A 72089-nucleotide genomic window follows, 5' to 3' on the forward strand; every position below is an offset into this window, starting at 1 on the left:
CACTCCATAGTCCACGTTCTGACACAAATACATTTTGGTACTAGGACAACCTTACTTAAGTAGCTCACCAAGTTTTTAAATATAACTCTGCAACATTAATTTTTCTGCCAAATTTTGTATAAAATGTTCATCTTTTTTCTCATCAAGTGACATTGTTTATGTTGCGGTCCGCACTTTGGACACCCTTGCTGTAACGAAAGAAAAGCGGCTTCCAGAATGTTCTTTGGTGAAATAAGTTTATTTTCCTCCATGTGATAGGCCTACACTTGTGTGTCATCCACTCTTTTGTACACAGGGGAGAGTAAATAGTATTGACACAAACACGAGTGGAGCGCGTACTTCAAGTGACAAGACACGATTGAGAAGAGCACAAAGCTTGGGTGTTACGTGGCGGAAAGTCAGATCTAAATCCATCCGCTCAAAAACTTAAACCTATTTTAAAACCAGCCATGTGTTCAAAGTTATGCCATGGCTAAAGAATAGTTTTGTGGTCCTTAACCAACTTGACTGTAAACAGTGTTGCTATGACGACAGATGCCTCTGTAAAAGCGAGAGAGAGATTCCCAGCAGACACAAATAAATTATTTTTTCAGCGTCTGTACTTTTGGTCAAAAGCCAACAAATAGGTGTGTGTTGGAGTTACTGAATAAATAATCACATAAAAACAAGCAATTATAGCATTACAGCGAGGGACACCGCGACAAGCTGCTTTTTAATGCAGATTTTTATTTTTACAGCGAGTGTTAGTAAGCGTTTTGTCGTCTACAAAACGAATCGTGGAAAGCCACGGACCTGTCAGCCGGCTTCCCTTTTTTGCCTCTATTTTACAATAATGGTGGCTGGATTCAGTGCACGACGTGGGTGAACACAACAAGCGAAGGCATCCTGCATGGCAAGCGTGCTATGCGATAAGTGTCAAGTCAACACCAGTGCTTCTTTGTCTAATCTAGTGAATGCAAACCCTTCCTGGCGTCCGTGTGAGCGTGTGTGTGTGGTGCTTACTGGCATTGATGCTAGGTCTTGGCCGAGGGTGTCACGGAAGGTCGTCTCAAATAGTATACACTTGATGCCTTCAGCCGAGTTAACAAAGATGGAGTGAGACGAAGTGCCATGATTAGTAAGATCCTGTCTCCACTTCCTTAAAATACAAGTTGAGAAACAAGCAGCTATCTCAGAACGTCAGGCAAACTCTCTCTATATATACACAACAAAAAATAAAATAGAGAACCAAACACTTTACAACGATGACGAGTAACAGCACGGAGACTCTGAGTTAGCTTAATGTCAGTCTGCGCTTCTATAGAATGCCATGCAAGTGGATGAAAAGAGAACCTTCCATTTGCAAGGTTGTTGGGGTGCACGTCCACGCCGTGACTGTGAAAAGTCGCTGAGTTGAGAAGAATGAAAGCGGGTCCTCTGTGGGGGGGAGTGGCCACCCGAAGACCAGCTGTTGGTGAGCGGAGGGTGAGGCAGTGGGAGTGGTCTTGTACTAGCAGGAGCAGCTGCTCTCCGTCACCGTCATCTCTGGCTGCTTCTCCAGCTTGATGTCGATCACTGGGGGGGTGAGTTAAGCAAACTCGGACTATGTTCACAACGCAGGTCAATTGCCATTTTGTTTCCCCAATATCCGACCTGCATCGGAGTTTTGATCAGTGCAAATTCCAACTATTTATATCTGACCCACGCTTCTTTTGTATGTGGAAATATATCGGATATACAGTACAATTCTGACATCACATGGACGAAGATAATACCTTCTGGAGGAAAGTTCTGTGGTCAGATGAAACAAAAATGGAGCTGTTTGGCCACAATACCCAGCAATATGTTTGGAGGAGGAAATGTGAGGCTTTGATCCCAGGAACACCCAACCTACAGTCAAGCATGGTGGTGGTAGTATTATGCTCCGGGCCTGTTTTGCTGCCAATGCAACTGGTGCTTTACAGTGGGTAAATGGGACAAAGAAAAATGAGCAATAGCTCCAAGTTCTTTAGGACAACCTAAAAACATCAGCCCGGAAGTTGATTCTTGGGCGCAGTTGGGTTTTCCAACAGGACAATGACCCCAAACACACATCAAAAGTGGTAAAGGAATGGCTAAATCAGGCTAGAATTAAGCTTTTATAATGACCTTTTCAAAGTCCTGTCTTAAACGTGTGGACAATGCTGAAGAAACAAGTCCATGTCAGAAAACTAACACATTTAGCTGAACTGCACCAATTTTATCAAAAGGAGTAGTCAAAAATTCAAGTAGAAGCTTGTGGATGGCTACCAAAACTGCCTTATTGCAGTGAAACTTGCCAAGGGACATGTAAGCAAATATTAAGATTGCTGTACGTATACTTTTGACCCAGCACATTTGCTCACATTTTCAGTAGAGCCATAATAAATTCATAAAAGACCAAACTTCATGTTTTTTTGTGACCAACAAGTATGTGCTCCAATCACTCTACCACAAAAAAAGAAGAGTTGTAGAAAATATTGGAATCTCAAGACAGCCATAACATTATGCTCTTTACAAGTGTATGCAAACTTTTGATCGCAACTGTACATACATGCACTCATGCATAAAATCACATTTCAAGTAAAATACATTAACATTGCTCCCCTCGGGGAAACTGGGTAACACATGACAGGCTTAACCTATTTTTACTATGCCAATCTACAAGGTTAATACAGTTCGCTTCTCTTTCTTCCCTTCCATTTATTTGCTGTCTTTTGTATTTCAAGTTATCATTAAATATATGTATTGTTGCATTTGAACAAATACATTCATAAAAGAAGCTAAATACATGAATGTTTTTTGTGACCAACAAGTATGTGCTCTAATCATTCTATCACAAAAAAATATGAGTTGTAGAAATGATTGGAAACTCAAGACAGCCATGACACTATGTTCTTTACAAGTGTATGTAAACTTTTGATCACGACTGTATATACACATAAATACACACACACACACACACACTTAGATATATAAACACACACACACATACCTATTTGTTATGTATATAGCCTATTTTGCGCACTATTGCCCAAAGATGACGTAAAAGTTGCAATCTGATCTCATTGCCATTAGAGTGAAGTCACATTTGAAAAGATCAGATTCCAACCGGATTCACGACTAGCTCCTTATGTGGCCTGAATCTGATGCGAAAAGATCAGATCCAAAGCACTTTGGAGCGTCTAGACTGGCAAAAAATATCCGCTCTGTCACTTCGGATTTGATGTGCGTATGACAGTCCCAAAACCATCCTTGGTATGAAACACAGAAGGTTGTAAGAAGCAAACACTGGAAGGATACTGTCTTCTTTGCTCTTCTCCGCTGTGCTGTCCATTCCTGGCAATGCGGCCGCAACACGACGGAACAGCTGCAAAACAAAGGCAGAATCACATGACTTGACAAAGGGATTACTTTTAACACAAAGCATGCAACATCCAAACAGAAACAATGTTGCAGGAAATAATACAACAGATCCCCGCTTTTGGTGCGAGTTAGGTTCTGGTGCCACCAAAGAATGGCAGAAATCTGTGAATAATTGATAATGGCGTCTATTTTTTACATACTACACGAAAAACAACACCGTAGGTGGTTGGAGAGATTGGTGGTGTTGCCATTTTAACAGTGAGCCACTTATTGAGAACATCTTTGTCTTTACAAAAGCCAAAATGTTTCAACTTTGTTGATCACAATGGCGGCTTATTACTTTTTCTTTTGCCTGCTTTTCTTACAGTCGCCGCCATACTTGTTTTGATGACAGATGGCACCTGGTGATGACATCATAGATGGGCGACAGACTCACGTAAGTATATACATTTAAAATACTAAAAACATTAATTTTAACGTCCTCTCTTCTTAAAGCCAATGTTTTATTTTCCAGTATCGATAACATTGATTATTACCTTTTAAAACGATGTTCAGCAGGACGGTGAATCTTTGGGCACCACATCATTTGATTCTGGACTCTCACTATTATGTTAGATCCGTTATGGACTGGACTCTCACAATTATGTTAGATCCACTATGGACTGGACTCTCACTATTATGTTAGATCCACTAATGACTGGACTCTCACAATATTATGCTAGATCCACTATGGACTGGACTATTATGTTAGATCCACTATGGACTGGACTCTCACTATAATGTTAGATCCACTATAGACTGGACTATGACTCTTATGTTAGATCCACTATGGACTGGACTCTCACTATTATGTTGGATACACTATGGACTGGACTCCCACTATTATGTCAGATCTACTATGGACTGGACTCTCAAAATATTATGCTAGATCCACTATGGACTGGACTCTCACTATTTTGTTGGATCCACTATAGACTGGACTCTCACAATATTATGCTAGATCCACTATGGCTTGGACTATGACTATTATGTTAGATCCACAATGGACTGGACTATGACTATTATGTTAGATCCACGATGGACTGGACTCTCACTATAATGTTAGATCCACTATGACTCTTATGTTAGATACACTATGGACTGGACTCTCATTATTATGTTAGATACACTATGGACTGGACTCTCAAAATATTATGCTAGATCCACTATGGACTGGACTCTCACTATTATGTCAGATCCACTATGGACTGGACTCTCAAAATATTATGCTAGATCCACTAAGGACTGGACACTCACTATTATGTTGGATCCACTATAGACTGGACTCTCAAAATATTATGCTAGATCCACTATGGACTGGACTCTCACTATTATGTCAGATCCACTATGGACTGGACTCTCAAAATATTATGCTAGATCCACTATGGACTGGACTCTCACTATTATGTTAGATCCACTATGGACTGGACTCTCAAAATATTATGCTAGATCCACTATGGACTGGACTCTCACTATTATGTTAGATCCACTATGGACTGGACTCTCACACTATTATGTTAGATCCACTATGAACTGGACTCTCACACTATTATGTTAGATCCACTATGGACAGGACTCTCACACTATTATGTTAGATCCACTATGGACTGGACTCTCACACTATTATGTTAGATCCACTATGGACAGGACTCTCATACTATTATGTTAGATCCACTATGGACTGGATTCTCACACTATTATGTTAGATCCACTCTGGACTGGATTCTCACACTATTATGTTAGATCCACTATGGACTGGACTCTCACAATATTATGCTAGATCCACTATGGACTGAACTATAACTATTATGTTAGATCCACTATGGACTGGACTCTCACTGTTATGTTAAGATCCACCATGGACAGAACTCCCACATTATTCTGCTAGATCCACTCAACGCCCATTGCACCAGGTCCCCCAGGGGTGGGGGTGGCGGTATCTCCACATCTACAGTCCTCTCCAAGGTTTCTCATTGTCCCATTGGGTTGAGTTTTTCCTTACCCTGATGTGGGATCTGAATCGAGGATGTCGTTGTGGCTTGTGCAGCCCTTTGAGACACTCGTGATTTAGGGTTGTATAAATAAACATTGATTGATTGATTGATTACTCTCACCTTTCTCTTTAGTTTTTAGGCCAAAATGCGTCCATTCTCCCTTTTCTGTCTGATTCTAAGTTCTCCGTGATTGTGCGCTGCCGAACATGCAATGTCATGACGTAAATATATACCGTCATACCCATTGGGAACCGGTACCTTTCAAACATAATATAGCACCGTTTTTTTATTCAGTAGTAATGCGATACTATACTCGTACCGACCGGTATACCGTACATTCCTCGTGTAGACCTGAAACATTTCTGAAATAGTCCTGTGAATGCTACACTTAATCATATATATCGGGAAAAAGCAGGAAAAAAAAAGTGCGAGTTGCTTTGTCTGTGATAGCAACAAATGAAGTGAAGTCGTGACAACCTGTTAAAGGGTGATAAATGAAGAGTTGTGTGTACCAGCAGACAAGAAAGAAGTGAAAAAGAGGGTAAAAAGCGGAAGTTTAGACGTAGTGATACCTGTTTGACATTGTAGCCAGTCTTTGCGCTGGTTTCAATGAACATGACATTCAGTTCCTTAGCTCTCTGCTCGCCCTCCTCCGTGGTGATCTGTCTGCTCGCGCGAAGGCGACATGGAGAAACATTGCAAAGAGGACAGGAAACGGTAGAGAAGAGAAAAAGCTTGCTTGAGTCTTTTGGGGGTGAAAGAGAGGAGGTTAGTTCGGTTATAAAAGACAAAAGAAGGGAGGAAGAAAAAGGAAGAGAGGCTGCAGTAACATGACTTAAAGTATTTATAGAGGGAGTCTACAAGTCACACTCCCTGACCTGAAGGACAACATGGCCGCCTGGCGGTGGACACCAACCTGTTTGACGTTATAGCCAGCCTTGGCGCTGGTCTCTATGTACATCACATTGAGCTCACGGGCTTTCCTCTCTGCCGCCTCGACAGAGACTTGCCTGCCGCGGTCCCGGGAAGGTGTGGTGGGCGGGGTGGGGTAAGGAGGTGGTGGGTGTGGGAGGGTTGGCGGGAGGAGACACGGTGGAAAATCCAGAAACACAGCACACATGCAAACAGGACACACACAGAAATGAAATCAAATCAAAATGAGGAAAAAAAAAAACGGAACAGAAGAAAATCTGAGGCAAAGGAAAACAATATGAAAGCATTGAATCAAATATTTTTGAAAGTGGCAAAAATATAAAGACAAACAAAGATGAATGAGGTGCACTTTCAGGAGAACACGTGGGACTCTGGGCTTTGGCAGAGCTTTCACACAACATTACAACCTGTTTCAAAATTTGTGATCCACCTGTTAAATTGCATATGGTTTGAGATAGGGCTGGGCGATATTGACAAAAAAGTCTATTTTGACTTAATATCGATATCACATATATATCGGGTTATATTTTCCGGTGAAGTACACATATAAAGATATTAATTTGTGAGCGAGATTCACTGACATTGAAGTGAATGACTACTGTACTGTAAGCAGTCAGTGACACTTTTATTAACCAGTATGTCAAGATGGGTATAAAGTGTTTAAGTAGCACAAAATTACATAAGATAAATAAAATAACATACCTGTGCAACTAATACAACATGTAACAAACTCAGATAAAAAAAATACAGTTGCAGGCGGGCACTTTTTAATTCCCAGTACGGTTTCGGTCAGCGCCAAGTAAGCGACTTGACTTCATTGTGCAACTATAATCTTCTTCACTTCGCCATACATTTTTGGCAATTTTTTGGCGAATAATGCCTGGCTTGGCAACTATAGAACAGTTTAGATTTGGACTTACATGGTAGACAAGTCAAATGAATGTTTTATCCAGACTAGAGATGTCCAATGGATTTTTTGCCGATATCCCGATATTGTCCAACTCTTAATTACCGATATCAACTGATACTGATAAATACAGTCATGGAATCAACACATTTTGCTTAAATTTGTTGTGATGCTGGATACATTAAACAATGTAACAAGGTTTTCCAAAATAAATCAACTCAAGTTATGGAAACAAATGCCAACATGGCATAAAGTGCATGATATTTTTTTAACATGCCTCAAAACAGCAGCTTGGAATTTGGGAGAGCATGAGGAGGTTGAGGTGGGGTGTATATTGTAGCGTCCTGGAAGAGTTAGTGCTGCAAGGGTATCTGGGTATTTGTTCTGTTGTGTTTATGTTGTGTTACGGTGCGGATGTTCTCCCGAAATGTTTGTCGCACTTGTTTGGTGTGGGTTCACAGTGTGGCGCATATTTGTAACAGTGTTAAAGTTGTTTATACGGCCACCCTCAGTGTGACCTGTATGGCTGTTGACCAAGTATGCCTCGCATTCACTTGTGTGTGTGACAAGCCGTAGATATTATGTGACTGGGCTGGTAAGCAAAGGCAGTGCCTTTAACAGGCATGTGATTTGACCACAATGACAAAGACTGAAAAAATGTCCAGGGGTCTGGGGGAGCCCTGGTGGGGGGGACAAAGGGGGCGTTGCCCCCCGAAGCTCCTGGTTTTTCATCAATTTAACATGCTAAAATTAGCAAAGACAGCACCATTTGAAGAAAATATTTTAGTGTTTAAAGACATGAAAACATCATTAATAGAACATACATACCCCAATTATCCTAATGAATCACTGTAAATGTAAACATTTAATTATTTTCGCCAAAATAGGATATACATTTTTGAAAATAATTAAACATGTTTAGTATTGTTTTCTCATATTTAAAAATAGGAAATAATAAAAATGTGAGGACACTTACATATTGCATGAAACAAGTGTGAAAATATTTACCTTAAAGTTTGTTACACCACTGACAATATTGTTTCAAGAGACGACATAAGAACTTATTGCAAAATAGTATTATATGCAAATTTATTTCAAATAAATTGTTAACTGGAATCAATAATGTGACTCTTTGAATTTCTGTAATTTCATAATATATTTTCACGTAGCTTTTTATTTTTAGAAAAAAACATTCATATTTCGCAAAGCAATAATTGGTTAATATTTTAAACAAACATGCGTATTTCGCAAGCAAATATTTTTTAGCTTACCTCATTATTAACTACCCTGTCTGCAACTGAAGTGGGTTGTTTGGGTGGATCTTTCCTCTCGATGTCTACGGCAGTTGTCGATGTAAACAAAGGATGAAGTCCGTAAGGTTTGCTCACTTTCGGTTGAGATCCAAAAGTACCAGCTACTGAAAAGTTCGTTTTGCTTGCTTCAAGTTTCATATGTTTTTGGCGTTTCGCATGTACTTCCGAAGCCTTGAAACCTTGTGATCCATAGTCAATATTATCATGACACCACGCGCACAAAACTTTTCCGGGACGATCGATTTTACGAATAAAATCGCCTAACATAGTCGTAACTTCCTTCTTCCCAACAATGTCAGTGATTTCCCTTTCCATCCAGTCCCGTCGAAACTTATTTTTGACACGTTTATCAATTTATTTTACTCGTGAAGCGTCCTTTCTCTCGAGAACCGACATTGTTTACATTTGGAAAATGGCGGTAATAACCTCATTATTTATAACAGATGTCCTGATTGGTCAAAAGGAACATATCGACCAATCAACTATCGCGTAATATAAGCTATGTCTCGATTACAAAAGACGAATCGGCAGGTAAACGGATCTTGACTTAGGGTCTGAAAAAAAAACTGAAAAACGGAAGATAATTCCCCCCCACCCCCCCGAAATTAAAAAAGACGGAATTCTGACTTTAGACGGAAGAAATCACATGTCTGCTTTAAGGTTTATTGGTGCTCTGTACTTATCCCTACGTCCGTGTACCACTCCGTACAGCGGCGTTTTAAAAAGTCATACATTTTACTTTTTGAATCTGATACCGATAATTTCCGATATTACATTTTAAAGCATATATCGGCTGATAATATCAGCAGTCCGATATTAGACATCTCTAATCCAGATGCATACATTTGTCCAAATGTGGCCAAGCGGATGCATTGTGCGTTTCATGGACGTGGTCTACATCGCTAAAATAAACACCTAAAGAAGAGAATCCCTCTGCCATCTTCCACTAGTTTTTTTAATACATAAATCGCCCGCTTGAATATTCCCTCTTCTCTTCTCCGACTCTATGATCGTCATTTGGGATGACGTTGTGATTTCCCTTCCTGGTTCCATGACCCACCCTATCTTGCCTCTGATTGGCCTGTCCCTAATGTTCTGCTCTAATCTGAAATGGTGACTCATCATAGTAAACAACCATGGATATTCTTATACGTGCGAGCATGTCTTGGAAGGAGGAAGGGGAGGGGTTTAGTAGCCGAGGGAGTGAGAAGCGGGAGAGAACAAGGAACACAACAAATAAGCGGCGTTTAATCATTTTAACGTGAAATTAATTGTATCGATATTACGATATTTTCTTTATTCATATCTTGTTCAAAAATATATTGATTTATCTTACAAACTCGATATATCGCCCAGCCCTAGTTTGAGAGCACGGTTTTGGTTTTTCTCTGGCTTCCAAAAACAAGGAGCAGAGGAATATGCACAGGAAGCATCATCTTTTGAATTGCAATTCAAATAGAGGAATTTAGATTTTTAAAAATATATATTCTACATGCTTTGGGCCTAAATAAGTGTTTATGTATTATGGGCCTGATTTACTAAATGTTTGCATGTACCATGCACATGATAGCACACGCAAAGCTGATTTAGCAAACGTGTGCAAAGTGGACTGTCTGTTCAGTGAGCAGAATAAGGCGTGCAATCCTTTTTGCGTCTGTCTTCATTACCGTATTTTTCCGATTATAAATCGCTCCGGAGTATACGTCGCACCGGCCGAAAATGCATAATAAAGAAGGAAAAAAAACATATAAGTCGCACTGGAGTATAAATTGCATTTTTGGGGGAAATTTATTTGATAAAATGCAACACCAAGAAAAGACATTTGAAAGGCAATTTAAAATAAATAAAGAATAGTGAACAACAGGCTGAATAAGTGTACTTAGAAGGTGCCTGCTATGTTAACGTAACATATTATGGTAGGAGTCATTCAAATAACTATAACATACAGAAAATGCTTTACCTTTACCAAAAAATCTGTCACTCTTAATCGATAAATCCCATGAAATCTTTTTCGTCAATGTCGCTTCTAAACAACTCTGCGAACTCCAAAAGGTATGCCTTGCTTCCTTTTGTCGATTTCTGCTGCATGTTTCACTACGTCCAGCTTGTAATCTGCAGTACATGATTTCCTTTTCGGTGCCATTTTTGTTCAGCCCTTCTCTGCTTTTACAAGTTACCGCCAACGATGAAATGATCCATTTTGATAGCTACGGCAGTAGCATATAGCAGTTAGCATTCCATGACCCACAATGCACTTCTGCCATGACCCTCCCCCGCCGAATTCTGTTTGGTTTATGTGTATGTGACGATTGCTGACATTTTCTTCGTCTCTTCCGCGAATGAGATAAATAATATAATTTGATATTTTACGGTGGGCTTCACGGTCTAAGATGGGTTAGTGCGTCTGCCTCACAATACGAAGGTCCTGAGTAGTCCTGGGTTCAATACCGGGCTCAGGATCTTTCTGTGTGGAGTTTGCATGTCCTCCACATTGGTGCTACTTTAACGACAACGTAGCATCGGACGTTCGGTGTGGCACTTTAGGCTAACCGAGACTATCAACTTTTCTTTTTGAATGTTTAAATTTAAAAGGTGCTGTTTTGGAAGAGGGAGAAGAAGTACCAATTAAATTAAATTGGAAATTTCAATAGGAGATGTTGATTTGAGATATAATTGTTTTAAGAGCTCCGACACAGAACCAATTGAGCTACTACTTTATACAGGTGTTATTTTATGGTGAGGGTTCTAATAAGAAGCTTGTTAACAGTTTTTGTTGTGCTCTATGAATATATACTAATAATCCTACTTTGCAGAAATGTGTTGATTGCGGTCATGTCCGCGACCAATTAACCGCGTTCATGACTGTTTTATTATTTCAACATTTTTCGATGTTAGTGCTAATATTAAAACATAATATATACACAGGTGGTTCTCTTTACTTTTTTTTGCCTTGTTGAAATGTTACTGACAAGAATTGCCTGTACTGCTGATAAAATAATGAGGATGAATGTTTGGAGGCTGTCAACAAGCGCCACCCAAGGAACCATCATATATTTCACTTTGCATTAGGAGTACTTAATCAGTGCTTAAATCTAACTAGTACATTGAAAGTGTTTACCTTTTATCCGCCAGGTCCGTTTTGTTTCCAACTAGCATGATAATGACGTCGCTTCCTCGCTCCGTTCGCACGTCATCGATCCACTTTGATGTTTGTTGGAAGGAGTTTAGATCTGTGAATGAAAGAAAACGGCAACAGTCATCGACTCGCCCGCGAGCTTCCGTACGTGTTAAGAAGCCAGTTAAAATGTCATCAGGGTCAGAGCGACATCTATGACGTCTTAGTAAGCGAGAGTACAGCGGGGTGGGAAATAAAGATTGTTTTTTCTACAAAACTCAAAAGCAGTGAAGTTGGCATGTTGTGTAAATGCTAAATAAAAGCAAAAACACACTGCAAATAAGTTGTCAATGTGGCAACTTGTGCTATTTTAGGCTTCATATTGCACCACACATTTTTAATGAGGGACAAGTCTGGACTACAGGGAGGCCAGTCTAGTACCCGCACTCTTTTACTATGAAACCAGTCTTTGCAACACATGGCTTGGCAATGTCTTGCTGAAATAAGCAGGGGCGTCCAGATAACGTTGCTTCGATAGCAACATATATTGCTCCAAAACTTGTATGTACCTTTCAGCATTGATGGTGCCTTCACAGATGTGTAAGTTGCCCATGCCTAGAGCACTAATACACCCCCATACAATCACAGATCCTGGCTTTTCAACTTTGCGCCTATAACAGTCTGGATGGTTATTTTAGTCTTTGGTCCGGAGGACACGACATCCACAGTTTCCCCAAAAAATTTGAAATGTGGACTCGTCAGACCCCAGAACACTTTTCCACTTGACATCATTCCATCTTAGATGAGCTTGGGCCCAGCGAAGCCGGCGGCATCTCTGGGTGTTGTTGACAAATGGTTTACGCTTTGCATAATAGAGTTTTAACTTGCATTTACAGATGTAGCGACCAACTGTAGTTACTGACAGTGGTTTTCTGAAGTTTTCCTGAGCCCATGTGGTGATATCCTTTACACACTGATGTCCCTTTTTGATGCAGTACCGCCTGAGGGATCGAAGGTCACAATCATTCAATGTTACGTGCAATGATTTCTCCAGCTTTTCTGAACCTTTTGATGATATTACGGACCGTAGATGGTGAAATCCCTAAATTCCTTGCAATAACTGGTTGAGAAATGTTGTTCTTAAAACTGTTGGGACAATTTGCTCATGCATTTGTTCACAAAGTGGCGACCCTCGCCCCATCCTTCTTTGTGAATGACTGAGCATTTCATGGAAGCTGCTTTTATACCCAATCATGGCACACACCTGTTCCCAATTTGCCTGTTCACCTGTGGGATGTTCCAAATAAGTGTTTGATGAGCATTCCTCAACTTTCTCAATCTTTTTTGCCACTTGTGTCAGCTTTTTTGAAACATGTTGCAGGCATCAAATTACAAATAAGCTAACATTTTCAAAAAATAAAGTGTTCCGGTTCGGACATTAAATATCTTGTATTTGCATTATATTCAATTGAATGTAAGTTGAAAAGGATTTGCTAATCATTGTATTCTCTTTTTATTTACCATTTACACGTGACAAATTCACTGGTTTTGGGATTTGTAATTGTGAGCAACATGCTTACCCGCCTCAACATCAGGTACACTGGCACGACCCAGTGAGATCCAATATGAGAAAATGCCTTTATTGACAGAGATATTGTTTATTAAATAAATACAGTGTTACTGCGTCAAAATACATATATTTCATTGGATCGCAATAATGTACCTAATGTTGTGGCCTGTCAGGAAAGAGAATGTTAGCCAACAACCCAGACTCACTGGTGATGTCATACACAACCACAGCAATGGTAGAGTCGCGGATGTAGCTGGGGATTAGGCTACGAAAGCGCTCCTGTCCAGCAGTGTCCCAAAGCTGCAGTCGGACCTGCGGAGTTGGAACGGGGAGAGGAAGGAGATAAAAAAAAGAGGGGAAGAGCAGAATGAAAAAAATAAAAGTGGAGATAGGAATAGAAACTGCGACAAGCCAAGGGGTAATGCTGATGTTTTGGTTTGAATGCAGGAATGGGGAAAAATAATTAAGGTGATAAAGTGGAGGTGAGCAAGAGAAGAAATAAGGGGGGCCTGCTGAATCATCATTTAGTCATATCCTGTTCAGAGGATTTCTGCAAGATGTCAGTGATTCAATTGCATCCGCTTCTTATAAACAGCCTATTAATAAAGAGCATTTAAGACACAAGTGTCAAACTTTAGGCCTGGGGGCCAGATCTGGCCCGCCACCTTATTTTGAATGGCCTGTGAAAGCCTGGAAATAATATGCATCAATAAAGTAGTTATCATTCTTTCTTTTGACAGGAAACAAAAAGACATGCATTTATATTAGGGCTGGGCGATATGGCCTTTTATTAATATCTCGACATTTGTACGCCATGTCACGATACACCATATATATCTCCATATTTTTCCTTAGCCCTGAAAGAACACTTGATGCATATAATCACAGCAGTATGATGATTCTATGTGTCTACATTAAAACATTCTTCTTCATACTGCATTTATATATGCTCCTTTTAAAATTTCATGCAGAGAGGGAAATCACAACTACGTGTATTTATTAAAGTTATTAAGCAGTGGCACAAACATTCATGTCATTTCTAAAACAGAAAGTGCAAGATTGTCAGAGACATTTTAAAACAAGCTATGAGTGCACTTTTGTGCATGATGTCACCAAGATGACATACCAAAACCACACTAAATTTAAGTGCACTTTTTGTACAGAACCCCACTACAACAAAAAAAGTGCACTTTTGTGCATGATGTCACACAAGCTATTTCCATAATTGTCGCATAAAAATGAACTGCATAATCGGTTCCTGCGGACGTTATGTCCTTTGACTTCTTTTTTCATACGGTGTTGATGTAGAAATGGTTTCTTCGGGATTTTGTTGGTGTGGCACCGGCCGGAGACGTTGACATGCGGCGTTTAAAGCACTCTTCATTCTCTAGCGCAGGGGTCGTCAACTTTTCCACTCAAAAAGAGCCATTTTGACCCATTTCGAAAAGTAAAGAAAACAATGGGAGCCACATAACTCTTTTGAAATTTATAATGAAATAATTCTGCATACAGAGTTGTTTTTTTTTGCTTTGTGCTATGTATAAACCAGGGGTCTCAGACACGCGGCCCGCACCTTAATATGAAAATGTTAGCGCGCCCTGCGAGTTTTATTTGAATGTCGCTTCACAGCGTCACACCTTCCTACCCTCCCAATTTTCCCGGGAGACTCCTGAATTTCATTGTAATTATTGTCTCGAATGTACGCTGGTGTTCACCCAATGAACAATAATAAGGGCGTACAATAATGGCATTAACCCTAGCGCGCTCTACAGCTTGTACAAATAGCTTGCCAGCCCAAAGAATTGTTTGGCGAGGCTATTGCAAACACACTGCAAGGCATCGTTAATCAACAGTAATACAGGTCACACTGAGGGTGGCCATTTAAACAACTTTAGCACTGTTACTAACATGCGCCACACTGTGAACCCACACCAAACGAGAATGACAAACACGTTTCAGGAGAACATCCGCACTATAACACAACATGAACACGACAGAACAAATACCCGGAAACCCATGTATCATTTACAAACACTTACCACTTACCCTAACCCCCCCGTCCACGCACACCTCAACCAACGCACGAAGGGTTGGGTAGGTGGGTTGTTGGTAGCTGTGTGTATACGATACATGGGATTCTGGGTATTTGTTCTGTCGTGTTTATGTTGTGGTACAGTGCGGATGTTCTCCCGAAATGTGTGTCATTTTTGTTTGGTGTGGGTTCACAGTGTGGCGCATATTAGTAAGAGTGTTAAAATTGTTTATATTACAACCATCAGTGTGACTTATATGGCTGTTGAACAAGTATACCCTGCAGTCGCGTATGCGTTCAGATTGAGGTCGCATCCGAAATGTGACCGGCCGACCAGCACGCAGGTAGCATGGTGAAAATCATGGCGCGATGACATGTAGAAAGAGTGTTAGATGCATTGTCATCACGGCACGCCCTCGAAGTTGATGTCTGGGTGAAAAACGAAAAATGTATACCCGGGAGATTTCTGATAGAGATACTTAAATTTGGAAATCTACTGGACTTCACCGGGCGGTCGGCAAGTTTGCGGCTGAGCCACATCAGAGTGGTCAAAGAGCCGCATGCGGCTCCGGAGCGGCGGGTTGCCGACCCCTGCTCTAGCGGGTGACTCTAAAAATGATGCAACATTAGCAGTGCTGCTACTTTTTGAAACAACGCTATTGCCGCATAAATGTTGAACATATTCCCGCTTGAAGCCAAACCTTCGCCAGACAATGGCCCCTATGCTGTTTTTCTTGGTAATTAATTATTCCTCCATTTGTCACCAGATTCGCACCTTCTCTCTCGTATTACCACTTGCAGCACTCCGCTATCATCACAGCGAACGTTACCATGTCGATACCTGTCTGCTCCGCAGGAGCGTGTGACATTGCACACGTGACGTGTATAAGAAGGTGCACTTGGTTTAAGTCTCTGTAAGAAGGAGACAACAAAGAGTGGGAAACGCATGCAGTTTAATGCCCGCCGCTTAAAGCAACTCCCTGAGAATGTATAATCGAAAATCATGATAGTCATTTTCTGTATCGCACAGAGACAAACCAGCGATATATCAATATATAGCCCAGCCCTAATTTATATATCTTTTAAACTTTATCATTTAATAATGCAACAGATACTATATTATCACACATTCTAAACATGTATGGGGTAAAAACATACGTAAATCTAATTTCCCCTCGGGGATCAATAAAGTACTATCTAATCTAATCTAAATATCTACCTAGACTTCTGATTTAAAACCAAGTTATCCACCAAATTGTACACTGCAAACATGAACATTTATTTTTTTAAAGACAGCTCGGTCATCAGAATCCTAAGACAAAAAAACTGTGGTACCATTTTTACATTTACAGTAATAAAATGTGAAAACAGCAACCATATTTTTAATGCAAAAAAAAAACAAAAAAAAACTGGCAGCTCAATCACTAGAATTTTACAGTAAATAGAGTGCGACCATTTTACTGTACATTTTTTGGTGAAATTTTGCCATTTTTTGGACTGCATAAATCTACAGATTTTTTTTAGATAAATATACCTGTACTAATCAAATGCAGAGGTAATGGTGTGATAATATCATGCGGCTAATCCGTATGTTTCTTTTATTAATGTTACAAATGGCAGCCAAAACTGCAACGTGGCCCTCAATAAAAAAACAGTTTGACACCCCTGACGTAAGACGTGTAGACACCCCCTGGGCAGCGATGGATGCAGACATGCAGGCGTCCAGTGGGGTCTCCACACCAGTAAATGCTCATTTTGAATGCCCTTGCACATAATAGTGTACAAGCAAAGGACGGGAGGGAGGCCGTGATACCTACTGGCTATGTCATAAACCACCACTGCGGCAGCAGAGTCTCGGATGTAGCTCGGGATGAGGCTGCGGAAACGCTCCTGTCCCGCTGTGTCCCAGAGCTGCAGCCGAATCTTTTGGCCGGCCGCGATTCACGGACACACACACACACGCATGTGTGTGATGGGGGGGGGCGGGGAGGTGAACAGGTGGGATTGCATGACCCAGACAGGGAATGGAATGGAATAACAAAAGAAATGAACTGAAAATATGATCATGTGTGACAAAATGAATAATTATACTATAGCAGGCCTGGGCAATTATTTTGACTTGGGGGGCCACATTTAGAGAAACAAATGAGTCCGGGTGCCGCTATATCTTTTTTAGGAACACTAACACAAAACCTCACAATGTCTGATTATAATGCTAAAAACTTTATGACAGACCAGCTTAACGGAATGGAATTTTAAAATATTTTTACTGAATGAGACACCCAGAATGTACATGAAAATAAAGAATGTGTGATTCACAATATTACATATGAACGATAAAACACTGAATATTGACAATATATGAACATCTCGATCGACATATTTTACAATCAGGCGAAATGCAACAAACGGCGATATATGAAAAAACCCAACTTACAATCTGATATATCACTAAGCTTTAGAACTTTGTTGTAAAAATCTCCTTCCGTGTCTTTAACTGACACCCGCATTTCATGCTCTGGAAACACTCTGTTGAAGTGCTCCCCACCCACACTGCTTGGTGCCTTGTCTGACCTGCTGTGACTTAGATTACCATAATAACTAATTAGATTACCATACTAACTAGTATAGTATATCATGCAAAAGCACAGATTCCAGCCATTGAAATACTTTGTATACTTCAAGACTTACCGTCATTTTTAAACATCACTGCACATCATAATGGCAGCTACACTTTGCATCTTAAAGATCTAAAAAAATGATTTGGGGAATGTCCGACGGGCCAGATTGAAAAGCTTAACGGGCCGCATGTGGTCCCCGGACCTTAATTTGCCCAGGTCTGCACTATAGGGTGGTGTGAATGTGAAAGGATGATGGCTGCTACATAATGCATGCTTTAAGTATATTCACAAAAGGAGGCTTACCGTGCGATCTTCTAGGTACATAGTTTTTGACAAGAAGTCGATACCAATTGTTGCCTGCAAAACACCAAGACTGCGTTAAAAACATCATTGCAACTATTATAAGCATCACAGAGGGTGTTATTTGCATGAAAGCTGTTAAACATAAATCTAAAAGCTTAATTCATCATTGTTGCAGATGCTATAAGCAGCCCTTTGCGACTGCAACTCAGCTCCATGGAGACAAGACAGCAGACTCGTTGTCTGGAAACAGACTCACACCGCCCTTGTAAGAATCTTATCCAAAGCATTACCCTAACAAAAAACCCTTCAACATGCAGTTAAAAGCTATCTTTTTCTATGTCACCCTTCTGTATCAAAGACGCACAACACGGAAGACGATAGGCATTTTGAGGTAGTATTTACAACAGGTAATACTCTTATATGCAATAGAACACAGTAGGAGTGGGAAGAACTGTAAGGAGGAGCCCAAAGGAGGAATGAATCATATCAGGCATTCAATTAGAACCCACCAGACTGAATGAGACATTGCACCTTATCAACAAACAACACAACAGGTTTATGAGACGGTCGCAATAAAGTAGAGTCAGGAGACAAGGGAGACACCTAAATGACACAAGGAGGTTACTTTCAAATGGGTACTAAACAGCAACCCAGAACATTTTTGTGAAGTTTCTAGAAGAGGCGAGTTTATGGAATATAATTTAGCATGGGAAGGAATATATGTATGTTTGTGGGCGGGAGAAAGGAAGTAACTCTGGTGCACACTCCAATACAGTAGGTGGCGGTAATGCACCTTCAACAATGAGTGCCCCACCAGTATCAAAAAGAAGTGCATCATTGTGTGAACAAGGACTTTATGGCAATATCCCATTTTATTTGGTTTAGTAAATCTGGGATCTATGGCTCTGATACGCCAAGCTCTCTGTGTGAAAAGAGATGAACAATTGACCCGGGATATAAGCACATTTAAAGGGGAACTACATTTTTGGGGAATTTTGTCTAACCCTTACCCAATCAAGAACACATGTCTTTCTTTTTAGGATTCCATAAATAAATTAAAAAAACGCTTGCAAAATACGGCTAATGGGAGTCACTATAGTAGTCTTCAAAGCCCTCTAACTTCAAAATTCTCCATCAACGGTTTATGTACACTGCAATAATTGTAACATGGTAACTGACACATTCATAACAATAAGTACAATACACACACAAGTATATATATATATATATATATATATATATATATATATATATATACAGTATATATATATATATATATATATATACATATATATATATATATATATATATATACATAACAATATGTACAATACACACATATACACATATATATATTATATATATATTAGGGCTGGGCAACGATTAAACATTTTAATCAAAGTTAATCCCACTATTTCTCCGATTAATCGCGATTAACTGCATTGTATACGCAAATCCCAATAATGAATTCAAAAGTAGTGTGTAGTGCACCTTTATTGGAATATTCTCCCACATGAACAAAAGCGCCAAAACATTTGTTGTGCAAACACAATTTAAATCAGTCCTTGTTAAACAGTAGCAGTTAAATAGCATATTTTATGAAAATCAACTCAAAAAATGTAAATACAAACATTTAAGATTATTGCCACTGCCAGGGTATTTAAGTTATCCTGTTTGTTATGGAAAATAAATATAATCTACATACAAATCTCTGAGCCACAATCATAACATCTGAACAGGCAATTTCTGAGGTAACAGCAGAAACATTATTTTTAACAGGGATCTTATGTTTAAAAAACCTATATTATAGGTAGTGGGCTGTTTTAGGGAATTTTTGATCAAATTATCCGTAGTAGCAATATTAATAATGTTGTGTTTATTCTGCCTGGTGCACTGAAGATAATCATGACCATATCTAGGAATTGATATGATGGGAATTTTCCGATTGTTTGCTTGGTGCTTTGATAAACTGAACGCATCATATACATGGTACTATATTGTGATGTTATGAGCCAGGGAAAAAAGAACTACCCTACCCAGCATGCAACAGGAGAGACGAGCATGCGCGGTAGCCCGGTATAGGTTGTGTCGCCATGACGGCATCTTGTATGTTGTGATATGCACGCTCTGAAAGCAAACGTTAAGAACTCAGCCAACACTCCTTGTCTGCATTATTCATAAATAGACAGACAACACATATACTCCGCTGCTTCACAGGCCGCTGGATGTAGCCGGCAAAGTATTCCCATGCTAGCTAGCCGGTCTAGCAAGCACGCGTCATTCAGTCCAAAACGGCCCGATCTATCCACATTCAGAATTGTCTGGCGGTCGTGAGTGATCCCGGAGTCACCACGCTGTAAGCCTGCCAGGAAATTTGCAGAATTGTCCGGTATTTTTGCCAAACGTTCCATCTTTACCAAGTGCCCCTCGACGCCGCGGGCGACGCCATCTTGTTAAGAAAAGGCGTTAACAAAATAAAAGCATGTAAACAACATACGCAAATGTGCGATAAAATAATTGTCGGCGTTAATAGATTGATGAGTTAACTCGTAATTAACGCATTAATTTGCCCACCTCCTAATATATATATATATATATATATATATATAGAGAGAGAGAATGTAAATTAAGTATTGTTGGCGGTTGTTGGATACATTTCTGAGTGATTTAGAGCCAGCATTACTTGTTCCCATTAGCACCATTGCTCGCTACCTAGAACAAGCTGAATATTACAAACTAAGAAAAAAAACTGAACAAAAAAAAATGTTTTTGTCGCTCATAAGGATCATAAAGATTGTGAACGACAGGCAAAATTAAATAAAAAAAAACTGCAATTCCCCTTTAAAATTTGAATGTAAAATCCCCAAATGTAAAAAATGTTCTGCTAAATCTTCATCTTCCTTTGTTGCCAGGTCAGTATAACAGTTAACCAACAGAAATCCTAACTAATGAGGGAGCATACTGTATACAGTGGTACCCTGTTTTTTGTTCCAAAAGGTGCCATTGAAGCCCGAATCTTACAAAACCGAAGCAATTTTCCTCCATACAAAGGAAATTGAAATCAAATACATCCATTCCAGACACTCTTTCGTGAATTTAATGTTGTTTTTCCCCTACTTTATCAAAATGCTGGCAGTTACAACTTTCTTTAGCCTTATTCCGGCTTATTTTGCAGTTGTATTCAGTTTTACAGAGCAAACACGAGTGGGGTTCTTTGTTTGGGTGCTCAGTTCCACGCAATGATAAGCGGGCAAACTAACTAGTTTCTTACAGTACAATAAGATATATACTTGCTGACAGAAATGTACGTTGAAAAAAGTATGAAACATGTCAATACCTCATGTATACATGTATACATATTAGTATGACAGGAATTTGAGTATAAGTCGAAGATGGTATTTTGGATGCATTTTGTGTTTGATATACTTAAAAGGGGCTCTTTAATGCAAACTTTTCTTCCCTATTGAAATCTGCTGTTGTGTATTTGGGATCCGCATGAGTCACAAATTTTTTTAAATCAAACCGTAGAGGCATTGCAGAGATATTTACCGTATTTTTCGGACTCTAAGTGGCAGTTTTTTTCATAGTTTGGCCGGGGGTGCGACATATACTCAGGAGCTACTTATGCGTGAAATTAACAACACATTACCGTAAAATATCAAATAATATTATTTATCTCATTCGCGGAAGAGACGAAAAAAATGTCAGCAATCGTCACACACACGTCAGCAATCGTCACACACACGTCAACCAATAAGAATTTGGCGAGGGAGGGTCATGACAGAAGCGCATTGTGGGTCATGGAATGCTATATGCTACTGTCGTAGCTATTAAAATGGATAATTTCATCGTTGGCGGTAACTTATAAAAACTGAGAAAAAATTGGACCGAAAAGGAAATCATGTACTGCAGAATACAAGCTGGACGTAGTGAAATATGCAGCAGAAAACGACCAGTGTATACCAGCGGTGTATACCTTTGGAGTTGGCAGAGTTGTTTAGAAGCGACATCGAGGAAGAAGATTTAATCAGATTTATCTATTGGGAGTGACAGATTGTTTAGTAAACGTATAGCATGTTCTATATGTTATAGTTATTTGAATGACTCTTACCATAATATGTTACGTTAACATACCAGGCACATTCTCAGTTGGTTATTTATAAGTCATATAACGTACACTTATTCAGCCTGTTTTTCACTATTCTTTATTTATTTTAAATTGCCTTTCAAATGTCTATTCTTGATTTTGGATTTTATCAAATAAATTTCCCCCAAAAATGTGACTTATACTCCAGTGCGAAGTATATATGTTTTTTACCTTCTTTATTATGCATTTTCGACCGGTGCGACGTATACTCCGGACCGACTTATTATCCGAAAAATACGGTACACAACAATCTTGTAAAGTTATCCCGTTACCAATATTTTGGTAAATGTATTTCGATACCTTTGTAAATTATGGGGATCCCAAAAAATAGCATTATTGGTTTTATTTCAACAAAAAAATCTAAGAGTAAAAGTTAAACATGTTTATTATTGCAATTTTGCCCTTAGATAAAATAGTGAACATACTAGACAACTTTTAGTAAAAACTAAACAAACTAAGGCTATTAATTAGTCTGACGTATGCAGTAACATATTCTGTCATTTATCTACCTATTAAAAGACAAGTGGTCGAAAATTAATTATTAATCTACTCGTTCATTTACTGTTAATATCTACTTATCTTCTGTTTCAAAATGTTCTATCTCCTCTTCTGTTAAAAGGTAATAATCACTTATTCTTCTCTTCTTTGATACTTTACATTAGTTTTGGATGATACCACAAATTTAGGTATCGATCACATACCAAGTAGTTACAGGATCATACATTGGTCATAATTTAAGTCTTCATGTGTCCAGATTCCGGTTGGATTTGGACTACCTCCTGATGTGGCCTGAATCTGGTGCAGAAATATTATAAGCACTTCGGAGCGTTCAGACCGGCAAAAAAAAAATATCTGATCCGATTTGGTTTACAGTGTAAATGGGGCTTATGAGCCCAATATGAGCCATTTAAATTGTTGGGTAAAAATGGCTTTCAAACCCAAACAAGGCATCCCAAAAGTGATTGTGTCCGATATTTGAGGTTCCACTGTCACCACACTCACCTGGTAAGTGTTGTCAAAGCTGTCATACATGAACCTGGTGATGAGCGAGGTCTTCCCAACTGTAAAATAAAAAACAAACATGGGAGTTCTGCTTATAACAGCCAGCTTGCAGTGAATAATTCAATAGATACACACTGTACTTTCCGGACTATAAGGCGCACTTAAAAGCCTTTCTTTCCCTCAAAACTCGAAAGAGCGCCTTATAACCCAATGCACCTGATGTACGGAATGATTCGGGTTTTGCTAACCGACCTCAAAGCTATTTTATTTGGTTTGTGGGGAAATGATAAGTGTGCCCAGTAGATGGCAGTCACGCATAAGAGATACATGTAGACTGCAATATGACTCAAGTAAACACCAACATTTTATATGTTCCATTGAAAATATAGAACATTACACACGGCGCTCAACAATCAAAATGTTCAAGTAGGACTTTGGTAAGCTCTGAAGCCGCAGCACTTGATGGATTGTACTGCGCTTCAACATAGGAGTATTATTATGGTGTTTGTATAATAAGGTAAGACATCCTCCGGTCTTCAGGCCTGGGTCTTCTAAAGATCCCGAAAACTTGTTTTAAAACCTGTGGAGGAGACCTAGCAATCTAGGCTATAGCGTCCAGACTCTGGAGCAATTTGCACCAGTCCCTTTGTGATCATGACTGTTGAAACTTTTAAGAAACATAATGAAAACGTATATTTTTCGTAAATCTTTTAGTTAATGCACCTTTTAACTATAATTTTTAATCCACTTTGTATCCTTTTTTTTGACATTTCCCCTGTTTTAAAATGTAATTGTTGTTTTACTTTACCTATGTTTTGTATTTACTTTACCAATGTTTTGTACAGCACTTTATAAAAAAAAAAAAAATACTTGCTTACTGACTATAAACCGGTGCGCCATATATATGAAAAAAGATTGAAAATAGACCATTCATCGGGAGTGAATCTTATAATCCGGTGCACCCTTTGGTCCGGAATATACGGTAGACATCAGTAAGTGCCAACAAATGAGCATTTTAAAAAGGCTGATGTTATGTATGACAGTGTTTTTTTTCCAACCTTTTTTGAGCCAAGGCACATTTTTTTCATTGAAAAAATACGGAGGCACACCACCAGCAGAAATCCTAAAACAATTTAACTCCTTAAGGTTGTCTTTTTGTTTTTGTTTTTTGTTGTTTTCCTATGTGTAGTGTTTTAGTTCCTGTCTTGCGCTGTTATTTTGGTGGCTTTTCCTGTTTTGTTGGTGGTTTCCTGTAACAGCTTCACGCCTTCCTTTGAGTGCTACTGCCTGACCTGCTTTGTATTGGCAAACGAGACTATTTCAGTTGTCCAGACGCTATTGTTTGTGGGGACATTGTTGATTTTCATGTCATGTACGGACACACACTAAGTCTTTGCTGTCGTCCAGCATTCTGTTTTTGTTTACTTTGTAGCCAGTTCAGTTTTACTTTCGCTTTGCATAGCCATCCCTATGCTTCTGTGCCTTTTCCTAGCAGGACTAGCCTTATGTTCATTTTCGGTTTAAGCGTAACATATCTTTTTACCTGCACGCAGTCTTTGGCTGTGCTCTGCATATTGTGATCACGACAAACCATCCTTGACGCGTTTTGATTTCTACGAAACAATGAAATACCTGCTGCCACCTACTGATATTGAGTATTACGTTGATTGATTGATTGAGACATTTGTAGATTGCACAGTACAGTAAATATTCTGTAGAATTGACCACTAAATGGTAGCACCCGAATAAGTTTGTCAACCGCTTAATCAATTCATGGTAAAATGGTGGTTACCCTGCCGAGCTCTGTGCAGCACAGACCTTAGACAACGGCACATTATTTGCAGATTGTAATTATTGATTTGAAAATAATATTTTTTGTACCAATTGTACCAATAATTTCCCACGGCACACCAGACAATATCTGACGGCACACTAGTGTACCGTGAGATACGGTTTGCTGTACTGTGGGAGATTAGGTCATTTCACCTATTTAGGTAAAAAATATTTTTTTGCACACCGGTAATTATAAATCGCAAATAATGTGACGTTGTTGAGTGTCAGTGCTGTTTAGAGCTCGGCAGAGTAACCGTGGAATACTCTTCCATATCAGTAGGTGACAAGCGGTAGCTAATGGCTTTGTAGATGTCGGGAACATAATATGTCGTGATCACAATATGCAGATGACAGTGGGAGGCAGTGCGAAGGTAAAAAGGCATCTAATGCTTAAACCAAAAATAAACAAAAGGTGAGTGCCCCTAAAAAAAGGCATTGGAGGTTAGGGAAGACAATGCAGAACGAAACTACAACTGAACTAAGTTTAAGTACCAATGATTGTCAACCACACACACACGAGATGTGGCGAAATTATTCTCTGCATTTGACCCATCACCCCTGGTCACCCTCTGGGAGGTGAGGAGAGCAGTGAGCAGCAGCGGTGGCCGCGCTCGGGAATCATTTTTGGTGATTTAACCCCCAATATCAACCCTATATGCTGAGTGCCAAGCAGGGAGGTAATGGGTCCCATTTTTAGTCTTTGGTATGACTCAGCAGGGGTTGAAACTCACGACTTACCGATCTCAGGGCTGATACTCTAACCAGAAGGCCATTGAGTAGGTCATAAGGCCACTGAGTAGGTGAGTAGACTTAAATTGGTCACATGTAGTCTTACATTTACATTAGTCACATCTAGTTTTAGACCTACCGATCTCAAGGCTGATACTCTAAACACAAGACCACTGAGTAGGTTTGGCTACAAAGTAAAGAAAAACAGAATGCTGGACGACAGCAAACACTTACAGCGTGTGGAGCAGAGATGGCGTCCACAAAGTGCATCCGAAGATGACATGACAATCAACAATGTCCTCACAAAAAAGGATAGCAACAACTTAAATAGTCTTTATTGCTAAAACAAAGCAGGGAACAGCGCTCACAGGAACTAGGGCTGGGCGATAGTCTTTTTTTTTTTTAAATATCTTGATATTTGTAGGCCATATTGCAATGCACGATGTATATCTCGATATTTTGCCTTAGCCTTGAATGAACACTTGATGCACATAATCACAGCGGTATGATTATTCTATGTGTCTACATTAAAACATTCTTCATACTGCATTAATATATGCTCATTTTAAACTTTCATGCAGAGAAGGAAATCACAACTATGTCAATTGACAAAAACTGTATTTATTAAACAATTATTGAGCAGTGGCACACACATTGTCATTTCCAAAACAGAAAGTGCAAGATTGTCAGAGACAAGTTATTAGTGTACTTTTGTGCAGAACGCCACTACAATAGTTTAAAACAAATTAAGTGCACTTTAGTGCATGATTTTGTGGGCGTGTAGCACCGAATGGAGATGTTGACATGCAGAGTAAACACTCTTCATTCTTTAGCAGGTGACTTTTCAAATGATGCTACATATTAGAAATAATGCTACTTTTTGTAGCAACGCTTTAGCACCACACTTGACAAATTACGGTTGTCTGTTCGACATATCTGCGATGAGGGGGGACTTGTCCAGGATGTAACCCGCCTTCCGCCTGATTGTAGCTGAGATAGGCACCAGCGCCCCCCGATTCCCCAAAGGGAATAAGCGGTAGAAAATGGATGGATGGGATGGATGTTTAACATATTCCCACTTGAAGTCAAACCACCGCCAGACTTTGGAGCCCCTGCTGTTTTTCTTGGGAATTAATTCTTCCTTCATTTGTTACCCGATACCCACCTTCTTTCTCTCGTATTACCACTCGCAACACTCCGCTAGCATCACAGCTAACGTTACCAATGCTGCTACTTCTCTGCTCCGCGAGGGCGTATACGTATGTGACGTATTACGGGACAAAATGTGACGTATGAAAGAAGGTGCGTTTGCTGTCCGTGAGAATGAGACAAGGAGTCCGAAGAGCCTGTAGTGTAATGCCCGCAGCTAAAAGCAACTGTGTGAGAACGTATACTCCAATATCACGATATAGTCATTTTTTCTATCGCACAGAGACAAACCCGCAATATATCGAGTATATCGATATATCGCCCACACGAAAATACCAACAAAACAGTAAAAGCCGCCAAAATTGGAGCACAAGAAAACACACACAAGAAATGTCAAAATAAGTTATGGAGTGATGTGACAGGTTGTGACAGCATACTTACTCTGAGACAAGAGCTATAGTGATGCATGCTTGGTTATGGTTTAAATTCATATCCAACAACTTCTCATTGTGAATATCGAATTAGGGCTGGGCAATATATCGATATATATGATATATTGCGGGTTTGTCTCCGTACGATATAGAAAATGACTATATCGTAATATTCGAGTATACATTCTCACGCATTTGCTTTTAGCTGCGGGCATTACACTACAAGCTCTTCTCACTCTTTCCTGTATCTCCTTCTCGTAGACAAGCAGGCTCATATTCTTACATACGTCACATACTGTCACGTCATACGTCACATACGTAAACGCCCTCGCCCACCAGAGAGGTAGCAGACTGGGCTACGTTAGCTGCTAACGTAGCCGTACGAGTGGGAATACGAGAGAAAGAAGGTGCGGATCTGGTAACAAATGAAGGAATACTCAATTCCCAATAAAAACAGCAGGGCGTCCATCGTCTGGCGGTGGTTCGGCTTCGAGTGGGAATATGTCGAACATACAACCGTAATTTGTCAAGTTGCTATAAAAAGTAGCATTACTGCTAATATGTAGCATCATTTGAAAAGTCACTCGTTAGAGAATGAAGAGAATTTCATAACGTTCGTCATAACCTACCACATAGTGAAGGACGAATACTATTTGATTTCCTATTATGCCGCTCATTTTTATTTGACAATTAAAATGTCTCTGACTAACTTGCACTTTATGTTTTGGAAATGACTTGAATGTTTGTGCCATTGCTTAATAACTTTAATAAATACACTTTTGGTCAATTGACTTAGTTGTCATTTCCCTCTCTGCATGAACGTTTAAAAGTAGCATGTATGAATGCAGTATGAAGAAGAATGATTTAATGTAGACTAGGGGTGTAACGGTACATGTATTTGTATTAAACCGTTTCTGTACGGGGGTTTCGGTTCGGAGGTGTACCGAACGACACCGACATATAAGTAGCGCACCGCACATTGTGTAAACAGTGCACACCGAGGCACCATGAATTGATTTACGTGGACCCCGACTTAAACAAGTTGAAAAACTTATTCTGGTGTTACCATTTAGTGGTCAATTGTACGGAATATGTACCGTACTGTGCAATCTACTAATAAAAGTTTCAATCAATCAAAAAAATAACAACACACACACGGCATGCTAGCAACGACTGGGCTATGATAGACTGACCACACCTCCTCTTTTCACGGGATATCTCCTCTTTGCGCAGTTGTCCAGGTGGAGTTTCTTAAATGCCTCAAATGCATTTTAAGTTAGGGTTGCGTGTATTTTCAATGTACGTTCAGGGTTAAGAAAGGGTTAAAAAAACAAAAAAAAGTGGTGCACGCAGCGTTAACATTTGTGAGGGCGGGTCGGAGACAGAGAGCTTTTTATCCATTGATTAATCAGATTTAATTTTTTATTATCTATAGCAGGGGTGTCAAAAGTGTGCCCCGGAGGCCATTTGCGACCCACAGCTAATGTTTTAAAGGCCCACGACACATTCTAAACATACTGTTAAAACAAACAAAAACATAAACAAAAGTGAAATAAAAAAGCTTAAAGGCTAAATGTAATTTAGAAAAAGTTGCAACATTGACTAATAAAACAAAAGCTGTTTTTTTTTCTTTCAAACTGTCATTGCTCAAAAGATAATATTGAATCAAAATCAGTGTTATGAATTATTGACCTATCCAAGTTTACGATTACCTCACATCAAATATTCCACTAAGAAAACTATTTTTGGTGGAAAATTTAGCAAATTTGTTAAATAAATTATCCCAAAAAATTATATTTTGTTTTTTTTCTTACTGTACCGAAAATGAACCGAACCGTGACCTCTGAACCGAGGTACGTACCGAACCAAAATTGTTGTGTACCGTTACACCCCTAATGTATACACATATAATCATCATCATACTGCTGTGATTATATGCAAAGTGTTCATTCAAGGCCAAGGCAAAATATCATAATATATATTGTTTACCGCGATATGGCCTAAAAATATTGCGATATTTAAAAAAGGCCATATCGCCCAGCCCTATATCGAGTTTAATATTCTATGATTTCTGCTGGAGGTGTGCCTTTGTACTTTTTTCAATGAAGAAAATGTGCCTTGGCTCGAAAAAAGGTTGAAAAACACTGGGGCACAGTGATTGAAAAACACTGATGTAATGTGGACAGACGAACCCACACGCTGAGCTGGCAATATGGGTGGAGCCACCAAAAATGTTGAAAACAGATAAATGTTGCCAAAGTTTTTCTTTAGCAACATAATTTGAAGATAAAAGCTTAAAACGATGCAAAAAAAAATATCACCTCACTTACATATTTTGATTTTTACAGCTTAGTGGAAGGCAGGCCGGCTGGTCCTCACCTCCTCCGGCCGACGTGGCTCTGCGGGATGCAGCCGCGGGTAGTCGGCGTCCAATGACACCGTATTATGTCGCACTATGCAGACTTTAAAGTCACATTTTGACTGCGAAAAAAAAATCGGCTGCATTTTTAAAGCCAACTTCAGTGCGGTTACGGTTAGCTCAGCTAAAAGTGCTAACTGCGTTAGACAAGCTTACAAACGGACTGTAAATGTCATCCATCCATTTTATACCGCTTATTCCCTTTGGAGCCTATCTCCGATACAATTGGGCGGAAGGCGGTGTACACCCTGGACAAGTCGCCACCCCATCGCAGGGCCAACACACATAGACAACATTCACACTCACATGAAAATGAATGTAAAAAAACAACGATCCACATCCTCGTTGTGATTTTGCAGTTTAAATAACATTTTAACGCGTGCTATTTTACCGCTCAACTTTATGTGTGGTAAAAATGACGGAAGAGAGAGGGGAGTTGTTAGCTTCGACGGCTAGCGATGACGTCATCATATTTCAACTGGGAGTGATTTAAACTCGACATTTTTGACACGTCTTTTTTAACTCACGGCAATTTATAGGGTTTAACGACTACTTGGTACGATAAGTGACTATTTGTTTTCTGTAGGTGACTTTTCCCCGCAAGCTGACTCGACGAGCTAGTTAGCTGGAAGCTAACCCGACGAGCTAGTTAGCTGGAAGCTAACCCGACGAGCTAGTTAGCCACAAGCTAACCCGACGAGCTGGTTAGCCGCATGCTAACGCTACGAGCTAGTTAGCCAAAAGCTAACCCGACGAGCTAGCCGATGCTAAAGTCCTCCCCCAACGCCAGAGCCACTACCATCAAGACCGCTAATAAAACAAGCGTCCAGACTTACCGCTCTGCTCGCCCAGGAAGACGAGCTTAAACTTCCGTAGAGGGTTGCCGAACTCCCCGCCGCCGGTCGTGGTTGACATGTTGTCCAAAACAAACGGACGTCGCTCACTCGCTGGCCGGTAAGTGGTGTGTGTCTGGACGGGAGAGAGGAGAGCAGCAGTGGGTCGTCCTCATCCCTCACCAGCCTACCTCGGCTTTTTCTTTTTTTTCTTTTTCTTCTTCCTCTTAAATCGTACGGAAGAGAAACAGCGCAACCATGCGGCTTTAGTTGACAATAAGCAGCTTTCCCCCCCCCCACCAAGTATCAGCTCAGAATAACACTTGGCTCACCAAGAACCACCAACATTAAAGGCCTACTGAAATGAGGTCCATTCTATGTGTCATACTTGATCATTTCGCGATATTCCCATATTTTTGCTGAAAGGATTTAGTAGAGGACATCGATGATAAAGTTCGCTAATAAAAAAGCCTTGCCTTTACCGGAAGTAGCAGACGATGTGTGCGTGATGTCAAGGGTTGTGGAGCTCCTTATTTACAATCATGGCCACCAGCAGTGAGAGCGATTCGGACCGAGAAAGCGACGATTTCCCCATTAATTCTAGCGAGGATGAAAGATATGTGGATGAGGATAGTGAGAGTGAAGGTCTAGAGAAAAAAAAAGACAGGGCAGTGGGAGCGATTCAGATGTTTTTAGACACATTTACTAGGATAATTCTGGAAAATCCCTTATCCGCTTATTGTGTTACTAGTGTTTTAGTGAGATTATATAGTCGTACCTGAAAGTCGGAGGGGTGTGGCCAACGGTGTGGTGACCGCCAGTGTCTTCGATGCAAGTAGCAAACGATGTGCGTGTGACGTCACGGGTTGTGGAGCTCCTTGTTTACAATCATGGCCACCAGCAGTGAGAGCGATTCAGACCGAGAAAGCGACGATTTCCCCATTAATTCTAGCGAGGATGAAAGATATGTGGATGAGGATAGTGAGAGTGAAGGACTAGAGAAAAAAAAAGACAGGGCAGTGGGAGCGATTCAGATGTTTTTAAACACATTTACTAGGATAATTCTGGAAAATCCCTTATCTGCTTATTGTGTTACTAGTGTTTTAGTGAGATTATATAGTCGTACCTGAAAGTCGGAGGGGTGTGGTCTTCGATGGAAGCCACGTTTCCCGACGAGGCAAGGCAGCCGGGCTGAGATTTTTTTTTTTCCCTCCATGGAGTAATCATCCGACGGTCGGTGGCGGCCGGTGCAAGGAGGCAAGAGAGTCCACAGCTGCAGGAGGAACGACGCAAACTCTCCGCTCATGTTTACGGTAAGAGCCGAATGTATACAAGGAAACACCGGCTGTGTTTGTGTTGCTAAAGGCGGCCGCAATTCACCGCTTCCCACCTACATCTTTCTTCTTTGACGTCTCCATTACTAATTGAACAAATTGCAAGAGATTCAGCAACACAGATGTCCAAAATACTGTGTAATTATGCGATTAAAGCAGACCACTTATGGCTGTGATCGGTGCTGGATCAAAATGTCCGCTACAATCCGTGACATCACGCGCAATGTTTCAACAGGATACTTCACGCGAAATTTAAAATTGCAATTTAGTAAACTAAAAAGGCTGTATTTGCATGTGTTGCAATGTTAAGATTTCATCATTGATATATAAACTATCAGACTGCGTGGTCGGTAGTAGTGGGTTTCAGTAGGCCTTTATAATAGTATGGCTGGGCAATATGGCCTTTTATTAATATCTCGATATTTTTAAGCCGTGTCACGATACATCATATATATCTGGATATTTTGCCTTAGCCTTGAATGAACACTTGATACGTATAACAGCAGTTTGATAATTCTATGTGTCTACATTAAAACATTCTTCTTCATACTGCATTAATATATGCTACTTTTAAACTTTCAGGCAGAGAGGGAAACCACAATTAAGTCAATTTACCAAAAGTGTATTTATTAAACAGTTATTAAGCAGTGGCGCAAACATTCATGTCATTTCCAAAACGGAAAGTGCAAGATGGTCAAAGACATTTTAAAACAAGCTGTAAGTGCACTTTTGTACAGAACGCAACTATCCATCCATCTTATTCCGCTTATCCGAGGTCGGGTCGCGGGGGCAGCAGCCCAAGCAGGTAAGCCCAGACGTTCCTCTCCCCAGCCACTTCGTCCAGCTCTTCCCGGGGGATCTCGAGGCATTCCCAGGCCAGCCGGGAGACATAGTCTTCCCAACATGTCCTGGGTCTTCCCCCCTGGCTTCCTACCGATTGGACGTGCCCTAAACACCTCCGTAGGTGGGTGGCATCCTGACCAGATGCCCGAACCACCTCATGTGGCTCCTCTCCACGTGGAGGAGCAGCGGCTTTACTTTGAGCTCCCCCCGGATGGCAGAGTTTCTCACCCTATCTCTCAGGGAGAGCCCCGCCACACAGCGGAGGAAGCTCATTTGGGCCGCTTGTACCCGTGATCTTGTCCTTTCGGTCATAACCCAGAGCTCATGACCATAGGTGAGGATGGGAACATAGATCGACCGGTAAATTGAGAGCTTTGCCTTCTGGCTCAGCTCCTTCTTCACCACGACGGATCGATACAGCGTCCGCATTACTACACCGATCCGCCTGTCGATCTCACAATCCACTCTTCCCTCACTCGTGAACAAGACTCCGAGGTACTTGAACTCCTCCACTTAGGGCAGGGTCTCCTCCCCAACCCGGAGATGGCACTCCACCCTTTTCCGGGCGAGAACCATGGACTCGGACTTGGAGGTGCGGAATCTCTTCCTAGTCGCTTCACACTCGGCTGCGAACCGATCCAGTGAGAGCTGAAGACCCTGGCCAGATGAAGCCTTCAGGACCACATCACCTGCAAAAAGCAGAGACCTAATCCTGCAGCCACCAAACCGGATCCCCTCAACGCCCTGACTGCGCCGAGAAATTCTGGCCATAAAAGTTATGAACAGAATCGGTGACAAAGGGCAGTCTTGGCGGAGTACATCCCTCACTGGATATCTGTCTGTGTCACAACTAGACTTGGACGTGGATTGAATTTGTTTCTTCGACGCAGATGAGGATTAGCACGAGGAAGACGTGACTATGAGTACATATTGTTTTATTTATACACTATAACTGATAAGACAAACAAAAAGGCACGTACGAGGGCGGAAGTACAAAACTAGGCTGCGAAACAAAAGACTAGCATAAATGCTGCAAACTGAAAACATGAAACAAAAACACTTGCTCGATTGACATGAATGATACTGAACTACAAACAAAACTAGCACAATGGCATAAATACAAAAACTTACACGGCACGGAACTGTGGACGAGGGCATCAAGGTTGGAACAGCATGGGTAGGGTGTGTGCGTGTGAAGATCCCAGAATGAAGACAAGAAAAAGAGTGACTTAAGTAGCTATGATAATTTGTGAAAACAGGTGTGAGGCTGAGGACAGGGACGTGACATGGCAGGTGAAAACTAATGAGTTGGCATTGAGACGAAAACAAACCAGGAAGTGCCAAGACAGAACTGAATGTCCCAAAAACTAAACATAACCTGATATGACAGGCGTGACAATCTGACTTACTGCCGGAACTAAAATAGAACAGAACGTAACTACAGAACGCAACTACAATAGTTTAAAACAAAAAAAATTGACTTTTGTGCATGATGTCACACAAGATATTTCAATAAGTGTCAAATAAAAATGAGCTGCATAATATGAAATCAAATAGTGTATGTCTTTCGCTATGTGGTAGGTTCCTGCGGACATTATCTCCTTCTGTTGTTGATGTGGTTGATTTCGTTGTTATTGCACCAAACAAACATGTTGACATGCGGCGTTTCAAGCACTCTTCATTCTCTAGCGCAGAGGTAGGGAACCTATGGCTCTAGAGCCAGATGTGGCTCTTTTGATCAGCGGTCCCCAATCACCGGACCGCGGCCCGGTAACGAGCCGCAGAATAATTTTTAATTAAATTTTTTTTTTTTTATAAAATCAACATAAAAAACACAATATACACTTACAATTAGTGCACAAACCACAAAAACGTCCCTTTTTCATGACAAAGAAAAAAAAAAAGAAAGAAAGAAAAAAAAAAAAAGTAGGGTTTGTAAGTATGTAGTACGACTACGTTTGCATTAAAAACAAGGCAGTTGTTTTATTTCTTTCAATTGCTGCCGGGGCGCTAATTAATTTAAAACCTCTTCTTACTCCTGCGCTTACCAAAGGCATGTGGTAAAAGTAAGCATGCGCTAATTATTTTAAAACCTCTTCTCACTCCGGCACTTACCAAAGGTACGCAGTAAACATTTGAGTGTGATGTAAGCTTGGACCTTAAATCCTACTGAATAGCTCTTAATCTTCTTCCTTTTATGTGATTACAAATTACCGGTATTGAAATAAGCCTCCTCCATTTTGAAAATGATGACAGGAGAAGTGTCTCAAGTTCGACCAGGCGGTAATACTAAGCATGCGCTAATTATTTTGCGAAGCGAGTTTGACCCGGCAGTAATTCAAGGAAGGCGCATACTATATGCCCTGCGGCAATTCAAGGAAATACGGAATGTTTAGTATATTTGGCCACACAGCTTGAACCTCAACATTCTGTCTGAATATTTAATTTGGTGATTTTTTTTTTGGCATACCACTATATTTAGCCATCATTATAATCCCCTCGATTCCTTCCCCCTAAACACGGATTAACTCGCAGGAATACAAAGAAATACAACATCAGAATCAGAATAGTTTTTATTGCTATTTGAGAATGGCTTCACATACTAGGAATTTTCCTTTGGTGCAATCGTGCAACATAACACACATATAACACAGAATAGGAATAAAATTAGCTGTAAATGAGCTATCAGATCTTGTTATTGTTCATGAGTCTGATGGCCGAGGGGAAAGAAACTGTTCAGGTGGCGGGAGGCGTGGGTCTGGGTGGACTGTAGTCTCCTGCCTGCAGGGAAAAGGGAGAATAGTTTGTGTCCAGGGTGAGAAGAGACAGCTGTGAGCCCACCCACGCGCCTGCTGGTCCTGGAAGAGAACATACATCCATGAACGTGGATGCATATGCAAAAGTGCAATATATTTATCTGTACAGTAATCTATTTATTTACTGTATATTTGCACCTTTTTGCTCGTTTATCCTGCACTACAACCAGCTAATGCAACAAAAGTGTGTTCTTTTATGTACTGTGAAGTTCAAATTTGAATGACAATAAAATAAAGTCTAAGTGTAAGTCTATTAAGGACCAACATTAAAATACAGTAGCATAGTAAGCTTAAATATTCATTAAAAACAAGGCAGAGGTTTTATTTAACAAGTATATGTAATAGTATTGGCCACTGTTACATGACACAAAAAAACAATTACACATTGTTATGAAGGTGTCTGTTACATATATATATATATATATATATATATATATACTTGCAGTGTGTATATTGTACATATTGTTGTGAAGGTGTCTGTTACCACATTATATATATATACTTGCAGCGTGTATATTTTACATGTTACATATTGTTATGAAGGTGTCTGTTACTACATTATATATGTACTTGCAATGTGTATGTTGTACATTTTCCATATTGTTATGAAGGTGTCTGTTACTACATTATATATATATATATATATATATATATATATATATATATATATATATATATATATATATATATATATATATATATATATATATGAGTTCAAGTACCTAGGAGTCTTGTTCACGAGTGAGGGAAAAGTGGATCGTGAGATCGACAGGCGGATCGGTGCGGCGTCTTCAGTAATGCGGACGTTGTACCGATCCGTTGTGGTGAAGAAGGAGCTGAGCCGGAAGGCAAAGCTCTCAATTTACCGGTCGATCTACGTTCCCATCCTCACCTATGGTCATGAGCTTTGGGTCATGACCGAAAGGATAAGATCACGGGTACAAGCGGCCGAAATGAGTTTCCTCCGCCGTGTGGCGGGGCTCTCCCTTAGAGATAGGGTGAGAAGCTCTGCCATCCGGGAGGGACTCAAAGTAAAGCCGCTGCTCCTCCACATCGAGAGGAGCCAGATGAGGTGGTTCGGGCATCTGGTCAGGATGCCACCCGAACGCCTCCCTAGGGAGGTGTTCAGGGCACGTCCAACCGGTAGGAGGCCACGGGGAAGACCCAGGACACGTTGGGAAGACTATGTCTCCCGGCTGGCCTGGGAACGCCTCGGGATCCCCCGGGAAGAGCTAGACGAAGTGGCTGGTGGGAGGGAAGTCTGGGTTTCCCTGCTTAGGCTGTTGCCCCCGCGACCCGACCTCGGATAAGCGGAAGATGATGGATGGATGGATGGATATATATATATATATATATATATATATACTTGCAATGTGTATATTGTACATATTACGTATTTTTATCAAGGTGTCTGTTACTATATTATATATGTATATACTTGCAGTGTGTATATTGTACATATTACATATTGTTGTGAAGGTGTCTGTTACTACATTTTATATATACTTGCAATGTCTATATAAAACATATTACATATTGTTATGAAGGTGTCTGTTACTACATCATATGTCTATTTGTAATGTATATATTGTACATATTACATATTGTTATGAAGGTGTCTGTTACTTACTACATTATATATATACTGGCAGTGTGTATTTAAAACATATGTATATTGTCATGAAGGTGTCCATTTCTACATTATATATATAAATATATATACTGGCAGTGTGTAAATAAAACATATAAATGTTGTTATGAAGGTGTCTGTTACTACATTATATATATATATATATATATATATATATATATATATATATATATATATATATACTTGCAATGTGTATATTGTACATATTACGTATTTTTATCAAGGTGTCTGTTACTATATTATATATGTATATACTTGCAGTGTGTATATTGTACATATTACATATTGTTGTGAAGGTGTCTGTTACTACATTTTATATATACTTGCAATGTCTATATAAATCATATTACATATTGTTATGAAGGTGTCTGTTACTACATCATATGTCTATTTGTAGTGTATATATTGTACATATTACATATTGTTATGAAGGTGTCTGTTACTTACTACATTATATATATACTGGCAGTGTGTATTTAAAACATATGTATATTGTAATGAAGGTGTCCATTTCTACATTATATATATAAATATATATACTGGCAGTGTGTAAATAAAACATATAAATGTTGTTATGAAAGTGTCTGTTACTACATTAAACATTCACTTGCAGTGTGTATATTGTACATATGTGTACACATACACAATGATGACATCTATAGTTATATTTTGATAAACAATCATAAATACATTTTTCAGCACATACACAATGTTGACATCTATAGTTGTATTTTGATAAAGACGGGGAAAACACGTGGACTCATAAAAGGCGTTTGTTGTTGTGACATTAACATATCCATCTCAATATAAAGTAGGAATTTACCTGAAGAGCTTTGCGCAAATCCGCCATTGTAGTCTGAGGCTGCATTCAATAAGGTCCTTCTTTTTCCTCTATACCAGGGGTCGGCAACCCAAACTGTTGGAAGAGCCGTATTGGACCAAAAATACAAAAAATACATTTGTCTGGAGCTGCAAAAAAATGAAAGTCTTACATAAGTGTTATAATGAAGACAACACATGATGTAAGTGTCTATATTAGTTATATTAGCCTACTATCAAAGGCTGACGCAAATCTTCGTTGACAGAAATGTTATATTTACATTTTTGTTCTACACGCTTCTCACAGGTTGAGATATCTTCTGGAAATGACTGGCTCAGAATGGCCAAAGGTATAAATGTGTGTGTCCAAGTTTAAAGGGGAACATTATCAAAATTTCAAAAGGGTTAAAAACAATCAAAATCAGTTCCCAGTGGCTTGTTGTATTTTTTGAAGTTTTTTTCAAAATTTTACCGGTCCCCGAATATCCCTAAAAAAAGCTTTAAAGTGCTTGATTTTCGCTATTTGCGATGTGACTATCCATTTCTCTGTGACGTCATACAGTGCTGCCAATGTAAACAAACAACGGCGAATACCACAGCAAGATATAGCGACATTAGCTCGGATTCAGACTCGGATTTCAGCAATTTAAGCGATTTAACAGATTACGCATGTATTGAAACGGATGGTTGGAGTATGAAAGTATTGAAGAAGAAACTGAAGCTATTGAGCGGATAGCTATTGACGCTATTCATAGCCATAGCATGGCCGAATAGCTGCGTTAGCATCGGCGGTAAAATGTGTGGACCAAACGATCAGGACTTTCGCATCTCGTGACACAGGAGCAATTTAAATCCTTCGATTGGTAAGTGTTTTTTTCGCATTAAATGTGGGTGGAAGTAAACGTAATATAGTTGCAAATGCATCTGCAGGTTATCCATACCGCCGGTAAATAGTATGTTAGCATCGATTAGCTGGCAGTCAACATCAACAAAACTCACCTTTGTGAATTTGTTGACTTTATAGTTGCAAATGCATCTGCAGGTTATCCATACATCTCTGTGCCACGTCTGCTTTAGCACTGCTGGTAAATAGCATGTTAGCGTCGATTACCATAGCATGTTAGCATCGATAAGCTGGCAGTCACGCCGCAACCAAATATGTCTGATTAGCACATAAGTCAACATCAACAAAACTCACCTTTGTGATTTAGTTGATTTTATTGTTGCAAATGCATCTGCAGGTTATCCATACATCTCTGTGCCATGGCTGTCATCGCCGGTAAAATGTGGAGACACTCTGGCACATTCAATGGGGGTCTGGCGGCAGACACTTTCTCATCTTCTGGCCAGTGGTGCAACTTGAATCCCTCCCTGTTAGTGTTGTTACACCCTCCGACAACACACCAAAGAGGCATGATGTCTTCAAAGTTCCAAAAAATAGTTGAAAATACGAAAAATAACAGAGCTGAGATCCGGTGTTTTGTAATGTGTTGAAAATGAAAATGGCGGCTGTATTACCTCGGTGACGTCACGTTCTGACGTCATCGCAAAAAGAGCGATTAATAGAAAGGCGTTTAATTCGCCAATATTCACCCATTTAGAGTTCGGAAATCGGTTAAAAAAATATATGGTCTTTTTTCTGCACCATCAAGGTATATGTTGATGCTTACATAGGTCTGGTGATAATGTTCCCCTTTAAGGAAACGGCAAGCTGTCTTCTAATGGATTTATTACAATCTTTGCAAGCTGGGTAACGTTTGCTGTGGTCTGGAACAACATGGCACACACAACTATGAGAAATGCAGCCAATATTATATACAGAAAATGTGTCATGAGACACAGAGGACATAAGTAAAGGGAATAAAATGAGCTCAAATATAGCTACAATCGAGGCATAATGATGCAATATACATATAATATACAAAATATACATAACGCTGGCCAAAATAGCGTGTTAGCATCGATTAGTTTGCAGTCATGGATCGACCAAGTATGCCTGATAAGCACTCCAGCAAATCAATAAAAACAAGAAAGGTCACATTTTTGCATTCACGCACAGCATAAAACATTTGGTGGACAAAATGAGACAAAGAAGGGATGGCATAAAACACATCTTTCTGTGGCAGCATCGGACAAACTACGATGAGTTCAAGGATCGCTGAAATTAGTAGGACAAAACGGTGCTTACCAAATATGCTCATAAGTGAAGCATGTATGACATAAACTGTGGGATTTCTAACAATTAGGAAGGCTTGTGTCATGTTTGTTCTCCTACAGAAAATATATTAAAACATGTTTTCTTCATCTTTTCCCATTTTCACACATCTTTGAAAGAGGTACAGGGAGTCACTATGGCAACACTAAAGAGCTGCATGTGGCTTTAGAGCTGCGGGTTGCTTACCACGGCTCTGTACTCTTATGGTGGGGCAAACTGGCTCGTACGTGCACATGCATCCTCCGCTGTTGCCATTTTTAATACGAAGCTGGTATAATTTAGACTTAAATCTTTGTATCACAATACTGTATATGGAAGCTCTAAAAAGTACAACAAAGATGAGGGCGCGAAGACGCGGTCAAAGTGGAGGCACGTAACGAAGTCCCACCCACAAAATGCCGTATCCTAAAGAGACTGTTACGCTTGGGTGACATGGTAATGCGCAGATCGTTTCCCCAAGATGCAGACGGGAGTCCGGAGGCAGCTTGCGGGTAGAGAAATGATTTTTTTTCTATAAATCAGTCAGGAATACAAAAATACCGGAAAAGCGTGCCGATAGCACGGGGAGCTATGGTAAACTTAGCACAGCAACAAGAATACGAAGCATAAATAACATAATGTTGCATAAAGCAAACAAAACAGCCAGACTGGGTGGCGAAAGGCAGGATAAAATATCTCTCTCATTAGTGCCTGGGAGCAGGTGAGCATCTCGAACACTAATCAGAGGAAGGTGAAAATAATCAGCATCCATGGCAACCAAGAAACACAAACCCAGGGGTGCTGAAACAGAACTAAGAGAGTCTCAAACTAAAACAAAACATGATCCGGGCAACGTATCATCACAGAGGCGACCTGAAAGCAGTGAGAAAATGGTCTGTAAAACATCATCTATGCAACATTTTAAACCAAGGAACCACCATTACATGTTATGTATATGGCCCCTTGAAATAATCAATTGGATGTTTATTCTTTGATTCACAGTTGTCCATATCCCATGTGATTAATCGGTTAGGAACTGGTTAAGCTTTAAGGGAGGCAAGTTTGAATTAAAAAAAAGAATACATTTAATGAGTCCAAAAAGTGTTACGAAATGCGATGGGGCAGAAGTGCACACCATGAATACTAAATGGAACAGGTTCCCCAGTGGTCGGCAGGGGAAGAGCCAGGGCGCATTAGGCACAGGGTAAAGTCTTTACTGCCTTAAGGAGGCTAGAAAAAACCCACAACATTGTTAGGAAATACAGGACTAAGGAAAATCAACGTACCAGGACTGACAAGGCGAAGCAGGTGCATGCACGTAGGAGGTGCAGGACAAAAAAATTTACCGACAAGACCAGCTGTGGGTGACGAGCTTAAATACTCCTCGGTAGGAATAGGTTGCAGGTGTGCCGTAGTGTCCGCCCCTCGCTGGAGACCAACGAGCTGAGGAAACAAATCACAACAAAAGAGAAGGCAGGGAAACAAAAACATAACATAATCCAAGAAGCGATCATTTCCCCCACCCCTACTTCCAGCAGTGGCTTTTTCACTTTTGCACTGGAATGACAGTTAAGACTGTTCTAGAAAAAAGGCAGCCAAACAGGTTACTGGGAAAAAGGTTTATTTTCTACTCTTGTCTAAAAAAAATTACATTTATAAGAGGTTTAATTATTTTCACTCAGCATATGTGTGCCATTCTACACAGGTTTTGGATCATTTAAAAGTCACAACAACTCTTTGTTGACACTGCTCTACTATCAGACACCAATGTTTGTGTTTATTCCTACGTCAAGCTAAAATGGCGTTCTCTGTGACAGTGCTTTCGCAACTTATAGAAACACTCAAGGGCTGTGGTATTGAAGTAGTTTCTTCACTGTCGATGAGCGTGTGTGTCTCTCTCAGGGTGGCATCCCTCATCCGTCCACGGCCTCGATGGCGATGTCCGCTCTGCGATGGGGACATGGCCAGATAAGTCCAACACCACTGCGAGGTAACAGTCTTTATCCATGTTTGCATGACATGAGTTGCCCCAGTGCTAGTGTCATCTATAAGTCATGTTAGAAATGGCAAAACCCAAAAGCAGTGAAGTTGTCACATTGTGTAAATGGTAAATAAAAACAGAATATAATGATTTGCAAATCCTTTTCAACTTATATTCAATTGAATAGACTGCAAAGAAAATATATTTAACGTTCGAATTGAGAAACTTATTGTTTTTGCAAATAATTATTAACTTAGAATTTATTACATTGCAAAAAAGTTGACACAGGGACATTTTTCCCACTGTGTTACATGGCCTTTCCTTTTAACAACACTAAGTAAACATTTGGTAACTGAGGAGACACATTTTTGAAGTGGAATTCTTCCCATTCTTGCTTAATCTAGAGCTTAAGTTGTTCAACAGTGCTCGGTGTCCGTTGTGCTATTTGAGGCTTTATAATGCGCCACACATTTTCAATGGGAGACAGGTCTGGACTACAGGCAGGCCAGTTTAGTACCCGCACTCTTTTACTACGATGCCATGCTGTTGTAACACGTGGCTTGGCATTGTCTTGCTGAAATAAGCAGAGGCGTCCATTATAACGTTGCTTGGATGCCAACATATGTTGCTCCAAAACCTGTATGTACCTTTCAGCATTAATGGTGCCTTCACAGATGTGTAAGTTACCCATGCCTTTGGAACTAATGCACCCCCATACCATCACAGATGCTGGCTTTTGAACTTTGCGCTTAGAACAATCCGGATGGTTAATTTCCTCTTTGGTCCATAGGACACGACGTCCACAGTTTCCAAAAACAATTTAAAATTTGGACTCGTCAGACCACAGAATACTTTTCCACATTGCATCAGTCCATCTTAGATGAGCTCGGGCCCAGCGAAGCCGGCGGCGTTTCTGGGTGTTGTTGATAGATGGATTTTGGTTTCGACCTACTCAGTGGCCTAGTGGTTAGAGCGTCCGCCCTGAGATCGGTAGGTTGTGAGTTCAAACCCCAGCCGAGTCATAACAAAGACTATACACCTGTGACCATTACCTCCCTGCTTGGAACTCAGCATCAAGGGTTGGAATTGTGGGTTATATCACCAAAAATGGTGCCCGGGCACAGCACCGCTGCTGCCCACTGCTCCCCTCACCTCCCAGAGGGTGAACAAGGAGATGAGTCAAATGCAGAGGACACATTTCACCACACCTAGTGTGTGTGTGAAAATCATTGGTACTTTAACTTAACTAACTTTAGCATAGTAGAGTTTTAACTTGATGTAGCGACGAACTGTAGTTACCCACAGTGTTTTTTTGAGGTGTTACTGAGCCCATGTGGTGATATCCTTTACACACGGATGTTGCTTTTTGACGAGGGATCCAAGGTCATGATCATTCAATGTTATGTGCAGTGATTTTTCCAGATTTCTGAACCTTTTGATGATGTTACGGACTGTAGATGGTGAAATCCCCAAATTCCTTGCAATTGCTGGTTTAGAAATGTTGTTCTTAAACAATTGGCTCAGGCATTTGTTGACAAAGTGGTGACCCTCGCCCTGTCCTTGTTTGTGAATGACTGAGCATTTCATGGAAGCTGCTTTCATCCCCAATTATGGCACCCACCCACCAGGAACTCTCCTGAAGAAATAAAGAAAGTACTATCCATCCATCTATCTATCTATCTATCTATCTATCTATCCATCTATCCATCCATCCATCCATCCATCCATCCATCCATCCATCCATCCATCCATCCATCCATCCATCCATCCATCCATCCATCCATCCATCCATCCATCCATCCATCCATCCATCCATCCATCCATCCATCCATCCATCCATCCATCCATCCATCCATCCATCCATCCATCCATCCATCCATCTATCTATCTATCTATCTATCTATCTATCTATCTATCTATCTATCTATCCATCCATCCATCCATCCATCCATCCATCCATCCATCCATCCATCCATCCATCCATCCATCCATCCATCCATCCATCCATCCATCCATCCATCCATCCATCCATCCATCCATCATCCATCCATCCATCCATCCATCCATCCATCCATCCATCCATCCATCCATCCATCATCCATCCATCCATCCAACCACCATCCACCACCATCCACCATCCAACCATCCACCAACCACACATCCATCCATCCACCATCCATCCACCAACCATCCATCCATCCACCCACCACCAACCATCCAACCATCCATCCATCCACCACCATCCAACCATCCATCATCCATCCACCAACCATCCAACCACCATCCATCCAACCATCCATCACCATCCATCCATCCATCCATCCATCCATCCATCCATCCATCCATCCATCCATCCATCCATCCATCCATCCATCCATCCATCCATCCATCCATCCATCCATCCATCCATCCATCCATCCATCCATCCATCCATCCATCCATCCATCCATCCATCCATCCATCCATCCATCCATCCATCCATCCATCCATCCATCCATCCATCCATCCATCCATCCATCCATCCATCCATCCATCCATCCATCCATCCATCCATCCATCCATCCATCCATCCATCCATCCATCCATCCATCCATCCATCCATCCATCCATCCATCCATCCATCCATCCATCCATCCATCCATCCATCCATCCATCCATCCATCCATCCATCCATCCATCCATCCATCCATCCATCCATCCATCCATCCATCCATCCATCCATCCATCCATCCATCCATCCATCCATCCATCCATCCATCCATCCATCCATCCATCCATCCATCCATCCATCCATCCATCCATCCATCCATCCATCCATCCATCCATCCATCCATCCATCCATCCATCCATCCATCCATCCATCCATCCATCCATCCATCCATCCATCCATCCATCCATCCATCCATCCATCCATCCATCCATCCATCCATCCATCCATCCATCCATCCATCCATCCATCCATCCATCCATCTATCTATCTATCTATCTATCTATCTATCTATCTATCTATCTATCTATCTATCTATCTATCTATCTATCTATCTATCTATCTATCTATCTATCTATCTATCTATCTATCTATCTATCTATCTATCTATCTATCTATCTATCTATCTATCTATCTATCTATCTATCTATCTATCTATCTATCTATCTATCTATCTATCTATCTATCTATCTATCTATCTATCTATCTATCTATCTATCTATCTATCTATCTATCTATCTATCTATCTATCTATCTATCTATCTATCTATCTATCTATCTATCTATCTATCTATCTATCTATCTATCTATCTATCTATCTATCTATCTATCTATCTATCTATCTATCTATCTATCTATCTATCTATCTATCTATCTATCTATCTATCTATCTATCTATCTATCTATCTATCTATCTATCTATCTATCTATCTATCTATCTATCTATCTATCTATCTATCTATCTATCTATCTATCTATCTATCTATCTATCTATCTATCTATCTATCTATCTATCTATCTATCTATCTATCTATCTATCTATCTATCTATCTATCTATCTATCTATCTATCTATCTATCTATCTATCTATCTATCTATCTATCTATCTATCTATCTATCTATCTATCTATCTATCTATCTATCTATCTATCTATCTATCTATCTATCTATCTATCTATCTATCTATCTATCTATCTATCTATCTATCTATCTATCTATCTATCTATCTATCTATCTATCTATCTATCTATCTATCTATCTATCTATCTATCTATCTATCTATCTATCTATCTATCCATCTATCTGTTCCCAATTTGCCTGTTCACCTGTGGGATGTTCCAAATAAGAGTTTGCCGAGTATTCCTCAACTTTCTCAGTCTTTTTAGCCACTTTGGCCAGAATTTTTGAAACATGTTGCAGGCATCAAATTCCAAATGAGCAAATATTTGCCAAAAATAACAACGTTTTCCAGTTCGAGCATTAAGTATCTTGTCTTTGCAGTCTCTTCAATTGAATATAGGTTGAAAAGGATTTGCAAATCCTTGTATTCTCTTTTTATTTACGAATTACACAACGTGACAACTTCACTGGTTTTGGGTTTTGAACATAGAGTGGTAAGTTGGTGCCAACTCATGTTTTAAGAAGACATTTCAACAATCTTTGGCTCCAATTGGGATGTAGCGACGATATCATGCACTGTGGCACCTAGAGTCGACCTCACCTGAACTAAAGAGGCCTTTAGTCCAACTGGCTGCGGTTTATAAAACACACAAGAGTATTAACAGCACATCACTAGCATCGCTATCACTTGTGAACGTTTCTCTGCCAGGTGTACTTACACTTCTGCCGTACGTTGCATGAAAGGGAATAATGGCGCATCAGATAAAGCATATTGATTTTTATTTGTGTTTAATTGAGTGATGCTCAACTCACCTGCTGGTTTCGGGGACATCAGGGTCAACGGAAGCTCCACTGTGACGTCACTGGAGAGGGGAAACCATTCCATCCAATGAATAGAAAAACAGTTTCGAGAAATATATTCGCAGATTTACCTTGATGTTAGGCCACCCAGCAGGCTTTGGTGGGAGGTAAAACAAAACTATTAGTTTCCACCATTTTAGCAGCGACTTAAGCAATGTGTTTGTGCATTAAAGCCTTACCCTCCTCCAGACACCATTAGATTGACTTTGACTTTGTAGGACACCACTATGCCTTGCATGTCCCTGTTGTCAAGGCTCCTGCAACGGGACGGAAGGAATAGTTGACCTTTCACAGCTTGCGCGAGGATTTGTTCTTAAGACTTTTGCTAAGTGGATGATGTAGTTGTATCACCGCCACCCAGTAAGAGGATATAAGAGGGCGTAAGCCAAAAAGCTCAAGCGTGCGGACTTACAAGGTAGTGGAGGCCAGGTTAGTGTCCTCGTCCTTTAGCCGCCCGTCCACCGAGAGTCCGCGCTTCTCTTTGTTGTTGGCCAGCTGCGGGGTGACTTGGAACAACTTCTGGAACGTGGAGTTGGCGTTAATTGTCTCCCTGTGTATGAAATAAACAGAGTTGGAGCAGCATTACCTTCATGTCATCTCAGGGCATTCAGTCGATCGCACCTGGACTATTTGATTTGTCTTAGAAGACATTTCACCTCTCAGGCTTCATCAGTTCATGCTCTTAGACTTAGATTGGTCAGATCTAGTCTTAGTCTTACTTTGGTCACATCTCGTCTTAGATTTAGATTGGTCTGATCTAGTCTTAGACTTACATTGTTCATATAAAGTCTTAGATTTAGATTGGTCAGATCTAGTCTTAGTCTTACATTGATCACATTTAGTCTTAGACTTAGATTGGTCACATCTAGTTTTAGACCTAGATTGGTCAGATTTAGTCTTGGACTTGGATTGGTCAGATCTGGTCCAAGATTTAGATTGGTCACAACTAGTCTTAGTCTTAGATTGGTCAGATCTAGACTTAGACCTAGATTGTTCATACCTAGTTTTAGTTTTAGATTGGTCACATCTACATTAGTTTTAGATTGAGATTGGTGAAATCTAGTTTTAGAATAAGATTTGTCAGATCTAGTCTTAGACTTAGATTGGTCACATCTAGTCTTAGTCTTAGATTGGTCGCATCTAGTCTTAGATTAAGATAAATCAGATCTAGTCTTAGATTACGATTGGTCAGATCTAGTCTTTGTTTTAGATTGGTCGGATTTAGTTTCAGATTACAATTGGTCAGATTTAGTCTTAGTCTCAGATTGGTCAAATTTAGTCTTATATTTCGATTGGTCACATGGAGTCCTAGTGTTAGATTGGTCAGATCTAGTCTTGGATTTAAATTGTCCAGATCTAGTCTTAGATTTAGATTTGTCACATCTAGTCTTAGTCTTAGATTGGTCACATCTAGTCATAGTCTTAGATTGGTTAGCTCTAGTCTTGGACTTAGATTGGTCAGATCTAGTCTTAGTTTTACATTGGTCACATCAAGTTTTAGATTTAGATTTGTCACATCTAGTCTTAGTCTTAGATTGGTCAGATCTAGTCTTAGACTTAGCTTGGTCACATCTAGTCTTAGACTTAGATTGGTCATATCTAGTCTTAGTATTAAATTGGTTAGATCTAGTCTTAAATTTAGATTAGTCAGATCTAGTCTTAGTTTTACATTGGTCACATCTAGTCTAAGTCTTAGATTCATCAGATCTAGTCTTAGTCTTAGATTGGTCAGATCTAGTTTTATATTTAAATCGGTCAGATCTAGTCTTAGTCTTATATTGGTTACATCTAGTCTTAGATTTAGATAGGTCAGATCTAGTCTTAGATTAAGATTGGTCAGATCTAGTCTTAGTCTTAGATTGGTCGGATCTAGTCTTAGATTTAGATTGGTCTCATCGAGTCTTAGACTTAGATTGGTCACATTTAGTCTTAGTTTTAGATTGGTCACATCTAGTCTTAGTCGTAAATTGGTCACCTCAAGTTTTAGACTTAAATTGGTCAGCTCTAGTCTTAGACTCAGATTGGGTGCATGTAGTCTTACATTTAGATTGGTCACATCTAGTCTTAGACTGAGATTGATCAAATCTAGTCATAGACTTAAATTGGTCTGATTTAGTCCTAATTTTATATTGGTCAGATCTAGCTAGTGGCTGGTGCCAAAACCCCAAATGTTTATACTCCGAACCAAAATGCCATTTGTGCCATTTGTTTACAACTGAATCAGATGCTAATGTGGGTGATTCCAGCTATTTTGGACTGGTAGTAGTCGATCCACAGTGATCGTGCGGCACACAATACCTCAATGCTAAGGAGGGAAAATTACACTTCGACGACTGTCTTTGGCTTTGACAGTTAGGATTGTTTCTTTGCATCAAAACAGTTGTTTTTCTCACTACCATAGGGTGAAACTATCCTTGCGCAGGCACACCCTCCTGATTTTGGAGTTTAAATATTCAGGGTTTTGGCACCAGCCGCTTGAAAAGATCTGAACAATCTAAGTCTAAGACTAGATGTGACCAATCTAAATCTAAGACTTGATATGATCAGTCTAAGTCCATGACTTGATGTGACCAATCTAAGTGTAAGACTAGATCTGACCAATCTAAGTCTCTTAGCATTAACTGATGAAGCCTATGCTGATGTGAAACGTCTTCACAGACAAACCAAACGGTCCAGTTGCGATCGATTAAAGGCCCTGAGATTGCAATGAACTGGATGAATCAGAACATTGGTAGATACCTTCATCTAAATATTAACGAGTTATGCTAGAATTTTCCTTACCCAAACTCCTCTGACAAGACAGACTTTGTGTACACGTCAGACGAGTACAGCACCACAGAGGTCATCTGCTCGACTAGAACGGGGGAAAACCTCAGTCAGAATGGTTTCTGTAAGAATTAAACCAGGTTTGCTAAAATCTTAAAACACTCACTTGAGACTTTGATTTTCTTCACAACTTTAGTGGTTTCATTGTTGATGTTGACGTTGACAGTGATGGGATCGCCGTGGTAATAGATCTGTGGAAAGGGACAAAAATCGCCATCAGGCAACTTTTCAACAAACTTGGATGAGGTATTGCAGCCAAAGTCATTTTCCGCCACCTCTTTGTCAAGGGAAGCTTCCATGTGAACGGGCTTGTCCGACATCATGAACTGCTTGGTTATTTCCGCCTTTGGTCCTGCGGCGTTTTTGGTCGGTGCGTACTGGATTTTTCGGATCATCAGGCGACAAGTATCCCTATACACATATACGTACACTTGGTTTATGTCACCATATATAGTTTTCAATGTACATGGGTTAATGACATGATATACAATGTCATGGCTGTCTCGAGTTTCCAATAATTTCTACAACTTTTTTGTGATAGAGTGATTAAAGCACATACTTGTTGGTCACAAAAAACATTCATGAAGTTTGGTTCTTTTATGAATTTATTATGGGTCAACTGAAAATGTGACCAAATCGGCTGGGTCAAAAGTATACATACAGCCATGTTAATATTTTGTTATGTCCCTGCTATAAGGCGCTTTTGGTAGCTATCCACAAGCTGTTACCAAACTTCTTGTTGAATTTCTGACCACTCCTCTTGACAAAATTGGTCCAGTTCAGCTAAATTTGTTGGTTTTCTGACATGGACTTGTTTCTTCAGCATTGTCAACACATTTAAGTCAGGACTTTGGGAAGACCATTCTAAAACCTTAATTTTAGCCTGTTTTAGCCATTCCTTTACCACTTTAGACGTGTTTTTGGGATCATTGCCCCGTTGGAACACCCAACTGCGCCCAAGACCCAACCTACGGGCTGATGATTTTAGCTTGTCCTGAAGAATTTGGAGCTAATCCTCATTTTTCAATGTCCCATTTACTCTCTGTAAAGCACCAGTTCAATTGGCAGCAAAACAGGCCCAGAGCATAATACTACCACCACCATGCTTGACAGTGAGTATGGTGTTCCTGGGAGTAAAGGACTTACCTCTTCTCTTCCAAACATACAGGTGCTGGTCATATTATTAGAATATCATGAAAAAGTAGATTTATTTCATTAATTCCATTTAGAAAGTCAAACTTGTAGAATGTATACATTCATTCCAGACTGATACATTTCAAGTGTTTTTTGCCAAAAAGGAGATGATTATAGCTGACAACCAATGAAAACCCTAAATTCAACGTCACAGAAAATTAGAATATGGTGAAAAGGTCAGATATTGAAGACACCTGGTGCCACACTCTAATTAGCTAACTAACTCAAAACACCTGGAAAAGCCTTTAAATGGTCTCTCGTTTTGATTCTGTATGACACACATCCTGGGGAAGACAGCTGACTTGACAACTGTCCAAAAGATAACCATTGATACTTTAAAGAAAGAGGGCAAGACACAAAAGGTCATTGCCAAAGAGGTTGGATGTTCCCAGAGCTCTGTGTCCAAGCACATTAATAGAAAGGCGAAGGGAAGACAAAGATGTGGTAGAAAAAAGTGTACAAGCAAGAGGGATAACCGCGCCCTGGAGAAGAATGTCAAACAAAACCGATTCAAAAATGTGGGGGAGATCCACAAAGAGTGGACTGCAGCTGGAGTCAGTGCTTCAGGAACCACCACGCACCGACATATGCAAGATATGGGCTTCAGCTGTCGCATTCCTTGTGTAAAGCCACTCTTGAATAAGAGACAACGTCAAAAGCGTCTCGCCTGGGCTCAAGACAAAAAGGACTGGACTGCTGCTGAGTGGTCCAAAGTTACTGTATGTTTTCAGATTAAAGTAAATTTTGTATCTCCTTTGGAAATCAAGGTCCCACAGTCTGGAGGAAGACAGGAGAGGCACAGAATCCACGTTGCCTGAAGTCCAGTGTCAAATTTCCACAATCGGTATTGGTCTGGGGTGCCATGTCATCTGCTGGTGTTGGTCCACTGTGTTTCCTGAGGTCTAGGGTCAATGCAGCAGTCTACCAGGAAGTTTTAAAACACTTTATCCTGCCTGCCGTGGACCAATTTTATGGAGGGGAAGATTGCATTTTCCAACATGACTTGGCACCTGCACACAGTGGCAAATCTACCACTACCTGGTTTAAGGACCATGGTATCCCTGTCCTTGATTGACCTGCAAACTCACCTGACCTTAACCCCATAGAAAACCTATGGGGTATTGTGAAGCGGAAGATGCGAGATGCCAGACCCAACAATGCTGAAGAGCTGAAGGCCACTATTAAAGCAACCTGGGCTCTCGTAACACCTGAGGAGTGCAACAGACTGGTTGACTCCATGCCAAGCCCGCCGTATTGCGGCGAGAAGGAGCTGCAACTAAGTAGTGATTGCCGTACATGCTGAAACTTTCCATGTTCATACTTTTCAGTTGGCCCACATTTCTAAAAAATATTTTTTGGTAATAGTCGTAACTAATATTCTAATTTTCTGAGATACTGAATTTGGGATTTTCAGTAATTGTCAGTACCAATCATCAAAATTTAAAGAAATAAACATTTCAAATATATCACTATGTGTGTAATGAATTGATATAATATGTAAGTTTCACGTTCTGAATATAATTACTGAAATAAATAAACTTTTTCATGATGTTCTAATAATATGAACAGCACCTGTATTGTTGGATATTGTGGCCAAACAGCTCAATCTTTGTTACATCTGACATCACATAGACAAAGATAAAACCTTCTGGAGGAAAGTTCTGTGGTCAAATGAAACAAAAATTGAGCTGTTTCAATACATTATAGATTATAAAAATATACAGTCGTCCCTTTCCAAATTTAGCTTTAAATATTGTGGCGAAAATCACTTTTTGGGAACTTCTTCGCAGAAATCTATTTATCGCAATCATGTCCGACCCCAATTAACACCCAAAAACAAAATACTTTATTTATTTTTTAATGGTTTTGTAGCTGATTGTGATTATAATTATGTTTAAAAATTCCATCTTAAAAATACATCTGAAATACAATACCGTGGCATATTTTCTACATGTTAAAGTTTTTATACAAACCAAATTAAGAGATGTCTTAGAAAAAAGACACACTTTAAAATCTTCACATCGGTCATTTCAAATATTGTTAGACGCCAAGTAAGGAAACATGAGCAGGCATGAGCAGGACACATGCTTATTTGTTATTGACCAACAGTATTGACATGCAACAATCACAAATGCATCTACAGTATTTATAGTTACCATGTTCACTACCAATTTTTCCATAATTCTGTACAAACAGTAGATTTTCTGCAGGATTGTTTTGACAACACTACCTAGTTTTGCATTCTGCTACTATCTGCACTTTACTGTGATACCATTGTGGGATTAAAAAAAGCTTGTTCTATTCTTGGTACAAGTGCAGCATACATACTTTTTCTCAATGACTTCACTGGCGCTGTTTTCTTCGTTGGCGATGTACGCTTTGACCTCAAAGTCCACCCCACAAGCCTGTAGAGCAGTGAGGTCACAATGCACATTTAACGCAGGAAGTACAGGTGAAAAACCAAAGAACAGGACAGGACAGTGGGACCTTGCCAGCATCATTTGGCCCAGGCTGTAAGGAGACGGAGCAAGGGAGGTTTGGTGGCATCTGGAACAAGGAGGAACCAAGCATCAAGACAGTGAACGAATGTGGACGTGATTAAGGAGTCTCCCGCACCTGGAAAGTAAAGGGATACCCTTGGTCCCCGACTTTCTTCAGGAGGGATTCTTGCATTGGCGTTTTTGCCACATCGCTGTTTGTGGCCGGATACACCTGGACCCGGTTTATCCAGATGTCTTTCCTGCAGGACAGCCCGATCACGTCCAGGTCCTCACTTCCATAACGGAAGGCACACGCCAGGTATACAAAGACTACACACGGGGAGAAAAACAATCGAGACTTAGACTTAGACTTAGAGAGTTCTGGTGGTTTTAAGAGAACTTTGCAAGTTTTAAACACTGGTACCTTTTTTGCCGTCAAGACCAGACGGGTCCACTTTTACGATTCCATCTGCAATTGAGAGAATATCCACTACGTTAGGGTACAGGGTGAAATTTGTGGCACATGTGCTCAAAGTTTTATCATAATCAGACAAATTGTCAATGACTTATAGACAATAGGATGCTAAATTACTTAGACGTTTACTTAGTCACATACAGGACTGTCTCAGAAAATTAGAATATTGTGATAAAGTCCTTTATTTTCTGTAATGCAACTAAAAACATGAACATGTCAGACATTCTGGATTCATTACACATCAACTGAAATATTACAAGCCTTTTATTATTTTATCATTGCTGATTATGGCATACAGCTTAAGAAAACTCAAAAATCCTATCTCAAAAAATTTGAATATTTCCTCAGACCAAGTAAAAAAAAAAAAGATTCAAACAGCAAAACAAAATCAAACATTTGAAAATGTCAATTAATGCACTTAGTACTTGATTTGCACGTATTACTTTGGCATTGCTGAGGTGTTATGGATGCCCAGGATGCTTCAAAGCGGCCTTTAGCTCATTTGCGTTAATGGGTCTGGTGTCTTTCAGCTTCTTCTTCACAATACCCCACAATTTCTCTATGAGGTTCAGGTCAGGGTAGTTGGCAGGCCAATTGAGGACAGAACTACCTTGGTCAGTACACCAGTTACTGGTGGTTTTGGCACTGTAGGCAGGTGCCAGATCATGCTGGAAAATGAAATCATCATGAGGAAATATTCAAATTTTTTGAGTTTTCTAAAGCTGTATGCCATAATCAGCAATATTAAAATAATAAAAGGCTTGCAAAATTTCAGTTGATGTGTAATGAATCCAGAATGTATGACATTTTCATGTTTTTAGTTGCATTACAGAAAATAAAGGACTTGATCAGAATATTCAAATTTTCTGAGACAGTCCTGTACACACACACATTAGGTGTGGTGAAATAACCCTCTGCATTTGACCCAGCCCCTTGTTTTGCCCCCTGGGAAGTGAGGGGACTAGTGAGCAGCCACGTTGGCCATGCTCGGGAATCATTTTGAAGTGCTGGCTGTCCAGAGCTGGGACCCGGGGTTGGACCACTCGCCTGTTCATCGGTTGGGGACATCTCTGCGCTGCTGACCCGTCTCCGCTCGGGATGGTCTCCTGCTGGCCCCACCATGGACTGGACTCTCACTATTATGTTAGATCCATTATGGACTGGACTTTCACAATATCATATCTTAGTCATTCACATTGACGTCCCACTGGGTTGTGAGTTTTTCCTTGCCCTTTTGTGGGCTCTGAACCGAGGATGTCGTTGTGGCTTGTGCAGCCCTTTGAGACACTTGTGATCATTGATTTAATTGATTGATTGATTGATTGATTTTGGTGATTCAGCCCCCAATTCCAACCCCAAGCAGGGAGGTAATGGGTCCCATTTTTATAGTCTTCGGTACGACTCAGACGGGGTTGGAACTCATGACCTACCGTTCTCAGGGCGGACACTCTAACCACAAGGCCACTGAGCATGCTAAGTTTAGTAGTTTGACTGCCATGTTTTTCGACCAAACTTGCTAAAATGTTGCAGTCTGTTCCTTATTAAGTTTCAATGGGTGTGAGTGGGTCAACAATCTCATATCAATTAGACTTAGGGTTTTAATAACAGCATCAACATATGCCAGGAAAATACACTATATTGTCAAAAAGTATTGGGCCACCCATCCAAATGATGAGACTCAGGTGTCCTAATCACGCTTTTCCATCTGGCAGCCTGATGGACGAGTCTGGGTTTGGAGGTTGCCAGGAGAACGGTACATTTTGGACTGCATTGTGCCGAGTGTGAAATTTGGTGGAGGAGGCATTATGGTGTGGGGTTGTTTTTCCAGGAGTTGGGCTTGACCCCTTAGTTCCAGTGAAAGGAACTTTGAATGCTCCAGGATACCAAAACATTTCAGACAATACAGGGGTTTCCGATGACGTCACAACCGTCCCACAATTCCCTTGTCCGCCATCTTGTGTGTCAAAACAAACACTCGTAACCAGGGACGCCTCCGTTGTTATTTTTGTGAGAATGGGTCACACATGTGTCGTTTGGGGCTGTGTAAACCGCGCCAATTCAGGACAAAAAAAAACAAAGTACTACGATATCCCTAAGGTTATAGTAAAACAGGGAAAAGAAACCGAGCGACTGTCGACAGAATGGAGCAACCTGTGGCTAGCTAGAATCAATCGAGTGGGATTTACCCCTGATCCAGCAAAACGACATTATAAAGTTTGCTCTGATCATTTTGTAACAGGTACTTTGAATTATGTTGCTCTCTGTATCGATGATAAAATGTGTTATGGTTAAAATAGATATTAAAACATAGGAGGAACTACTGTGCCTGTGCTCGTACTTAATTACGCTCGACGTCTGACGTTGTTGTTGCACAAATATAACCTTCTATATATAATATAGGCAATCTCCTCTTATTTTTGGACGATTTTATTAAAATTTGAATGAATTAAATCAAGATACCCTAAACCATGCAGTTGCATAGTTAGAATCATATAGTTCTGAAAATACTTTTGGGTACTATTTATCAAATGCTTCTGGACGATAGTCTTTTTAGCATATCCTGGAATCAGAGAAAGTAAGACAGGCTTAGATTTTTGTTTGGATTTTAATTCTCTGTACAAGTCTGACAGTTCATCTTGTGTCCCCTTCTGTACCTCCGGTAGTTTCCTCTGTTTTAATGGCGCCGGTGTATCGCCGGATACGATTGCCCTGTCTAGCTTTCTCTTCGTTGTCTTGGCGGATGTGAAGTTAATGTCCTGTATGGTTTTGTACCCAACTTTCTTGACTGCAGATGGAAGTAGCCAGTAAGATTTTTCCTGTGAGAGTGTCGTGTTGTCCCGCATCTTGACGCTCTCTTCAATGGCAAACAACAATGCAGAAACATGTGAACATATTTCGCCAATGCCTGCCATACACGTACAGTGTCCTGATAAAACACGACCCGTCTTCTCTGATATGACCCATGGCACCAAACACGGATCAGTTGATCTCTGAGAGTGACGAACACGAGCGATGAGCACACATTTATCTTCCATTGTAGCCAGTTTCATTTCCTGTACCCATCCACACACAAAGTAATTGTACGCTTCGAGCGACTTGTAGCCCTTGAGCTCATCCAGAGTGTAGGCACTAACATTGTTCACCAAATAGTTGACGATGTCTGGGTAAGTTATATCAGGATAACATTTCAAGTCCGTAGTCCATTCGTGCTTTCCCATCTCATACGGATATTTATCGCCCATATCCTTCAATTTCTGTAAATACCTGGCTTTGCGAACCCCATCTAGTGTCTGTAGGGAACTTTTACGACTTCTTTCAAATTTCCCGAAGTGGACGTCATTGTTGCTGCAAAAGTGTGGAAAAACATTTAGAAAACTGCCGCAGACGAGTAAACAAAGTTTTGACACACAAGATGGCGGCTGCCTCGAAGGATTATGTGTAATCGCCGCTAGCGGAAATCCATATATTCCATGCTCCCAACCCTGTGGGAACAGTTTGGAGCGGGCCCCTTCCTCTTCAAACATAACTGTGCAACAGTGCACAAAGCAAGGTCTATAAAGACATGGATGACAGAGTCTGGTGTGGTTGAGCTTGACTGGCCTGCACAGAGTACTGACCTGCACCCGATAGAACTCCTTTAGAATGAATTGGAACAGAGACTGAGAGCCAGGCCTTCTCGACCAACATCAGTGTGTGACCTCGCCAATGCGCTTTTGGAAGAATGGTGGAAAATTCCTATATACACACTCCTCAACCTTGTGGACAGCCTTCCCAGAGGAGTTGAAGCTGCAATAGCTGCAAAAGGTGGATCAACGTCATATTGAACCCTATGGGTTAGGAATGGAATGGCACTTCAAGTTCATATGTGAGTCAAGGCAGGTGGCCAAATACTTTTGGCAATATAGTGCATATAGCCATAACCACATTGTCGGGGTGCCTCTTTTGACACATTTCCGTCCTTTTGTGTGCAGTGGTTCATGAGCTTTTGGCAATCCTGCGGATTGTGTAGCACTGTTACATGTAAAAGATGCATGGATCATGACACCCACCAACCACGTCCACTGAATCCAGGTGGTCCACAAAATCTCTCTTCCCCAAATACAAGGCAATCTGTGGGTAAAGTAGAAAAGTTATTAGGTCATCCACCAGGTTGACTTTCAGGGTTATTTTGGACAGTACCAAAAAATAAATAGTGCTTCTCCCCTATCTTTAATAGTGCTAGGTCGCAAACTCAAGGCCCGGGGGCCAAATCTGCCCCACCACATTATTTTAAGTGGTCCGCAAAAGCTTGGAAATAATATGATTTAATAAAATGCTTAATCTTTTTCTTACTAAATATATTTGTTCTTTCCCTTTTGAAATTAAAAATCATATACAGTATGCAGCTACATATACATTTTAAAACCAAAATCAAAATATTATATTTTGATATATTCAACATTTTTTTTGTTAAAATAAAGATAAATACTGCACTTAAACATCTGTTTGACATATAATTTCAAAACAAATTATCAAGCAAATTGTAAATAAAATTGACAATAGATTTTACAGCTAAATTCCGCCGAATGAGTTTATTTTTTTTAACCGTAAAATCAACTTTGGCACTGTTTTTTCCCCATATACAGTAAAATACTATAACATTAAAAAGAACAAAAAAAACATTAAAACAAGATTTTACAGTAAAAACAAACAAACTGGCAGCTCTGTTGCTTGAATTTTAGAGCTATAAACACTGCTATTGTTTCTCCGCGAATGCATTTACTTTAAAATCAAAATCAAAATATTATACTATGATGTAGTCCCCCAAATTTTTTTTGTTGAAATAAAAATAAATACTGCACTTAAATATCTGCTTGACTTATGATTTCAAAACAAATTATCCATCAAATTGTAAGTAAAGTTGACAATAGATTTTACAGTTAAATTCCGCCGACTGATTTTTTTATTTTTTTATTTTTTTACCGTGAAACATCAACTTTGGTACTGTTTTTTCCCATATACAGTAAGACACTAAGAAATTTAAAAAAAACATAAAATTAAAACAAGATTTAATAATAAAAAACAACTGCTCTGTGGCTTGGATTTCACAGCTAAAAACAGCGGTGTTGTTTCTCCATTACATTCCATTTATTCCATTTTTTTTAAATGCTGTAAAAAAAACTGTGCTTTTTCTGTAAAATGTTGGTGACTGAGCTACCAGTTTTTAAAGTAAAATATATATATATATATATATATATATATATATATATATATATATATATATATATATACCTGTATGTATATATACAAACCCTGTTTCCATATGAGTTGGGAAATTGTGTTAGATGTAAATATAAAGGGAATACAATAATTTGCAAATCCTTTTCAACCCATAATCAATTGGATGCACTACAAAGACAAGATATTGGATGTTTTTGCAAAAAATAATCAACTTAAAAATATCATGGCTGCAACAAGTGCCAAAGTAGTTGGGAAAGGGCATGTTCACCACTGTGGTACATCAACTTTTCTTTTAACAACACTCAATAAACGTTTGGGAACTGAGGAAACTAATTTTTTTGAAATTGGAATTCTTTCCCATTCTTGTTTTATGTAGAGCTTCAGTCATTCAACAGTCCGGGGTCTCCGCTGTCGTATTTTACGCTTCATAATGCGCCACACATTTTCAATGGGAGACAGGTCTGGATTGCAGGAGGGCCAGGAAAGTACCCGCACTCTTTTTTTACGAAGCCACGGTGTTGTAACACGTGCTGAATGTGGCTTGGCATTGTCTTGCTGAAATAAGCAGGGGCGTCCATGAAAAAGACGGCGCTTAGATGGCAGCATATGTTGTTCCAAAACCTGGATGTACCTTTCAGCATTAATGGTGCCTTCACAGATGTGTAATTTACCAATGCCTTGGGGACTAATGCAGCCCCATACCATCACAGTTGCTGGCTTTTGGAATTTGCGTCGATAACAGTCTGGATGGTTCGCTTCCTCTTTGGTCCGGATGTAACGATGTCAAATATTTCCAAAAAAGATTTGAAATGTGGACTTGTCAGACCACAGCATTCTTATCCACTTTTATCTTAGAAGATTTCGGGCCCAGAGAAGCAGGTGGCGTTTCTGGATGTTGTTGATAAATGGCTTTCGCTTTGCATAGTAGAGCTTTAATTTGCACTTACACATGTAGCGACGAACTGTATTTAGTGGCAGTGGTTTTCGGAAGTGTTCCTGGGCCCATGTGGTAATATCCTTTAGAGATTGATGTCGGTTTTTGATACAGTGCCGTCTGAGGGATCGAACGTCACGGTCATTCAATGTTAATTTCAGGCCATGCCCCTAACGTGGAGTGATTTCTCCAGATTCTCTGAACCTTTTGATGATATTATGGACCATAGATGTTGAAATCCCTCAATTTCTTGCAATTGCACTTTGAGAAAGGTTGTTCTTAAACTGTTTGACTATTTGCTCACGCAGTTGTGGACAAAGGGGTGTACCTCGCCCCATCGTTTCTTGTGAAAGACTGGGCATTTTTGGGGAAGCTGTTTTTTTACCCAATCATGGCACCCACCTGTTCCCAATTAGCCTGCACACCTGTGGGATATTTATTGCCACCTTTCCCAACTTCTTAGTCATGCGTTGCTGGCATCAAATTCTTAAGTTAATGATTATTTGCAAAAAAAAAAAAATGTTTATCAGTTTGAACATCAAATATGTTGTCTTTGTAGCATATTCAACTGAATATGGGTTGAAAAGGATTTGCAAATCATTGTATATTCCGTTTTTATATTTACATCTAACACAATATATACAAAACCTGTTTCCATATGAGTTGGGATATTGTTGGGAAAGGGCATGTTTACTTCTTAAAAGTAACAACCATAACTGCGATGTGGCCTTCTATGAAAGGGTCATTGCTATGTAACAAGCTACTTACATGTCCATTGCCACTGGTCTTCTTGAAAACTCTGCAGCAGAAGGAAACATTTACTTCAACACCAGCGCATTTTCTTGCATCGGCCTGACCTATTTCACCGAATGTCTAAATGGTGCTCAATAATGCATCAACGTCTCCCCTGTACTATTAGGAATATGACATAATCCCTTCGGGTCGTGTACAGCCTCAAGCAAAGGCTTAATGCTCCGTGTTTTCTTTTCTCCCAGTTTGTGTGCCAGGTAATCCAGTTCAAACTTCTCCCACTGTATTGTAAATCTGTACGCTAGGATCAAATCTTGCAAGGTAACACAATCAGGATTTAGGAGACTACAGATGAAAACTGGCCTTCTGGCGAATTCTGTCTTTTTTAACCATGTGTAGTCATGTGTTTTATGAAATTACATTGTCCCCTTTGAAGTAAACTAATCTAATCTAATCTAATCTAATCTAAACCCCAGGTGAGCACACAGGTTTGGGAAGTTGTTGGCCCTGAGCAAGGTGTTTTAATCCAGAAATCAACTCGTGGATTTAGTCTTGCAAAACTTTAATATGATTAATTATATACCATTTAGTAACTACATCTTAGTGTTCAGTTCAGTTCAGTTTCAGTTTATGTGGAACATGCATACAGTACAATGTAATGCATCACATATTTCCAATTGTTTCATTAGATAGATAGATGGATAGATGGATAGATGGATAGATGGATAGATGGATAGATAGATAGATAGATAGATGGATAGATAGATATATAGATAGATAGATAGATAGATAGATGGATAGATAAATAGTACTTCATTGATTCCTTCAGGAGAGTTCCCTCAGGAACATTTTTATTCCAGCAGCAGTGTCCAGAATTGAGATCAAATTTAAAAAGTAAAAAGTAAATAATGGGGGTATAAATGGAAACAAAATATAAAAATATTACAATAAGAATTACCAAATGAAAAGCAACAATGAGAATAAAAATATGACCGTAAAATAAGAATATAACAAGAGAAACTAGGCAGTAGTGACCATGTTATGAAAAAGTATTGCACTGTTTTTGTTTTGCATACCCTGTCATCCTAGTACCCCCCCCTCCCCCCTCGTGCCCCCCACCCCCCAGCACGTCCGAATATGAGTAGGAAGAAGCAGAGCAGAGTGAACAAAAAAATAATAATAAATAATATACCGCAGTAAGCAAACAAATATTAAATACATAAATAATCTTTCTCTCAAAAAAGAGGTTCATCATAATTCTTGTTCTGTGAACTTTGTGCCCCCTTGTAGTTTGAACAGTCTCTTAAACTTAATCATAATGGTGCTTTGTTGGATTTGTTTGCTTAATCCATTCCATAATTAAAATCCACATACTGATATGCTAAGGGTTTTAAGTGTTGTACGTGCATACAAATGTTTTAAATGACATTTTCCTCTTTTGTGGAGAAGAATTGTTGTACATTCTTGGCTAGTAGGTTATAGTTTGCTTTGTACATCATTTTAGCTGTTGGCAAATGCACCAAATCGTTGAATTTCAATCATTTTGATTTGATAAATAAAAGGTTTGTATGTTCTCTATATCCAATATTATGTATTGTTAGAATTAATCGTTTTTGTAACACAGTTAGTGAGTGAAGCAGCCATTTGTAGTTGTTTCCCCATATTTCTACACTGATTAGTATTAATCTTGCTAAATGAACATATTAATCAACAATAGTAACCTTAAACAATATTCAGTACAATTCTATAAATGCATCTCTTACTAATAATCCATCCATCGATTTTCTCCCGCTTGTCCAGGTTACGGGGGTGGACAAGTTGTGCAATCTATTTAATATATAACACATATTTTTTCCTTATTCACCATAGATGGTATTGTCTAATAAGAAAAAATTCACACTATTATTCATCAAAATCAATGAACTGACTCAAACACCCTCATGCAAAATCAGAGAAATAGTTTAAGAAAGCGTAGCTATGAAAAGTACTCATACTATTATCCAATATTATGTTATTCCATGTTGGTCAGTTCAAAAAAATATTCGAAAAAAGCACTTACTTGGACATATTGATGGCTAAAGACGCAGTCTGGAAATAAGCAATACAAACCAAAAGTCATATTATGACTTTTGTCAAACATCTCAACAACAATCGTATTTATTCACCTCTCGTCTGGTTTCTCTTCAGCAACGTGTGCGTCTGTTGAGAGTGTATGTGCGGTCTATGAGTGGCACTACCTCCCCACTGCCTTTATAGTATGACCTCTGACCTCCACAGCTTACGCGGCGTTTATAAGAAGGTTGTTTTAGAGCAAATCAGATTAATTAATTAGAATGCTCCAGCTTTGGTCCTTGGCGTGTGTAAAAATAATTTTGAGTCATGTGACTTGCGAGGGCCTCTGCTAAAGCTATGCCAGTCACCTGGTTGTGTTGTGTTGGTAGAATAGCAGTCCTCAAATAATGCCTGTAAATGAAGAACGATGGTCATGAAATAAAAACGTCATACGGAGATGACAAACTACATATAATAAGAACATATACAGTATTGTTAAAGTAATGTAACTGTCATCTGCAAAATAATACAACATTTAAAAGCTAATAATAACTAGATGAGGAAAGCTCCAATTTTGAAGTAAAACTGAAATGCTGATAGAATGTAGTATGAATGTAAGAATAGTTTGAATGTTAAAGAGTTGGAATTTCCAGGAAAACCGGAATATGGTTGGGAACTTGGGAAAGCGTTGGTTTCAATGTCTGGGATGCGTGGAATTAGTTGATGTTGGAGTGATTTGAATAGGTTGAAAAATGTAGGAATTGTGCAACTTGGAAAAATGACCCATTCATTTCAATGGGAACTTCCTGGAAATTTGGGAAAAGCGGGATTTTTGTGTGTGTGTGTGAAAACGATTAAGAGCATTAAGTCCTGAATGTGCTGAATTAGTTGGTGTTGACATTTTTCAAATCGGTAGAGAAATGTTGAAGTAGTAACCTGTTGAATTGAGAAATGGTATTACGGAATTCCTAGAATTTCGGGAAAACCGGGAATTTTTCCAGTAGAAAAAAACCCTCTGTTTTTTGTTCTGATTTAGAGGAATGTTTTGACGGTGGAACGGTTGAAGTGGGTTGAAAAATGTGGGAGGAGTAGTCGCCAGAAAAAAGGGTGGAAAAAGGGCTTTGGAAAATCAGGAATTTTAGAAAATCCTGGCATTTTTTTAACTTTAATTTTCCAGTATGGTGGAATGTAATGAAGGTGGAATGGTTTGAATCGGTTGAAAAATGTGGAAATGGTGTAAGTTTGAAAAATGGCCAGTTAATTTTGAATTGGATAAAATGTCCCGGAAAACCTGGAATTCTGGGAAATCTGGGAACTTTTGGACTTTTTCAAGGGAAAACCCACGATTCCCAAATAGGCTGAACAGTTTGAAGTTGGAATAGTTTGAATCAGGTGAAAAATGTGGAAGGTAGAGCGCACCAAAACCTTGAGAAAAAGAAGTAGAACAATAGATTAATTTTGGTGTAGAAAACCATGTGTGAATTCTCCAAAGCATTGAATTTCCAGAAAAAACGGGATTTGCTTTGGAACATGGGAAAGTGTTGGTTTCAATTTCCAGGATGAGTGGAATGTGTTGATGTTGGAATGGTTTGAGTAGGTTGAAAAATGTGGGAATTGTGCAACTTGGAAAAATGTCCCAAATGTTTCAATGGGAACTTCTTGGAAATTTGGGAACAGTTGAAATGGGAGAAAAAATGTGAAAAGAGTAGTCAAACAACAAAAGTTGGAAATAGGGTTAAAAAAAAACAAGAATTCCCGGAAATCCGGGAATTTTTCTACAATTATTGAAGTAGAGCACACAATTCCTGAACAGGCGGAATATTTTGAAGTTGGAACAGTAAGAATTAGATGAAAAATGTGAAAGTTGTGGAACTCTGAAGAATGTCTCATTTTGGGTATTTTGGGAAAAGCGGGAATTTTTTGGAAAATGGTAAAAAACTTGAATGGTCTGAATGAGTTGAAATGGTTGGTGTTGGAATTTTTCAAATCGTTCGAGAAATGTTGACGTAGTAACATGTTGAATTGAAAAATTATAGTCTTGAATTCCTAGAATTTTGGGAAAAATTTTTTTTTTCCCAGTTCAAAAAACAACTTTTTTTTTTGTTTCCTTGATTAAGAGGAATATTTTGGCGGTAGAACGGTTGAAGTGGGTTGAAAAATGTGGACGAAGTCATCGCCAGAAAAAAAAACCGGTGGAAATAGGGTTCTGAAAAACCAAGAATTCTGGAAAATCCCGAAAAAAAATTTAACTTCGAAAAAAGGGTATTTTGAATTTCCAGGATGAGTGAAATGTGTTGAAGGTGGAATGGTTTGAATCGGTTGAAAAATGTGGAAATGGGGGAAGTTGGAAAAATGGCCAATTCATTTTGAATGGGAAACATGTCCAGGAAAACCTGGAATTCTGGAAAATCTGGTAATTTTTAGACCTTGTAAAGGGAAAGCCCGCGATTCCTGAATAGGCTGAACAGTTTGAAGTTGGAACGGTTTGAATCGGGTGACAAATGTGGAAGGTAGAGCGTGCCAAAATCTGGAGAAGAAGAATAAAAATAAATATATACATTTTGGTGTAAAAAAACATGTGTGAATGCCCCAAAGCATTGAATTTCCAGGAAAACCGGGATTTAGTTTAGAACTTGGGAAAGTGTTGGTTTTAATACCCAGGATGAGTGTAATGTGTTGAAGGTGGAACGATTTGAATCGGTTGAAAAATGTGAAAAATGGTGGAAGTTTGAAAAATGACCAATTCATTTTGAATGGGAAAAATGTCCTGGAAAACCTGGAATTCTGGGAAATCTGGTCATTTTTGGAATGTGTCAAGGGAAAGCCCGCGATTCCCAATAGGCTGAACAGTTTGAAGTTGGAACGCTTGGAATCGGGTGAAAAATGTGGTAGGTAGAGCGCGCCAAAATCTGAAGAAGAAGAAGAAGAATAACAATAAATAGATACATTTTGGTATAAAAAAAATAAATGTGTGAATGCTCCAAAGCATTGGATTTCCATGAATACCGGAATTTAGTTTAGAACTTGGGAAAGTGTTGGTTTTAATGTTCAGGAATGAATTACCATGAATTGATTAACGTGGACCCCGACTTAAAAAAGTTGAAAAACTTATTCGGGTGTTACCATTTAGTGGTCAATTGTACGGAATATTTACTGAACTGTGCAATCCACTAATAAAAGTTTCAATCAATCAATCAATCAATCAATCAATCAATCAATCAATCAATCAATCAATCAATCAATCAATCAATCAATCAATCAATCAAAATCAATCAATCAAAGGATGAGTGTAATGTGTTGAAGGCGGAATTATTTTGCAACGGTTGAAAAATGTGAAAAATGGTGGAAGTTTGAAAAATGGCCAATTCATTTTGAATGGGAAAAATGTCCCAGAAACCTGAAATTCTGGGAATTTTTAGAATTTGTCAAGTTTGAAGTTGGAACGGTTTGAATCGGGTGAAAAATGGGGAAGGTAGATCGCGCCAAAATCTGAAGAAGAAGAAGAAGAAGAAGTAGAAGAAGAAGAACCATATGTAGCATTCACACAATAAATATTTAATTAATTTAATTACATTTTGGTGTAGAAAACCTTATGTATTATTATTATTATTATTATTATTATTATTATTATTATTATTATTATTATTATTATTATAACCTTAGGTAATTCCCAAGGTTTCTCATTGTCATCCCATTGGGTCGAGTTTTTCCTTGCCCTGATGTGGGATCTGAGCCGAAGATGTCGTTGCGGCTCAAGGTTTCTCATTGTCATCCCATTGGGTCGAGTTTTTCCTTGCCCTGATGTGGGATCTGAGCCGAAGATGTCGTTGTGGCTTGTGCACCCCTTTGAGACACTGGTGATTTGGGGTTTTTATAAGTAAACATTGATTGATTGATTGATTGATTATGTGTGAATGTTTCGGAGCATTCACACAATTACGATTAGACCCACAATTGCAGACATGTTAAGCACTATGCGAGTCTGGCTAATCTTAAAAGATTGTCTTGCTTTGCTTCAATGTTTCCGGGACTTCCTTTAACTAGTGCAGTGGAGTGTTGTGGTATTAGCTGGATTTGGTTGTTATGGCAGCCAAGGCGACAGATGGCTGCTCCACCAAGCTGTGTGCAATCTGCGCACACATTTCAAAACATAAATGTCATGGCTGCTGCTAAGACAGTACGACTTAGCAAGTAGAATGATAATATTTACATGTTATGTTCTGTGGCATGCTAATCAGTACCAGTGTTGATAGCGGGTGATTTTTTTATTTATTATTAAGGCTAAATTGGAAACAGACATTTAGCAATTAAAATATAAAGGTGTAATATTATGAGAAGAAAAAACAATTGTCCAAAATGTCTGAATTGTACAAGACTTGAGTATTACGATACATAAACACAATACATTTGGTAATATTAGGACTGCTGAGAATAATTACCAGGTTTAATGGAGTTGTGGAATGAATGTTTTTTGTCACCAAGACAGAATCATACGGACTGAAATCGCTTTTCTTCTAAGATCACCGTATTTTTCGGACTGTAAGGCGCACTTGAAATCCTTTCATTTTCTCAAAACTCAACAGTGCGCCTCATAACCCGTTGCGCCTAATGGTAAATGGTTGTACAAAGTTTGTAATAGCAGAAGTTTGGATTGAGGTGTTCCACAGGGAAGTTGCCTAGGACCTTTACTTTTTTCTATATTCACCAATGATTTACCTTGGGGTACCGGGCGTGCCAAGTTGGTTCTTTATGCTGATGATGCAACCTTGTATCATGCTGCACCATCATGCAGTTTACTTAAAGGCCTACTGTAATGAGATTTTCTTATTTAAACGGGGATAGCAGGTCCATTCTATGTGTCATACTTGATCATTTCGCGATATTGCCATATTTTTGCTGAAAGGATTTAGTAGAGAACATCGACGATAAACTTCGCAACTTTTGGTTGCTAATAAAAAGCCTTGCCTGTACCGGTAGTTGCAGACAATGTGCGCATGATGTCACGGGTTGTAGAGCTCCTCACATCCTCACATTGTTTACAATCATGGCCACCAGCAGCTAGAGCGATTTGGACCGAGAAAGCAACAATTTCCCCTTTAATTTGAGCGAGGATGAAAGATTTGTGGATGAGGATAGTGAGAGTGAAGGACTAGAATCAGATTCCAGAAAACACAGAGTGAGATGTTCTACCTCTTGTGCGAAACACAAATGCATAAAATGACTTACCACATTAAAATGACTAGTAAAACATTTAAAAACACAACAGCCAACTTCTAAAACATTACAACCACTCCAAAACACATAAAATGACTCCTAAGAGATGCACATTGTTTACAATCATGGCCACCAGCAGCTAGAGCGATTCGGACCGAGAAAGCGACAATTTCCCCATTAATTTGAGTGAGGATGAAAGATTCGTGGATGAGGATAGTGAGAGTGAAGGACTAGAATCAGATTCCAAAAAACACAGAGTGAGATGTTCTTCCTCTTGTGCAAAACACAAACACATAAAATGACTTAACACATTACAATGACTAGTAAAACATTGAAAAACACAACAACCAACTTTTAAAACATTAAAACCACTCCTAAACACATAAAATGACTCCTAAGAGATGCACAGTGATATCTAAAACGTAAATTACTCCTAAAACACATAACAAGTCTCCTTAAACACATAATAAGACTCCTAAAACACATTAAGACTCCTAAAACACGTAAAAAACTCATAAAACACGTAAAAAAAACCTCCTAAAAACATGTAAAAAGACTCCTAAAACAAATTAAATAAATAAATAAATGATAAATGGGTTATACTTGTATAGCGCTTTTCTACCTTCAAGGTACTCAAAGCGCTTTGACACTACTTCCACATTTACCCATTCACACATATATTCACACACTGATGGAGGGAGCTGCCATGCAAGGTGCCAACCAGCACCCATCAGGAGTAAGGGTGAAGTGTCTTGCTCAGGACACAACGGACGTGACGAGGTTGGTACTAGGTGGGATTTGAACCAGGGACCCTCGGGTTGCGCACGGCCACTGCACCACACCGTCCCTTTTAAATTAAAAACAGAATCAATCAATCAATGTTTATTTATATAGCCCTAAATCACAAATGTCTCAAAGGACTGTACAAACCATTAGGACTACGACATCCTTGGAAGAACCCACAAAAGGGCAAGGAAAAATCACACCATGAGGTGTTTGCATCCTTTGTGAGCACATACACTTGGTGGCCTTGTAGGTGAACAGTGAACGTGGGCAGTGGGATCAATTCAGATGTTATTAGACACATTTACTAGGATAATTCTGGAAAATCCCTTATCTGCTTATTGTGTTACTAGTGTTTTAGTGAGATTATATAGTCGTACCTGAAAGTCGGAGGGGTGTGGTGACCGCCAGTGTCTCTGAGGGGAAGCCACGGAGGAGCCAAGAAAGTCGCAGCTGCCTCTTTGACAGCTGCAGGAGGAACGACACATGCTTCGCTCATGTTTACGGTAAGAGCCGACTTATTACCATCATTTTCACACCGAAACATGAGGTTGACATGTGGTAGAGAACCATTTTCGCTTAACCGCTCTGATCCATATTAAAGCTTCACAACAAACAAAGAAACACCGGCTGCAATACACCGCTTTGTAGTCTCCATTATTAATTGAACAAATTGCAAAAAAGACTGAGAAAGTTTAGGAATGCTCATCACTTATTTGGAACATCCCACAGGTGAACAGGCCTAATTGGGAACAGGTGGGTGCCACAATTGCGTATAAAAGCGGCTTGCATGAAATGCTCAGTCATTCACAAACGAGGATGTGGCGAGGGTCACCCCTTTGTCAACAAAAGCGTGAGCAAATTGTCCAACAGTTTAAGAACAACATTTCTCAACGAGCTTTTGCAAGGTATTTAGGGATTTCACCATCTACGGTCCGTATTATTACCAAAAGGTTCAGAGAATCTGGAGAAAACACTCCTCGTAAGCGGCAAACACGTGACTTTCGATCCCTCAGGCGGTACTGCATCAAAAAGCGACATCAGTGTGTAAAGGATACCACCACATAGACTCAGGAGTACTTCAGAAAACCACTGTCAGTAACTATAGTGCAAGTTAAAACTCTACTATGCAAAGCAAAAGCCATTTATCAACAACACCCAGAAACGCTGCCGGCTTTTTAAATGGACTGATGCAAAGTGTAAAAGTGTTCTGTGGTCTGACAAGTCCACATTTCAAATTGTTTTTGGAAACTGTGGATGTCGTGTCCTCCGGACCAAAAAAGAAAAGAACCATCCGGATTGTCCTCGGTGCAAAGTTGAAAAGCCAGCATCTGTGATGGTATAGGGGTGTATTAGTGGCCAAGGCATGGGTAACTTAAACATCTGTGAAGGCACCATTAATGCTGAAAGGTACATACAGGTTTTGGAGCAACATATGTTGCCATCCAAGACACGTTATCATGGACGCCCCTGCTTATTTCAGCAAGACAATGCCAAGTCACGTGTTTCAACAGCGTGGCTTCATAGTAAAAGAGTGCGGGTACTAGACTGGCCTGCCTGTAGTCCAGTTGTAAATTTGTGGCGCATTATGAAGCGCGAAATATGACAACGGAGACCCCGGACTGTTGAACAACTTAAGCTGTACATCAAGCAAGAATGGGAAAGAATTCCACCTAAAAAGCTTCAAAAATGTGTCCCCTCAGTTAAGTGTTGTTAAAAGGAAAGGCCATGTAACACAGTGGTAAAAATGCAACTTTTGTGCAATGTGTTTCTGCCATTAAATTCTAAGTTAATGATTTGTTGCAAAAAAGTTGGAAAATTAAATATGTTGTCTTTGCTGTCTATTCAATTGAATATAAGTCGAAAATGATCTGCAAATCATTGTATTCTGTTTTTAATAACCATTTACACAGCGTGACAACTTCACAGGTTTTGGGGTTTGCAGTAGCATCAGCATGTTTAGATTGACAATGTATATATTATCACAGTAGGAACATCACAAGTAGTCATCCATAAAATAATATATGATACACTAATACAAAACTCAGAATTCCTAACACTATTAGCTTTCTGAAGGCAGAATTTGTGACACAGGCCTTGTATCGGATCCCATTAGATCGAGCATCGACTCAATGAAGTTTACCGTGGGTATCGCTGGATCTTAACCTGACTTCAGGGTCAGGACACACATTTCACCCCCTGCGATCCTCCTTGGCACAAGGCGTCTTGGGGTAAATCCGCCGTCGGATTGACGGAGGATCTTCACACTTCTTCTGCCAAGGCTTGATTAATGTGTGTGGTGGATTTTGCCGAAGATTTTGACGCCTTGACAGTCAAGGATAATGAAAAGGTGGATGAAAGCTAACGTTGGCCTCCATTCAGCAAAGGGCTTTGGATCTCTTTTAAGCAGGTTAGGCGCTGCAATGCAATCTAAGAAGTGAAGACACTTACAGATGAGGCAATCCCAGAAACCTGAAAGTAAACCTTTCAATTTTTTGTGGAAAACTCCACACTTTGCATAATTTAGTGCGCCGGTTTCTACATGAGGCGTTACGTCCACGGTAGGGGTGCAACGGTACGTGTATTTGTATTGAACCGTTTCGGTACGGGGGTTTCGGTTCGGTTCGGAGGTGTACTGAACGAGTACACATGCTAGCAGCGACCGGGCTTAGGACAACATGTAAAAACCAGAGCTGGAAGACGTAGTGTTGTGTAAACATTACACACCGAGGCACAACACACAGCATGCTAGCAACGATTGAGCTACGATAGACTGACCATACCTCCTCTTTTCACCGGACATGTCCTCTTTTGCGGGGTTGTCCGGGTGGAGTTTCTTAAATGCCTCAAATGTCCGGCATTTTAAGGTAGGGTTGCGTGTATTTTCAATGTACGTTCAGGGTTAAGAAGGGGTTAAAAACAAGAGAATTAGTGCACGCAGCAACATTCGTGAGGGAGGGGCAGAGACAGAGAGAGCGAGAGAGTTATGATAAACGCGCATGAGTCGCCAGACTTTGCTTTTTACCCATAGATTTATCAGATTTTATTTTTTATTATCTATAGCAGGGGTGTCAAAAGTGTGCGCCGGAGGCCAATTGCGGCCCACAGCTAATGTTTTAAAGGCCCACGGCATATTCTACAAATACTATCAAAATAAACAAAAACATAAACAAAACTGAAATAAAAAAGCTTAAAGGCTAAATGTAATTTAGAAAATGTTGCAAAGTTGACTAATGAAACTAAGCTGTTTTTTTTTCTTTCAAACTGTCATTGCTCAAAACATAATATTGAATCAAAATTATTGTTATTATGGATTATTGAC

At 39.7% G+C, this 72089-nt stretch overlaps 2 protein-coding genes across 6 annotated transcripts; both read right to left on the reverse strand.

Annotated features, from left to right (window-relative positions):
* Positions 1-219: 219 nt before the first annotated feature.
* Positions 220-30947, reverse strand: rab41 (RAB41, member RAS oncogene family). 5 transcript variants are annotated; one of them, XR_009806772.1, is made up of 9 exons: positions 30737-30946; positions 23340-23398; positions 18191-18244; positions 17084-17189; positions 11668-11779; positions 6313-6406; positions 5969-6062; positions 3301-3367; positions 1476-1554 (listed from the first exon to the last, which is right to left on the reverse strand). XR_009806772.1 is itself a non-coding variant. In XM_061900298.1 (8 exons), the coding sequence occupies exons 1-8, from the start codon at positions 30813-30815 to the stop codon at positions 1490-1492; spliced, it is 636 nt and encodes a 211-aa protein (XP_061756282.1). In that variant the 5' UTR covers positions 30816-30947; the 3' UTR covers positions 220-1489. The 5 variants fall into 5 exon arrangements, 4 of the variants coding, with proteins under 4 accessions (XP_061756282.1, XP_061756281.1, XP_061756280.1 ...); XM_061900298.1 differs by lacking the exons at positions 6313-6406; positions 17084-17189 and adding an exon at positions 13441-13546 and having other exon boundaries at positions 220-1554; positions 30737-30947; XM_061900297.1 differs by lacking the exon at positions 6313-6406 and having other exon boundaries at positions 220-1554.
* An 11047-nt stretch (positions 30948-41994) lies between these two features.
* arr3b (arrestin 3b, retinal (X-arrestin)) lies at positions 41995-62974 on the reverse strand. Its single transcript, XM_061900300.1, has 16 exons — positions 62884-62974; positions 62778-62806; positions 60737-60767; positions 57864-57924; positions 53764-53808; positions 53476-53669; positions 53347-53406; positions 53188-53264; positions 49941-50076; positions 49772-49856; positions 49621-49693; positions 47252-47389; positions 47019-47096; positions 46911-46934; positions 46580-46841; positions 41995-42337 (listed from the first exon to the last, which is right to left on the reverse strand). Exons 2-15 carry the CDS (start codon positions 62783-62785, stop codon positions 46694-46696), a joined length of 1158 nt encoding a protein of 385 aa, XP_061756284.1. The 5' UTR covers positions 62786-62806; positions 62884-62974; the 3' UTR covers positions 41995-42337; positions 46580-46693.
* Positions 62975-72089: the final 9115 nt, after the last annotated feature.

Source organism: Nerophis ophidion, linkage group LG05 (assembly GCF_033978795.1).
Source record: "Nerophis ophidion isolate RoL-2023_Sa linkage group LG05, RoL_Noph_v1.0, whole genome shotgun sequence".
Classification (NCBI taxonomy): domain Eukaryota; kingdom Metazoa; phylum Chordata; class Actinopteri; order Syngnathiformes; family Syngnathidae; genus Nerophis; species Nerophis ophidion.

Coding starts and splice junctions, on each gene's coding strand:
- rab41 (XM_061900298.1), bottom strand. CDS start 30,815: ATGTCAACCACGACCGGCGGCGGGGAGTTCGGCAACCCTCTACGGAAG. Junction 6,063..11,667: donor ACGGACCTGGCGGATAAAAG/GTAAACACTTTC, acceptor TCGCGCGAGCAG/ACAGATCACCACGGAGGAGG. Junction 3,368..5,968: donor CTGGCTACAATGTCAAACAG/GTATCACTACGT, acceptor TTTGTTTTGCAG/CTGTTCCGTCGTGTTGCGGC.
- arr3b (XM_061900300.1), bottom strand. Junction 49,694..49,771: donor GAAGAAAATCAAAGTCTCAA/GTGAGTGTTTTA, acceptor CCCCCGTTCTAG/TCGAGCAGATGACCTCTGTG. Junction 46,842..46,910: donor CTGGGTGGCCTAACATCAAG/GTAAATCTGCGA, acceptor TCCCCTCTCCAG/TGACGTCACAGTGGAGCTTC.